Raw genomic sequence first — 72,089 nt, 5'->3', positions numbered from 1 at the left:
AGAGCTAACTAGCTTATGCTGCTATATTGACATACTGAGCCGCTGCATCGCCTCTGTGTTGGTGAAAGTTAATTCTAGATTATGCCTCTCACTTATATAGTAGGAGGTTGTTGCCATAAACCGAGAACTTGGTCAACTTTGATGTGCAATTTATGCTGCGTTTAAGTTATCTCGGAAGTTGGAAGTCGGAGCTGGGAACGACGTCACAGCTGAGTTGTGATCGTTCCAGTTACGAGGTCGGAAATAAAGATAGCCACATCCACGAAAGCTATTTTTGCGCTTGCGTTGTCTGAATACAAACAACTTTGGTGAAAATTGGAGTCTTTCTACACTACAGTGATGTTACCATATTTAAACGTCTAATACATTGTATATGGCTGATTTACTGATTTAAAGCTAACCAGAAGTGCTAACGTATATTATAGAAGCGGACATCACTGGGTTGGTGAGAATTTTGCGATTATACGAGTTGGAAATCCGACCTCGAGGGCCGCTCCAGTTTAAATTCCGACCAGGAACTTGGAAATTCAGACTTTCCAGTACAAATGGAACGCATTATTAGACCCAGAGGCGAAGAGAAAGACACGACGGTGCTCGTTTGCGTCACTTTTTTTTTTTAATACCGGCGTAAGGATTTAGCGGACGGTGTGGCTCAGTTGCTAGAGCGGCCTTGCCGGCAACTTGGGGGGTCCAGGTTCAATTCAAGCTTCTGCCATCCTAGTCTCTGGCGTTGTGTCCTCGGGCAAAACACGTTACCCTTGCCCCCAGTGCCACTCACACTGGTTTAAATGTAGCTTAAACATAAATTATGGGTTTCACTATATAAAGTATTTTGAGTCCCTTGAGAGAAAGTATCATATAAATATAATTCACTTCACTAGACTAATTCTTCCTTTAAACGGTAAGATATAATCATCCCATCAGTCGGCATTCCAGTGAGAGCAGACATTGTACAGTAAGTGATTGTTTTATTAGGTTCATTTTTGGTTTAGCACTCAGCAATATTGCTACATGATGCTTAGTGTTTCACTTAAGCTGGATCTGTTTTGTTAAACACATTTTATGGGATTTATTTTTTTCTATCGAGACTGTCAAGTTAACAAAGCAGGTTTATTTTTTGTATTAACTTATTTTAAATTCTATGCTTGAAACTTCTCGTAATGGTTTGGAAACAAAGGTTCTGGACGAAGCAGACCGGATGCTCGACATGGGTTTTGAACCACAGATCATGAAAATTCTTCTGGACATCCGTCCTGACCGACAGACTGTGATGACCAGGTATGAAACACATCAAGTCACTGTATTTTCCTACCATTCACCCGCTTATCATGTGACTTATTTCAGTGCCACTTGGCCCCAAGGTGTGAGACGTCTGGCTAAATCCTATCTCAAGAACCCCATGATGGTGTATGTTGGCACCTTAGACTTGGCTGTAAGCAAAGACGACCTCAAAACAAAAAACAATCTCACATTTGATAGCTTTTTTTCCGTACAAATTCATTAGAATGTTCAAAGTCTTTGAAGAGCATCTTGAAGTGTATTATTGACATGTCTTGTGTGGGGGCTCACCCAGGCTGTGGGCACTGTGGAGCAGACCGTGCTGGTCGTCCAGGAAGACGACAAGAAGTCCTACTTGTTTGGCTTCCTCAGGAACATGCTGCCAGAGGATAAAGTCCTCGTCTTTGTTGGCAAGAAGAGTATGTAAGTCTGGTGCAGAAGTTACATTACAAACCTCAAACCCTCACTTTTGGCACCAAAAATGTTCAAACTAATTTTTTTTAGTCTTTGTTTTGAATGCACTTCAGACGACTTGTGTGGAGTTGCACGTCATCATTATGTATATTGGTAATAGGAGTTCATTTGGATGCCTGATACTTTGACTTTCTTTGTGTGCAATCTCAGGTGTGATGACCTGTCCAGTGACTTGTGTCTCCATGGTCTGGCTGTCCAAAGTCTCCATGGTGACCGTGAGCAGTGGGATCGGGAGGAGGCGCTGAAGGACTTTAAGGGGGGTAAATAACCAGAGCGCTAGCACAAAATGAAGAACTTTGGGATTTTTTAAATTTTTGCCCGCCAGGTCGAGTTCGTATCCTGGTGGCAACAGACTTGGCATCCCGAGGGTTGGACGTCCACGACATCACGCATGTCTTCAACTTTGATTTCCCGCGAAACATCGAGGAGTACGTGCACCGCGTGGGCCGAACTGGACGAGCGGGGTGAGGGCGGGCACTTCTCAAAATCTTCATTTTATGCCTTTTTTGCAAGTTTTTCATAATGTTTTGATGATCCAGACGCTCTGGGGCTGCTGTTACCTTGGTAACAAGAGACAACTGGAGGATGGCACCTGAGCTGATTCCCATCTTGGAGCGGTCCGGACAGGTCGGCAAACGTATACTGCTAAATCTTGGTGCGCTCGTACGTTGTGATACTATGTAACAAAAATGTATGCAGCGATGGACAGCCTAACCACGTTTCCCAGTAGCGTGGCGGTAGCATCGCTCCTTTTTGAACCAGTAGTGATATATGTAGCTTAGCTATTTTTACACCCATGTAGTGACATAGTGTCCATCAAATGCTAAACAGAAAGAAAATGGACTGTCAATCCAGGGCGTGGGGACAAAAACTACAGAGAAAATGCATGACGATCGGTTAGTTTACTAGGAGTGTCAAAAAAATCGAGTTTCAGATTAATCATGATTCTTATTTGTAATGATTCTTAATTGATTAAAAAAAAAATCAAATGTTTTATTTTTTTTATTTTTAAAAAATAATGTATTTTATAATCTGTCCTGTCCAGCCACTCGGGCGAATCATATTGCTGATGTAGATGCCCATATTTGCTGTACATATTTACTTTAGAAAAGAGAAGTGTTCAATACTTCTCTCCTTGCCTTATTTGTATTTGACTTTCTTAAATGTTTGAAAAGCATTTTATTGAACAAAAACCTTTTTCTTTTAGGAAATATAGAAATTGATCAGAACTGTTTATTTTATGGAGGAATGCAGTTAATCATAGAACTGGCACCCAATTTTATTTAAGAAAAAAAAAAAAAAGATTTTGAATCTAGAATCGATTCTGAATCAAATTGTTACCCCAAGAGTCGAATCGAATTTTGTGGTGCCCAAAGATTCCCAGCACTGTGGTTTACATATGATGAGTCATGATTTGACATGATTGGAGCAAACAGTATGGGCAGGCCAATCAGAAAAGATAGGGCGGGTCATGATGCTTCAAAACCCGCAAGCAAAATCCTAACAGCCAGCCCGCACAGCCAGCCAGATGACAACAAGGGACAGAGAGAAGCTGACGACTGGAAAAGAAAAAATACTTCCCTAATTTTGTACATGGCACCGCAACTTTGGAAGTTAAAAGAATAATAAAAAGCCATACGGAGGGCATGTTTCCAGTTTATGTTTATTATAGTAAACAATCAAACTGAAAATTTTTTGTCTGCCTATTTGTTTGGTGGACAAATGTACATTAAGTTGATATATATTATTATATATATATGTGTGTGTGTGTGTGTGTGTGTGTGTGTGTGTATATATGTGTGTGTGTGTATGTATATGTATATATAAATTATTAGGGCTTTCAAATTTAACGCGATAATACCACGTTAACTATAATAATCCTTTAACGGTGTTGATTTTTTTTAACGCGCGATTAATGTTTTTGACCCTTGGCCCGTTACGTAGTTTGGGGAAATGTTTACTGGCATCCAGTTATTGTTGAGGCACAGGCTCGAAAATAGCTCGCCGAACAGCACTAAGAAAGGGGGACCTTATGAAAAAGTCAGATCTAAAGCCATGGCAAGTCATTCTCCGGAGAAGACAAGACAATTTGACCTTCAATCAGCGTGAGACTGCATCATTGAAGCGAATGCTGAGCGCACATTGCGGCTTGAAGTGAAGAGATGCTTCACGTCCGTGTTTGGTTTACAGTTAAGTGCATTGAAAACATAAAATGTAGATTGTTACTCGAACTGCTTAAGTAAGATGGAATATACGCTCAGCAGAAACAAAGATGGTAGAGAGGAAGTCTAAAGTCACTTTTATCTGGGATTTTCGTCAAAACATGTCAAATCTTTTCTCATACCAATCACACACGTCCGGTTGGCGGCTTCACAATAATAGCGCTACTCTTCACATCCGGTCTAACCAACAAAACAACGAAAAATCGTCTTACATTACGATCATGCTATTCTGTTATTCTGTGATAGTTCTACCTAAATCAATTTTTTTTGGCAGATTGAAATTAAGTGTATTGTAATGACAGCAGTGATATGAAGGAGTAAGACTCTTGGAACAAACTCGCCTTTTACCATGAATTGATTTACTTGGACCCCGACTTAAACAAGTTGAAAAACTTATTCGGGTGTTACCATTCAGTGATCAATTGTACGGAATATGTACTATACTGTGCAATCTACTAATAAAAGTTTCAATCAATCAATCAATCAAAAAAAGCCTTCTTCTTCGCTACCACTGAGATGAGGTCTAATTCCGCAGGCATGCCTGCCACTGCCCTCTGCTGCCCACATTGGGTAATTACAGTTAACCACACATCATTACCATCGCTATGGTATATTTGTTTATAATCTGTTCTGATTGATAGTCCACAATTGCAGAATGTTTAACAGGCTGAATATTAAATTGTATTATTACGTAGGTAGAGAAGGTTAAAACATTGTCATGCAGAGATAAGAATGCTATTAACTTGCACTACTCTGCAGAAGTTTGGGGCAATAATTACATAAGCACACTATATCCACTCATCATCCTGCAGAAGAAAGAAATAAGGGTCATTCATAAAACAGGATATAGTGATCACACAAATACCTTTTTCTTACATTCAAAACTATTGAAATTTGAAGATCTTTTGGAAATACAAACAGTACAAAAATACATATAAAGCAAAAAACAATTCACTACCTGGGAATGTGCAAAAGTTTATCACTGAAAGGGATAATTCCAAATACGCACAACAAGAAGAAGCTTTTGTGTTTCAATATGTGGGGTTATAAACTATGGAACATTTTTAATGCGCAATTAAAAGAATGCCCAACCTTAATTTTGTTTAAAAATACAAACGATACAAAGACATGATTTTCAATATGTACAAGAATGAGGGTTTCTAGTAATCACAGTGTTTACATTATTTATTTATTTATTTGTATTATTTGGGTAGGTATTTATTAGTTGGTGTTACCATCATTTAGTATTTATATTCATGTGACTATATACAGTACGTGTGTATAGTACATATGTACTGTATTTTTGTGCCAAAGAAAAGTGATTAAAGTGGGTAAAAGATTGATATGTTGTAATAAGACCGGTACATATATAATAATATTGATGATAAGAAAGTTAGTTATTTGCTTTATAAAATGGGGGGTGGGAGTAAATAAGTTTTGTTTCTTCCCACTCCTTTTTGGATATGAAAAAGGTAACCATTATGTATTGTTTTCATTTTGTATATGTTTTCATGGATAAATATTTGTTTTTATTTCTGTACCATACTGTAATGTTATCAAGATGATTTCCTTTTTTCATTTTTTTCTTCTGCTTTGTTTTTAACATGTCCAAATTGAACTGCTACTACTCCTAACTTGTACAACATGTAAAGTACAGAATATCAGAAACATTTATTCATGTATCAAAATTATCACCTAACATCTTTGACAATCAAAGCATGATCGTAACAACCCACATGTAAACATTGAAGTGTAGCTCCTCTCTTCTAAGTGCAAGTGCTCCTGAAGCATGAATACAAATACATGTATTCCGACAAAAGGTATTTTTTAAATTCTCTTCAAAACGTGTTTATATACTTTTCGTGTTGAGCTGTTTCAAGAAGCATAATGTTTCATTATGAAAATTAAATTAAAATAAGTATTATTATGAAACTTAATTAATTTCCTTAAAACAAATTAATTGTCCAGTCATGGTAATAAAAACTTAAATCATCTGTCAAGGGTACAGTTACTAATGACGAAAAATTATATATTTCTGAGTATCGCGATTCATTTTGAGTTAACTATGAACAATACAATTAATTGTGATTAGATATTTTAATCGTTTGACAGCCCTAATAATTATATTTGTAGTGTTGGTGTAGCAAGCTTCTTTTCCTGTGTATTTTGCTACAATTCTCTGCGGATAGCTTCCGCTGTAGCTGAGGCTGAGCTACATTAAATCGAGAGTAACTAGTAGCTTAGTTTCCTACATTTTCCAAGTAGCTTGCACGCCACTGAATGTATGTTGTTGCATTGCAGGAGGTTCCTGTAGAGCTGGTCCAAATGGCGGATCGATACGAGAAGCACAAGAAGGAGAAGATGTACAGTCCGAGGGATGGAGGCGGAGGAGGACGAGGAGGCAGAGATGGAAGACGCGGCAACAGAGATCGTAGTCAAAATTGGGGATTCTAACCCATCTTCCTCTTCAAAGTGAGTCAGCTCATCGTGCACAGGTATCGAGGGGTTTGTGGTACCTCATAGTAAGTCTCCATCACTTTGGTTTTCTCAACAGAACACTACAGAAGCTGAAGCCTGATGTTGTAATTTACATACAGTTGATGCCTTATTTTTGACGAGCTCTATTATCTTAGCAACCGATATGCTTAAACTTCTGTATGTTTATTCTGACATAGTTTATTTACATTCCATATTTTGTTCAATAAAGACACATTTTATTCACTTGGTATGTACATACTGTAGACACAGTAACACAAAAGAAAACAGCTCAACGTGTTGAGTGGAACGTATTTAATGTTGCAAAGCGGCTTGTGCCATTCTACAATAAGGTGCGATAGCTTATTCATGTTTTAATATCTCCATAGCAAGTGCAAAGTTAGCAAAGTGCCAATTAAAGTGCTTTAAGAATTAGGTGGCCTATTAGGAGGCCCTTAGGAAGGACACATTTTGTTTGAAATACTTTTTTTTTTTTTTTTTTTTTAAAGCTGAACCACAAGAAAACATGAAGTTATACTCATCTACTAAATACTCAGAAGAACATACAGTAGTCTTTAACCGCTAATCCCGGCTTGTACGACGCGCGCTGTAAAAACAGAAAACAGACACTAGTAAAGACAACGTTCACCATGTAAACACACTAGTACCTGTAGTGGAGGGATATAGAGAGGCGATAGATGGTAATACCTCAAGTTGTACACTATCACAGAATGGTATTGCCATGAATCAAATGAACAGTGCACACTTAAAACTATGTGATATTACATTATATATCATGGTAATCCATCTACAATAGGGTCTTACTGTTTTTCTTTTCTTCGGATGGTTTTGCGATGCATCGTGATGATTAACCAGTCTTTGATTATTAAGTTGAAGCAGCCAATTGTAGGATGAAGTCGGATGACTGATGTCCTGCCCTGGGAGACCCTGGGGTCGGCAGCGTAGCACAACATTCATTTGTTCCTCTGAGCCTTCTGGGCAGATTTGGTGATTTTCCCAGTGGTGGAGGCCTTCTTTTCCACACCCTTGATGACGCCCACAGCCACAGTCTGCCGCATGTCACGCACTGCAAAACGCCCTGCAAAGCAAAAGCATTCAATTAGGGGTGTCCCGATATTGATATCTAATATCAGCAAAAAGTATTGGATCATATCAGCATGCATGTAAAATCTCTGACATAAGCGCACCGATACAAGAAATCCTGCCGCGTGTTCACTTGTGCAAAGCTGGACAGCCAGTTAACATCGAAATGTCCTGCAATAAACACAAGTTTGGTCTTTCCAAGCTAAACATGGTAAGCTAAAGGCTATGAGGAGCTAGCAGCTAAGCACACAAGCTAGACATTCATAATAAGTGTCCTCACTTGAGCAGTATTGCAGTGTAAAACAGGGCATTTTAATATCCAATAATTACAGTCATATATTGTTTACAGATAGTCGCCAAGGCAGAAGCATATTAGGAAGTATCAGGTAACAAACGTGTTTGCATCATGGGGCTTAACGTCGTGAATTATTGTTACCACTAGTTGCAGCAATAGAAAAAAATGCCACTCCACTTCAACTTAATGAAAGACAGCATAAGTCCATTCCGACAGTTGATAATTAATAGGATGTTTTTCATACCTACCATTGTTCTCTGTTTGAGTCACTTTACTTGAACAAACCTTTTCTAACATTCCACAAAATATGTATGTATAATTTGTGCTTTAATCGTGTCGGATCAATATTAGTATCAGCCAATACCCAAGGCTCCAGTATCAGCATTTTATCGGAAGTGAAAAAATTGTTACAGGACGGTTGTACTATTTTAAAGTGAATAATGCCACCCAACATTGACGAGTGCCAAGACGTTAAGGACCAAAGTAGAACACATCAGTTGGATCAATCATGTGTTCAGCAAGAACTTCTCGGCCCTTGTCTATGATTGGATCTTCGTGGCCTAAACGTCTTTGAATCAGCAAAAACTTCAAGAAATCTTAACAATCTAATGAAAGACTAACGAGCAACCAGTTCTACAAACAACTAAAAGGGAAGGTCTTTTCTGTTGCAGCATGAATTTTCCCAGTAAAAAGAGCAAAGGCCTTCTTTTGAGTCATGGCTGAAGTTCTTCCACACCAAATATCTTTGAGAAGAACAAGAACAAAGATGGCGACCCTGCAGGCCCTCTTGAAGAGTCTTCTCAGAGGAGGGGAATGACTGCAACAAGGAGACTAACTCCACATTTCTGTGAGGTGGAGGGAGTCTGGTGTCAAAATACCTAAATTCCGTTTTCCTTGGACTTACCCAGTGGAGGATACTCAGAGAAGCTCTCGACACACATGGGCTTCCCGGGAGTCATGTCTACAATTGCAGCGTCTCCAGACTTCAGGGATTTGGGGTTGTCTTCCAGTTTCTTGCCGGAGCGGCGGTCGATCTTCTCCTTGAGCTCGGCGAACTTGCAGGCGATGTGAGCCGTGTGACAGTCCAGCACAGGAGCGTAGCCGGCACTGATCTGGCCGGGGTGGTTCAGGATGATAACCTGCAAACACGACAGACCGTTGGCATGTTGGGATTTGTCTTTGACCCCGTTCCTTTCAGTCATTCCAAACTGAAAACTTTCAGGAGCCCAATGCGTGTGATGCCAGAGTTGCTGAAGAAACTCTTCGGGTACCTGAGCAATGAAGCTGGCAGCTTCCTGCGGCGGATCATTCTTGCTGTCGCCAGCCACGTTTCCTCGGCGGATGTCCTTGACGGACACGTTTTTGACGTTGAAGCCCACATTGTCGCCGGGTAGGGCTTCGCACAGCGCCTCGTGGTGCATCTCCACTGACTTCACCTCGGTTGTTATGTTGACCGGGGCGAAGGTCACCACCATGCCAGACTTAAGGATGCCTGTTTCCACGCGGCCGACAGGCACGGTTCCAATACCTGAGCATAGACAGCGCTGGGTCAAAAATAGTTCAGTCCAGATTTAGGAGTTTATTACGATTCTTAAACTGTTGTACTCCTGGAAGAAGCAATGGAAGACCACCATGTTAACCAATAATCAGGTCATTTTCAATGCTGGTGGCTAAATTAGGTTAGGTGGCCACGTTATGGATCCTAAAGGAAACTCTAGAATGTTTACAAGGTTCTGATCAATACTGCATTTAACACCATAAGGCAGGGATGTCCAAAGTGCGGCGCAGGGGGACATTTGCGACCCGAAGCTATTTTTTTAACAGCCCGCGCCACAATTGTTAGCATTCTTACATTATCATGCTATCTTTTTTGCTAATTTAGCAGGTGTACACCTCATTCGTATATTTTGGTATTTATCAAGGCTAACTATCAACATGTTAGCATGGTAGCTTTTTTAGCTTAGTTAGCATGCTGTTAGCATTTCAGTTCGGCTTTGGCTCTTCAGCATTCACACAAAATAGTTACCGAAATTGCATTTTCTAGTTCTTTGAAAACAATCTTTAGGGCTTGAAAGTGTGATGTGGAAACACAATGCATTGTGAGTTTTCCTAGACTCTGAATCGCTTATTTACATGGCCGAATGCAAGACTCTGTGCTTAAGTTTAGTTAGTTTTTTTTCTTTAACAAGTTCAAAACATGGCGCGAACGTGCTTTGATTGATTGATTGAAACTTTTATTAGTAGATTGCACAGTACAGTACATATTCCGTACAATTGACCACTAATCCATCCATCCATCCATCTTCAACCGCTTATCCGGAATCGGGTCGCGGGGACAGCAGCTCCAGCAAAGACCCCCAGACTTCCCTCTCCAGAGCAACATTTGCGACTTCCTCCTGGGGAATCCCGAAGCGTTCCCAGGCCAGAGAGGAGATGTAATCCCCCCATCTGGTCCTTGGCCTGCCGGGGGGTCTCCTCCCAGTGGGACGTGCAACAAGGACCTCCCTAGGGAGACGCTCGTGAGGCATCCGCACGAGATGCCCGAACCACCTAAGCTGGCTCCTTTCCAAGCGAAGGAGCAGCGGCTCTACTCCGAGTCTCTCTCGGGTGACTGCACTTCTCACCCTATCTCTAAGGGAGATGCCAGCCACCCTTCTGAGGAAACTCATTTCGGCCGCTTGTATCCGCGATCTTATTCTTTCGGTCATTACCCACACTTCATGACCATAGGTGAGAGTAGGAATGTAGATAGCTCGGTAGACCGAGAGCTTTGCCTTCTGACTCAGCTCCCGTTTCGTCACAACAGTGCGGCAGAGAGACTGCAATACTGCCCCAGCTGCTCCGATTCTCCGGCTGATTTCCTTCTCCATCTTTCCCTCACTCGTGAACAAGACCCCGAGATACTTAAACTCCTCCACCTGGGACAGAGTCCTGTCCCCCACCCGGACTGTACAAACCATCGGTTTCCTGCTGAGAACCATGGCCTCAGATTTGGAGATGCTGATCCTCATTCCAGCCGCTGAACACTCGGCTGCGAACCGATCCAGTGAGAGCTGAAGGTCACGAACCGAAGGTGCCATCAGGACCACATCATCTGCAAACAGCAGTGACGCAACCTTTAGCCCCCCGAGACGTATACCCTCTCCGCCATGGCCACGACTCCGCCTAGAAATCCTGTCCATGAAAATCACAAACAGGATAGGTGACAGAGCGCAGCCCTGGCGGAGACCAACCCCCACTGGAAACGGATCCGACTTACATCCAAGCACCCGGACACAACTCTCGCTTTGGTTGTACAGAGATTGGATGGCCCTCAGCAGGGTTCCCCTCACTCCGTACTCCCTCAGCACCTCCCACAAGATCTCCCGAGGGACGCGGTCATACGCCTTCTCCAAATCCACAAAACACATGTAGACTGGATAGGCATACTCCCAGGCCCTCTCCAGGATTCCCGCAAGCGTAAAGAGTTGGTCAGTTGTTCCACGACCAGGACGGAATCCACATTGCTCCTCTTGAATCTGAGGTTCGACTATCGGCCGGACCCTCCTTTCCAGTACCTTGGCGTAAACTTTCCCAGGGAGGCTGAGTAGTGTGATACCCCTGTAATTAGCACACACCCTCTGGTCCCCCTTTTTGAAAAGGGGAACCACCACCCCAGTCTGCCACTCCCTCGGCACTGTCCCAGACTTCCACGCAATGTTGAAAAGGCGTATCAACCAAGACAGCCCATCAACACCCAGAGCCTTCAGCATTTCTGGACGGATCTCGTCAACCCCCGGAGCTTTGCCACCGTGGAGTTGTCTAACTACCTCAGTGACTTCACCCCGAGAGATCGACGTCGATCCCCCATCATCCTCAGGCCCTGCTCCTATCAGGGAGGGTGTGTCTGATGTATTTGGGTTCAGGAGTTCCTCAAAGTGCTCTTTCCAACGCCCTACGACTTCCTCACTTGAAGTCAGCAAAGTCCCATCCTTGCCGTACACAGCTTGGATGGTTCCCTGCTTCCCCCTCCTGAGGTGCCGTATGGTCTTCCAGAACAGCTTTGGTGCCGCCCGATAGTCCTTCTCCATGGATTCCCCGAACTGCTCCCACACCCTCTGCTTAGCCTCGTCCACAGCCACGGCCGCTGCCCTTCGGGCCCGTCGGTACCTTGCAACTGCCTCCGGAGTCCCCTGGGATAACATACCCCGGTAGGACTCCTTCTTCAGTCGGACGGCTTCCCTGACCACCACTGTCCACCAGGGTGTTCGAGGGTTACCGCCCCTTGAGGCACCTAAGACCTTCTGGCCACAGCTCGCAGCTGCAGCTTTAGCAATAGAGGCTTTGAACACTGCCCATTCCTGTTCAATGTCCCCAACCTCCACAGGGATGGCAGAGAAGTCCCGCCGGAGGTGGGAGTTGAAGTCCTTCCGGACAGAGGACTCCTCCAAACGTTCCCAGTTCACCCGCACTACACGCTTGGGTTTGCCAGGTCTGTCCAGAGGTTTCCCCCTCCATCTAACCCAACTCACCACCAGATGGTGATCAGTTGACAGTTCAGCCCCTCTCTTCACCCGAGTGTCCAAAACATACGGCCTCAGATCAGCTGATACGATTACAAAATCGATCATTGATCTTTGGCCTAGGGTGCTCTGGTACCAGGTACACCTATGAGCATCCTTATGCTTGAACATGGTGTTTGTTATCGCAAGTCCGTGACTAGCACAGAAGTCCAATAACAATCCACCACTCAGGTTCAGATCAGGGAGACCGTTCCTCCCAATCACGCCAGTCCAAGTATCACTGTCATTGCCCACGTGCGCGTTGAAGTCCCCCAGCAAGACTATGGAATCCCCTGCCGGTGCCCCATACAGGACCCCATGCAAGGTATCCAAGAAGGCTGAATACTCTGAACTCCTGTTTGGTGCGTATGCACAAACAACAGTCAGAGTTTTCCCCCCTCCAACCCTAAGGCGAAGGGAGGCGACCCTCTTGTCCACTGGGGTGAACTCCAACGTACAGGCACTCAGCCGGGGACTCGTGAGTATCCTAAATGGTAACACCCAAATAAGTTTTTCAACTCGTTTAAGTCGGGGTCCACGTTGCTGCATCATTAGGTGCCACAATCGTGGTCATGAGCGCTTCAGATTAAAAAAGGATTTAGTTAAATGTTTTTTCATTTCCAGCGTGAAAGCAAATGCGAAAGAAGTTCAGGGAAATTCTGTTTCACACGTAGCATTTAGTAGGATGCTAGTGTTAGCCAAGCAGGTGACAACACACAGTATTTTGGGAAAAAACATGTCTGTTTACTTTTAGTCTTGGGTAAGCACAAAACAAATAAGCATTATTTTCGGAGAGGTAGCACAGTGATCAAGGTATTTAAAAGTAACAATGGGCTTGTTTTTTCGGGGAATCCTGAGGGGCCTCACGCATCTCTGATTTGAGAGGAAAACTATAGATTATGTACAATTTGAACAGAGGACAATATGTCTTAACAGACTTTGCATTCTGAAATCCTTTGTTGGTATTAAAACTGACTCTGTTGACGAAATAAAGAAAAGTTTGGCAGTGCTTTTTTATTATTGTTCCAATTTCTCATCCATCGGATGTACTCATAGCTCATATGAGTCAAGTCCACCATTTTCTTTATTTTCTCCAGGTAGCGAGCCTTTAGAATTGGGTACAGTTTGCCTCGGTACGGTCCATTGTTGTTGTTTTTTATTCTGTATTATCCATTTTAATCCAATTTTATGCTCACTTTCATATTGTAAACAAAGCTAAATGCATTGCAAAATCATGTAGCCTTTCGAGCTCTATTTATTGTACTGGTTTTGAAAGTGAAAACTACCAAATTGGCCCCCGCATCCTTTGATTTGACAGTATGTGGTCATCTGGAAAATGTTTGGGCACACCTGCCATAAGATATTTTTTTGGACACCTGACGGCTCTTTGACGGAGACGACTTGTTGGAAGGCAACAAAGAACGTTGTAAGATCCAATAAAAGCTGAGTGTTTAAATCCGATACTTGATTGATCTTATTGATTAAGTCCCTAGGCCTTGGAATGCTTCAAGTTGACATGCCTCCAATCTTGTAGACATCCTGAAGAGGCAGACGGAGAGGTTTGTCTGTTGGACGGGTGGGTGGTTGAATGGCGTCCAAAGCTTCCAGCAGTGTAGTCCCCGATGCATTGCCATCCTTCCTATTGATCTTCCACCCTTTAAACCATTGCATCTACAACAGAAAAGGGCAATTGACATATTCAACAGAGCGAACGCCGGCACATTTGTGGCGATCCGTCGAAGTGAAGCTGTTAGTTACATTAGGGGTGGCGTCCAGCATGTTGTCGCCGTTCCATCCAGAAATGGGCACGAATGGAACGGTGTCTGGGTTGTAGCCGATCTTCTTGATGTAAGTGCTAACTTCCTTCACAATTTCCTCGTAGCGCTTCTGGCTGTAGTTTGGCTCGGTGGAGTCCATCTTGTTGATGCCCACAATGAGCTGCTTGACACCCAGAGTGTAGGCCAGCAGGGCGTGCTCACGGGTCTGCCCATTCTTGGAAATACCGGCCTCAAATTCCCCGACGCCGGCGGCCACAATGAGCACGGCGCAGTCGGCCTAAAGACAAAGATGAAGGAAAAAGCTCAGACCGTTTGGAGTACTTGAGAGAGGTTTTTTCTGCGTGTGCTTCGTCCTCATGTTACCTACCTGAGAGGTCCCGGTGATCATGTTCTTGATGAAGTCCCTGTGGCCCGGGGCGTCGATGATGGTCACATAATACTTGGAGGTCTCAAACTTCCACAGAGAGATGTCGATGGTGATGCCACGCTCCCTCTCTGCCTTTAACTTGTCCAGCACCCAGGCGTACTTAAACGAGCCTTTCCCCATCTGAGAGTAAACACAGTCTGGGTTAGCTTGATCAAACTTTTAGCGCTTAGTGTAAAAAATGTCATCAGTCTTTGGGCACAGCAGCACCAGATTAGCACCGATATCAGGAGAGTCACTTGTTCTATAGAGGGCTTCGGATTATTCTACATTTCCCACAATGCATTGCCGGTGGCCATATTGGTAGGCTTTGTTTGGCATTGTTGCCGATTGTTCATCTAGTGATACTCATAATGCCGACGACGTGTGCGATTGTCAACCGCTACAACCGAGGTGGGAGAGATACTGTATTACCAGCTTTTATCGTTTTTGCTTGGTAGAAGCACTTTGATAGTCTTGGTATAGATAATGGATACTGTACTTCTCATATGTTGCCTGTAGCCTCCACATAAAAAGTAAAGAGACATGGGAACATCATTCTCTCAGTCCTGCTGAGATGACCTTAAATTGGTTACCTGTGATTATCCAGGGTGTCAAACTTGTGTCGGATCATTTCTGTGAGTGCATGACTCTAAAGTTGAGAATGCGACGTCCCCTGGGTTTATACAGATAAGGACAAACGTCACATCCACTAACAAAGTAGTCACAGCTTTCTAGAGTCTTATAATTTTGAAAGTCTTTCAAAGTGAAAAATGGGCTGGGTTGAAAATAGGTAGTTCACCAAGTCTGAGTATGAAACATCCCGGAAATTAACAGTGATGTGGTCTCTACTCCACTCAGACTTGTCGATCTAGTACGGATCTTTACACCCAATAATGACTGTTTTCTCCTTATAAGGACAAAGAGACTTCTTATCTAATGACTCACAGTATTTCTCCATTGTATCAAAGCCGATGCAATGTTATTTCCCACTACAAAGTTCAGAAGTATTAGCTGGGTTGAAAATAGGTAGTTCACCAAGTCTGAGTATGAAACATCCCGGAAATTAACGATGATGTGGTCTCTAGTCCAATCAGACTTGTCGATCTAGTACGGATCCTTACACCCAATAATGACTGTTTTCTCCGTATAAAGACAAAGAGACTTCTTATCTAATGACTCTCAGTATTTATCCATCGTATCAAAGCCGATGCAATGTTATTTTCCACTACAAAGTTCAGAAGTATTCCGTGTACCGCCATAGAAAACTGAGTCTGGGAGAAGAAAGCCCTCCCATATGGCTGCAGGAAATGCACTGTGAGATATTTTAGCAAAGAATCCGAAGACCTCTATTCCGCGTTCTCACCTCAGCAGCTTCCTTTTCGAACTTCTCTATGGTCCTTTTGTCGATGCCGCCGCACTTGTAGATGAGGTGGCCCGTGGTAGTGGACTTCCCCGAGTCCACGTGGCCGATCACGACGATGTTGATGTGGACTTTCTCCTTCCCCATGGCGACTGGCCCGGTCGGAAGTCAAGATGCGGTCGGGGGCTTCTGGAACTGACGGAGATTCTGGCTTAGACTGTTAGTAGAAGGTCAATAAGCTTATTGTTCCTCAATCCTCTTGTTCTGGGGCAGACTGTCTCGTACATGCACATGCATCCTCCGCTGTTGCCTTTTCTAATGCAAAATAGTGCAGAGTTCTAACTTATATCTGTGAGTATATTCGCTATGGAAGCTCTAAAAACTGCAACATGGATGATGGTTAGAAGACCCTGTCGAAGTGGAGGCACGTAAATAAAACGGCGCACCCTGAAGAGACGGTCAGAAAGCATCTTGAAAATGGCCTGTAACATTTTGACCAAAGAACCACCACCATTACATGTTATGTAGACCACAAGGAAGTTTTTTAAATGTAGAAAAAACTCATAATAGGACCTCTTTAAGAGGTTCCTCTGTCCAGTCGTCCCTCATATATCGTGGCTATAATTAGTTCCAGGCTTGAACTTGGTAAACACATTTTTGCCAAGTAATATAATTAATGAACCAAATATTGTCATAGTTGGAGCATAAAACCTTCAAAATGTGTTTTTTTTTTACATAATTAGAGCCTTTTAAACATAGAATAACAGCCACTTTATTAGCCTAGAGTAGAGATGTCCGATAATATCGGACTGCCGATATTATCGGCCGATAAATGCTTTAAAATGTAATATCGGAAATTATCGGTATCTGTTTCAAAAAGTGAAATGTATGACTTTTCAAAACGCCGCTGTGTACACGGACGTAGGGAGAAGTACAGAGCGCCAATAAACCTTAAAGGCACTGCCTTTGCGTGCCGGCCCAATCACATAATATCTACGGCTTTTCACACACACAAGTGAATGCAAGGCATACTTGGTCAACAGCCATACAGGTCACACTGAGGGTGGCCGTATAAACAACTTTAACACTGTTACAAATATGTGCCACACTGTGAACCCACACCAAACAAGAATGACAAACACATTTCGGGAGAACATCCGCACCGTAACACAACATAAAAAATACCCAGAACCCCTTGCAGCACTAACTCTTCCGGGACGCTACAAGATACACCCCCCGCTACACCCTACCCCCCCAACCCTGCCCACCTCAACCTCCTCATGCTCTCTCAGGGAGAGCATGTCCCAAATTCCAAGCTGCTGTTTTGAGGCGTGTTAAAAAAAATAATGCACTTTGTGACTTCAACAATAAATATGGCAGTGCCATGTTGGCATTTTTTTCCATAACTTGAGTTGATTTATTTTGGAAAACCTTGTTACATTGTTTAATGCATCCAGCAGGGCATCACAACAAAATTGGGCATAATAATGTGTTAATTCCGCGACTGTATGTATCGGTGTCGGTTGATATCGGAATCGGTAATTAAGAGTTGGACAATATCGGAATATCGGACATCTCTAGCCTAGAGTGTTTTCTGCTGTAGATTACACAATTCACTGATACTCCAAGCGTCATTGTTACGGTTGTCACCCGGCCACTACAACAAGGCCACATCCTGGGTAATCCCTCCAAGTTAGAACTCGGCTTCCATGTGCCGAAACCACGGGCGTACTGCAAAAACTTGGGACCACTCGACCGTCACAGGTACGACCGTTAGAGGTGTTGTTAGCATTCCTCGTCCTGCGTTGTTATTCCACATCGCGCTCAAGGCTCACCGGTGTGATGTAAAGGTGATGACGTCGGGGATGAAGTGCATCTAGTTCATCTTTTGATCGCTGATAGCGGTCTTGTTGGCATGACGTGACGTGTACTGGTGTGTAGCCCACGCCAGGGCCTCACTATGGCGGAGGTGTGTTATTGATGAGGCAGGGGTTGAAAGTGAAGTGCATCAAAAAGTTGGTGATCTTTTTTTGCATTGGTACGTGTGCCTCACGATACAAAGGTCCTGGGTTCGATCCTGGGCTAGGGATCTTTCGGTGTGGAGTTTGCATGTTCTCCTCGTGACTGCGTGGGTTCCCTCCGGGTACTCCGGCTTCCTCCCACCTCCAAAAACATGCACCTGGGGATAGGTTGATTGGCAACACTAAATTGGCCCTAATATGTGAATGTTGTCTGTCTATCTGTGTTGGCCCTGCGATGAGGTGGCGACTTGTCCGGGGTGTACCCTGCCCTTCTGCCCATGTGCAGCTGGGATAGGCTCCAGCACCCCCCGCGACCCCAAAAGGGACAAGCGGTAGAAAATGGATGGATGGGTTAGCCACCGTGTTGTTAGCATTCCTCACTCCTTAAGCCATGCTTGGTGACGATTTTTGTGAAGTGGCCCAACATAATAGAAAATAAGATCAATACTGCACTGTAATATACACCAGTGTTTTTCAACCTTTTTTGAGCCAAGGCACATTTTTTGCGTTGGAAAAATGCAGAGGCACACCACTAGAAGAAATCATTAAAAAACAAATCTCAGTTGTCAGTAAAAAGTCGTCGTCGCAATTGTTGGATAGGACTTTAAAGCATAACCAAGCATGCATCACTATAGCTCTTGTCTCAAAGTAGGTGTACTGTGACCACCTGTCACATCACCCCCTGACTTATTTGGAGTTTTCTACTGTTTTCCTGTGCGTAGTGTTTTAGTTCTTGTCTTGCACTCCTATTTTGGTGGCTTTTTTCTCCTTTTTTTGGTGTTTTCCTGTAGCAGTTTCATGTCTTCCTTTGAGCGATATTTCCCGCATCTACTTTGTTTTAGCAATCAAGATATTTCAGTTGTTTTTATCCTTCTTTGTGGGGACATTGTTGATCGTCATGTCATGTTCGGATGTACTTTGTGGACGCCGTCTTTGCTCCACAGTAAGTCTTTGCTGTCGTCCAGCATTCTGTTTTTGTTTACTTTTGTAGCCAGTTCAGTTTTAGTTTCGTTCTGCATAGCCTTCACTAAGCTTCAATGCCTTTTCTTAGGGGCCCTCACCTTTTGTTTATTTTTGGTTTAAGCATTAAAGGCCTACTGAAAGCCACTACTACCGACCACGCAGTCTGATAGTTTATATATCAATGATGAAATCTTAACATTGCAACACATGCCAATACGGCCGGGTTAACTTATAAAGTGACATTTTAAATTTCCCGCTAAACTTCCGGTTGAAAACGTCTAGATATGATGACGTATGCGCGTGACGTCAATCGTTGAAACGGAAGTATTCGGACACCATTGAATCCAATACAAAAAGCTCTGTTTTCATCTCAAAATTCCACAGTATTCTGGACATCTGTGTTGGTGAATCTGTTGCAATTTGTTTAATGAACAATGAAGACTGCAAAGAAGAAAGTTGTAGGTGGGATCGGTGTATTAGCGGCTGGCTGCAGCAACACAACCAGGAGGACTTGGACTCCGCCGACCGCATCGATGATCGGGTGAAGTCCTTCGTCGCTCCGTCGATCGCTGGAACGCAGATGAGGGCTGGCGTAGGTGGAAAGCTAATGTTTTTAGCATAGCTCTGTGAGGTCCTGTTGCTAAGTTAGCTTCAATGGCGTCGTTAGCAACAGCATTGTTAAGCTTCGCCAAGCTGGAAAGCATTAACCGTGTATTTACCTGTCCATGGTTTAATAGTATTGTTAATTTTCTGTCTATCCTTCCAGTCAGGGGTTTATTTCTTTTGTTTCTATCTGCAGTTAAGCCAGATGCTATCACGTTAGCTCCGTAGCTAAAGTTCTTCACCGATGTATTGTTGTGGAGATAAAAGTCACTGTGAATGTCCATTTTGCGTTCTCGACTCTCATTTTCGAGAGGATATAGTATCCGAGGTGGTTTAAAATACAAATCCGTGATCCACAATATAAAAAGGAGAAAGTGTGGAATCCAATGAGCCAGCTTGTACCTAAGTTACGGTCAGAGCGAAAAAAGATGTGTCCTGCACTGCACTCTAGTCCTTCACTCTCACGTTCCTCATCCACGAATCTTTCATCCTGGCTCAAATTAATGGGGTAATCGTCGCTTTCTCGGTCCGAATCGCTCTCGCTGCTGGTGTAAACAATGGGGAAATGTGAGGAGCTCTTCAACCTGTGACGTCACGCTACTTCCGCTACAGGCAAGGCTTTTTTTTATCAGCGACCAAAAGTTGCGAACTTTATCATCGATGTTCTCAACTAAATCTTTTCAGCAAAAATATGGCAATATCGCGAAATGATCAAGTATGACACATAGAATGGATCTGCTATCCCAGTTTAAATTAAAAAAAAATCATTTCAGTAGGCCTTTAAATACCTTTTTTACCTGTTTCCGACATCTACAAAACAATAGCTACCGGCTGCCACCTACTGATATGGAAGAGTATTACACGGTTACTCTGCCGAGCTCTAGACAGCACCGACACGCAACAACAACACATAATTAGCAGACTATAATTACTGCTTTGCATAAAATATTTTTAACCCAAATAGGTGAAATGACATAATCTCCCACGGCACACTAGTGGTTGAAAAACACTGATATACACATAAAACTGAGTTAGGCCACAAATGTGTACAATGCTTATTTATTTTTTTAATCCGTGACGTGGCGAGGAACGACTGTAGCGTCGGAAGTGACTTTTTTTTGTTTGTTCTGCTGCCCCGTGAGGAACAAAGTGGCACTACAAGTAAAAACTTGCTAGCGACTTTTGAAAATGATTTGTTGTTGTTTTGGATAAGTCAGCGATTGTTTTGCCGCCATCCTCCCTCCATCCATCCATCCCCTGTTGTCCTTTTTGGGGACACACCCTAGCAACACCTCTGCAATGTTTTGTTGATTTAAATCACCATTTTTTTACTGGCATCAGCATCTTTCTGTCTGCGACGCCAACGTCTCCCGTTGGAGACGATTAATCATCACGATAATCGATGTATCGCCGTGTGCTGATGAGCAGGAGTCCTCACGTGGATGTTGCAAACATCAACATCATCATCATCATCATCCTTCTTCTTCTTCAGGAGCGTCACTGCAGTGCCGCAGTGCGCTCTTCTTCACAAACAAGCCCGGAAGGGGGGAAAAAAAAAAAAAAAACTGCGCCAAATCCCGTCAAACGGCGCAGGTCTTTTTTAGCGACACGTCAAGACGTCGATAGTCGCCTCCATCCTGCGCCATCTTCCTGCATCGTCCCCTTCGCTGCGTTCACCCGCCAGCAGGCGTCACATTCCCGGGGCGAGTGTCCGAGCGCTCCGCCGCCGCAGCAGCGCACTTTGCAGCGTGCGGACTTTTAAGGACGTAAAAAAAAGGAGGCAAAGCTGACTTACCTTGGAGGGAGCAGCCGGTCAATGCAGGTCGCGCGCACACGCGACGACAGACGCTGGCGATCCTACCGCGGGAGCGCGCCGACTGGCGGGAGGGGAGGGTTGCGTCATTTTATTTAAAAAGGCGCAGTTGCACCGCCGGAAGACCAGCAGGGGGCGCGCGGGACATCAACGTCCCCTGGCAGAAAGCCACTTTATTAGGTACACCTGCACGTGCACCCCAAAACATTATTTTGGATCACTTTTTGTTTGCATTATTTACTGCGCTCTGTTCGCTGATATTCAGAATAACATGTCAATGTTCATATGCAATATTAGCCCCTTCCTGCTCCGTCACCGATAAGAATATAATGGCAAATGTTCTTATTGATTGATTGATTGAAACTAGAAATGTCCAATAATATCGGCCGATAAATGCTTTAAAATGTAATATCGGAAACTATCGGTATCGGGTTTTTTTTATTATCGGTATCGGTTTTATTTTATTTTTTTTATTTTTTTATTAAATCAACATAAAAAACACAAGATACACTTACAATTAGTGCACCAACCCAAAAAGCCTCCCTCCCCCATTTACACTCATTCACACTGTTATTAATATTCTGGTTCCTACATTATATATCAATATATATCAATACAGTCTGCAAGGGATACAGTCCGTAAGCACACATGATTGTGCGTGCTGCTGGTCCACTAATAGTACTAACCTTTAACAGTTACTATTACTCATTTTCATTAATTACTAGTTTCTATGTAACTGTTTTTATATTGTTTTACTTTATTTTTTATTCAATAAAATGTTTTTAATTTATTTATTTTGGTTTTTTTTATTTTTAAAAAGGACCTTATCTTCACCGTACCTGGTTGTCCAAATTAGGCATAATAATGTGTTAATTCCACGACTGTATATATAGCGGTATCGGTTGATATCGGTATCAGTAATTAAGAGTTGGACAATATCGGATATCGGCAAAAAGCCATTATCGGACATCCCTAATTGAAACGTTTATTAGTAGATTGCACAGTACAGTACATATTCCGTTCAATTGACCACTAAATGGTAACACCCCAATAAGTTTTTCAACTAGTTTAAGTCGGGTCCCTGTTAATCAATTCATGGTAAAGCAGCGTTTGAATGGTAAAGCAGCGTTTGAATGGTAAAGCAGCGTTTGAATGGTAAAGCAGCGTTTGAGCCGGTTCTACCGAATCAAATTCCTGTTGAAAATATGCATTTGTTTTGATGACAAAATTAAATATTTAATATTTTGTTTCTTGTGAATTAGTTTTAGTACAAAACATGCATCAACTTAAATTCAAGTTTGAGTAAAATATTGTCATTAATGTATAAATAAAAAATGTAAAGGGTGGTGGCTCACATCACAACTGATCATTATCTTTTTAATATGCTGGACTTACAGCCTAAAATACATTTATTACGGTCAAATATTCATGTACACGACATACTATCATTTTAATGTACGTTTGTAACATATTTTTTTACAATTATATAATTATTGTATCTTTTTGTATAGTATAATTTGATTTTTTCAGGATTTTATTATCTAATAAAATCACCAAAAATCAAGCTATACGTGTAATTGATTTGAAGATTGTATATATGTTATATATATGGATATATATATATCTCATAGGCATTATCTAATGCCTATGAGAAAATGAAGTCAAAATCTTCAAATCATCAACAAACATTGAAGGGGCGGAGCTAAGGATGTTAAAAAATTCAGTGTTCAAGTTTTTTTTCAGTCACTCACTTTTATTTAAAAAAAAAAAAAAAAGTGCAGAAAGATTCCAACTATTGATACATTTTGTGCGTTAAAGATGAGATCATGTCGGTCAATAAATGCTCAAACAATCCATGTCATGGTGACGATGCTCACTACTGATTAATAATGATTTCATATGTCGAGGGCCAATAATAAACTATCTATGGGACTCAAATGACTCCTTATTTACATGTCATGCTGTAGTTTGCATGGAAGCATAACTCGTACTAACTGTGCGACACAAGCTCTGATGACGATTGCATGACAGACGTCAAATGATTGAAGACATTTTTGACATGAACTGTTTTCCAAGTAATGCCAGTTTGTGTACATCATTCAGGACAGTAAAAAACACACAAGTCCCTTCATGTAGGTTCAAGTTTTGTAGTGTAAATAAGGCACAAGTGCAACATAAAGTGCAAACCGGATGTGACCTCTCGTTCATGTAAAAAGCTACTTGGTTTACAAAGCACACCTGAGAATTAAAGAATCGCTGAAAGTGTCAGTGTATACTGTTAAAAACATTATTTTAATTTTTTCTGTAGATATCACCATTTTTTTTTTAAAAACGGCAGCTCAGTTACCAGAATTTTAGGGTGAAATTTACATTGAATTACTGTAAATTGAAAAAGGTCAGCAATGGAATCTTGGCGCTGACTGAACTGCCAGTTTTTACTGATACGTCTACGTTAGTTGTTCTTCCAGTGATTACTCTTCATGGACAATCTGTAAAAGTTTACTGAAAGTTACAGTACTTTGTACAAAACTAAAATTGACATGTTTTACAGTAAAAACCTGGTATCTCTGTTGCTAGAATTTTTACCGTAAAAGTTAGTTTTTTACAGCGCAATACTGTAAATTGAAAAACACTTATTTTTACAGTAAAATTCTGGCGACTGGGCAGCCCGTCCATTTTCCACCGCTTGTCCCTTTCAGGGTCGCGGGGGGTGCTGGAGCATATCTCAGCTGCATTCGGGCAGCCATTTAAAAAAAAAAAGTTTTACCGTAAAATCTGACTTCTTTTTTCCCCCCCACAATGTAGCATTCAACTAAGTACACAAAGATCATTTTAAAAAGCTTTTGGTCGTCATAACACAAGAAAATGAAAACATGACATTGATATATTTCAACTTCCCTAACTTGCAGACACAATTGATTGAAAATGTTCTTTAATTTCCCTGAAATTTGAGGAAACGTAAACTTTCCCCCCACCCATTCTCAAAGATAATAGAACATTCTGGCATATATTTAATTACATGATGGCCTGTTGAGTTCTTTATTAGTGCATTTACAGTAAATCATTTTATTTTGCACTGTTTTGAAATAATCATAAAATCCTATACCTCGAATACCATAATTACTAAAGATGTCTGATAATATCGGACTGCCGATATTATCGGCCGATAAATGCTTTAAAATGTAATATCGGAAATGATCGGTATCTTTTTCAAAATTATCGGTATCTGTTTTAAAAAGTAAAATGTATGACTTTTTAAAAGGCCGCTGTGTACACGGACGTAGGGAGAAGTACAGAGCGCCAATACACCTTAAAGGCACTGCCTTTGCGTGCCGGCCCAATCACATAATAAATACAGCTTTTCACACACACGAGTGAATGCAATGCATACTTGGTCAACAGCCATACAGGTCACACTGAGGGTGACCGTATAAACAACTTTAACACTGTTACAAATATGCGCCACACTGTGAACCCACACCAAACAAGAATGACAAACACATTTCGGGAGAACATCCGCACCGTAACACAACAGAACAAATACCCAGAGCCCCTTGCAGCACTAACTCTTCCGGGATGCTACAATATACACCCCAGCTACCCCCTACACCCCAACTTAACCTCCTCATGCTCTCTCAGGGAGAGCATGTCCCAAATTCCAAGCTGCTGTTTTGAGCATGTCCCAAATTGGGGCGGTGTTGCTTGGTTGGTAGAGTGGCCGTGCCAGCAACTTGAGGGTTCCAGGTTCGATCCCCGCTTCAGTCATCCTAGTCACTGCCGTTGTGTCCTTGGGCAAGACACTTTACCCACCTGCTCCCAGTGCCACCCACACTGCTTTAAATGTAACTTAGAGACTGAGTTTCACTATGTAAAAGCGCTTTGAGTCACTAGAGGAAAGCGCTATATAAATATAATTCACTTCAATTCAAATTCCAAGCTGCTGTTTTGAGGCATGTTAAAAAAAATAATGCACTTTGTGACTTCAATAATAAATATGGCAGTGCCATGTTGGCATTTTTTTTCCATAACTTGATTTGATTTATTTTGGACAACCTTGTTACATTGTTTAATGCATCCAGCGGGGCATCACAACAAAATTAGGCATAATAATGTGTTAATTCCACGACTGTATATATCGGTATCGGTTGATATCGGTAATTAAGAGTTGGACAATACCGGATATCGGCAAAAAAAGCCATTATCGGACATCTGTAGTAATTACGTTCAAATAGTTGGGGTGAGAAGGAAACAAAAACATGTTTTTTACTATTTTACTCCCTTGTGTCTCCTCTGCTAAGTATATTTCTTGCCTTTTTTCATTTTACCCTGAAAATAATCCTATTTTTCCCTGCTAGCCCAACTTTAGAGATGCTAAAGCAGCGTTTAAAAAACCAGTAAAAAGTGAGCCGCTCAGTTGTGGAAAAACATCACTACAGTTATTTTTACAGTAAAATTCTGCCGCTGAGCTGCCATTTTTTTTAGCGTATAATCCTGACTTTTTGTCCACACTCTAGATGTTTGGGTGATAGTTGATTTATTTGTGTACTTTTTTAGCGTATAATCCTGACTTTTTGTCCACACTCTAGATGTTTGGGTGATAGTTGATTTATTTGCGTACTTTTTAGCGTATAATCCTGACTTTTTGTCCACACTCTAGATGTTTGGGTGATAGTTGATTTATTTGTGTACTTTTTTAGCGTATAATCCTGACTTTTTGTCCACACTCTAGATGTTTTGGTGATAGTTGATTTATTTGCGTACTTTTTTAGCGTATAATCCTGACTTTTTGTCCACACTCTAGATGTTTGGGTGATAGTTGATTTATTTGTGTACTTTTTTAGCGTATAATCCTGACTTTTTGTCCACACTCTAGATGTTTTGGTGATAGTTGATTTATTTGCGTACTTTTTTAGCGTATAATCCTGACTTTTTGTCCACACTCTAGATGTTTGGGTGATAGTTGATTTATTTGTGTACTTTTTTAGCGTATAATCCTGACTTTTTGTCCACACTCTAGATGTTTTGGTGATAGTTGATTTATTTGCGTACTTTTTTAGCGTATAATCCTGACTTTTTGTCCACACTCTAGATGTTTGGGTGATAGTTGATTTATTTGCGTACTTTTTTAGCGTATAATCCTGACTTTTTGTCCACACTCTAGATGTTTGGGTGATAGTTGATTTATTTGTGTACTTTTTTAGCGTATAATCCTGACTTTTTGTCCACACTCTAGATGTTTTGGTGATAGTTGATTTATTTGCGTACTTTTTTAGCGTATAATCCTGACTTTTTGTCCACACTCTAGATGTTTGGGTGATAGTTGATTTATTTGCGTACTTTTTTAGCGTATAATCCTGACTTTTTGTCCACACTCTAGATGTTTGGGTGATAGTTGATTTATTTGTGTACTTTTTTAGCGTATAATCCTGACTTTTTGTCCACACTCTAGATGTTTTGGTGATAGTTGATTTATTTGTGTACTTTTTTAGCGTATAATCCTGACTTTTTGTCCACACTCTAGATGTTTTGGTGATAGTTGATCTATTTGTGTACTTTTTTAGCGTATAATCCTGACTTTTTGTCCACACTCTAGATGTTTGGGTGATAGTTGATTTATTTGCGTACTTTTTAGCGTATAATCCTGACTTTTTGTCCACACTCTAGATGTTTGGGTGATAGTTGATTTATTTGTGTACTTTTTTAGCGTATAATCCTGACTTTTTGTCCACACTCTAGATGTTTTGGTGATAGTTGATTTATTTGTGTACTTTTTTAGCGTATAATCCTGACTTTTTGTCCACACTCTAGATGTTTTGGTGATAGTTGATCTATTTGTGTACTTTTTTAGCGTATAATCCTGACTTTTTGTCCACACTCTAGATGTTTGGGTGATAGTTGATTTATTTGCGTACTTTTTAGCGTATAATCCTGACTTTTTGTCCACACTCTAGATGTTTGGGTGATAGTTGATTTATTTGTGTACTTTTTTAGCGTATAATCCTGACTTTTTGTCCACACTCTAGATGTTTGGGTGATAGTTGATTTATTTGCGTACTTTTTTAGCGTATAATCCTGACTTTTTGTCCACACTCTAGATGTTTGGATGATAGTTGATTTATTTGTGTACTTTTTTAGCGTATAATCCTGACTTTTTGTCCACACTCTAGATGTTTTGGTGATAGTTGATTTATTTGCGTACTTTTTTAGCGTATAATCCTGACTTTTTGTCCACACTCTAGATGTTTGGGTGATAGTTGATTTATTTGTGTACTTTTTTAGCGTATAATCCTGACTTTTTGTCCACACTCTAGATGTTTGGGTGATAGTTGATTTATTTGCGTACTTTTTTAGCGTATAATCCTGACTTTTTGTCCACACTCTAGATGTTTGGGTGATAGTTGATTTATTTGTGTACTTTTTTAGCGTATAATCCTGACTTTTTGTCCACACTCTAGATGTTTTGGTGATAGTTGATTTATTTGTGTACTTTTTTAGCGTATAATCCTGACTTTTTGTCCACACTCTAGATGTTTTGGTGATAGTTGATCTATTTGTGTACTTTTTTAGCGTATAATCCCGACTTTTTGTCCACACTCTAGATGTTTGGGTGATAGTTGATTTATTTGCGTACTTTTTAGCGTATAATCCTGACTTTTTGTCCACACTCTAGATGTTTGGGTGATAGTTGATTTATTTGTGTACTTTTTTAGCGTATAATCCTGACTTTTTGTCCACACTCTAGATGTTTGGGTGATAGTTGATTTATTTGCGTACTTTTTTAGCGTATAATCCTGACTTTTTGTCCACACTCTAGATGTTTTGGTGATAGTTGATTTATTTGCGTACTTTTTTAGCGTATAATCCTGACTTTTTGTCCACACTAGATGTTTGGGTGATAGTTGATTTATTTGTGTACTTTTTTAGCGTATAATCCTGACTTTTTGTCCACACTCTAGATGTTTTGGTGATAGTTGATTTATTTGCGTACTTTTTTAGCGTATAATCCTGACTTTTTGTCCACACTCTAGATGTTTGGGTGATAGTTGATTTATTTGTGTACTTTTTTAGCGTATAATCCTGACTTTTTGTCCACACTCTAGATGTTTTGGTGATAGTTGATTTATTTGCGTACTTTTTTAGCGTATAATCCTGACTTTTTGTCCACACTCTAGATGTTTGGGTGATAGTTGATTTATTTGTGTACTTTTTTAGCGTATAATCCTGACTTTTTGTCCACACTCTAGATGTTTTGGTGATAGTTGATTTATTTGTGTACTTTTTTAGCGTATAATCCTGACTTTTTGTCCACACTCTAGATGTTTTGGTGATAGTTGATCTATTTGTGTACTTTTTTAGCGTATAATCCTGACTTTTTGTCCACACTCTAGATGTTTGGGTGATAGTTGATTTATTTGCGTACTTTTTAGCGTATAATCCTGACTTTTTGTCCACACTCTAGATGTTTGGGTGATAGTTGATTTATTTGTGTACTTTTTTAGCGTATAATCCTGACTTTTTGTCCACACTCTAGATGTTTGGGTGATAGTTGATTTATTTGCGTACTTTTTTAGCGTATAATCCTGACTTTTTGTCCACACTCTAGATGTTTGGGTGATAGTTGATTTATTTGCGTACTTTTTTAGCGTATAATCCTGACTTTTTGTCCACACTCTAGATGTTTGGGTGATAGTTGATTTATTTGCGTACTTTTTTAGCGTATAATCCTGACTTTTTGTCCACACTCTAGATGTTTGGGTGATAGTTGATTTATTTGCGTACTTTTTTAGCGTATAATCCTGATTTTTTGTCCACACTCTAGATGTTTGGGTGATAGTTGATTTATTTGCGTACTTTTTTAGCGTATAATCCTGACTTTTTGTCCACACTATAGATGTTTGGGTGATAGTTGATTTATTTGTGTACTTTTTTAGCGTATAATCCTGACTTTTTGTCCACACTCTAGATGTTTTGGTGATAGTTGATTTATTTGCGTACTTTTTTAGCGTATAATCCTGACTTTTTGTCCACACTCTAGATGTTTTGGTGATAGTTGATTTATTTGCGTACTTTTTTAGCGTATAATCCTGACTTTTTGTCCACACTTTAGATGTTTGGGTGATAGTTGATTTATTTGCGTACTTTTTTAGCGTATAATCCTGACTTTTTGTCCACACTCTAGATGTTTTGGTGATAGTTGATTTATTTGTGTACTTTTCCGTGTGAGGAAAAAGCTTTTCTGGAGTATTCCACTGTGGACACGCAGGTGTGGTGAAAGGAGCAGACATGGTTGTCAGCTGCAGCAGCTTCCATGTAGACTGGCTCAAGACTGGTTCAAGACTGACTTGCTGTGGGGCGCCTGCAGGGCCCAAGGCTGCACTCGCCCTTGGCCAAAGAGCGTGTAGAAGGTGGCTCCAAACACGTTGATGGCGCCGGCGATGAAGAAGACCATCTGCCATTCTTCTATGGTGTTCTAGAAGAAGACCACACCTTCATTTTCTGCCGTTTGTTGGCCAGAGAGCGTTGGTTCATGAAGACAAAGCGCTTCTGCTTTCATTAGAGGATCTTTGACTAGCATTTTTGCAGTAAATCCTTAAAAAGAGCATAGAACTCCTGTCGTATGGATGATAGAGGATCTTTAAGACTCCCCTTTTTGCAGTAAATCCCTGACACAAGCAAACCACCTGTCGTATAGAGGATCTTTGACAAGCATTTTTCCAGTAAATCCTTAAAAAAAAGCATAGCACTCCTGTCTGGCAGTGTAGAGGATCTTTGACTTGTTACATTTTTGCAGTAAATCCTTAAAAAGAGCATAGAACTCCTGTCGTACGGAGGATAGAGGATCTTTGACTCCCCTTTTTGCAGTAAATCCTTAAAAAGCATAAAACTACCTGTCGTAGAGGATCTTTAAAAAGCATTTTCCAAGTAAATCCTTAAAAAAAGCATAGCACTCTTATGCTCTTTTTAAGGATTTACTGCAAAAATGCTTGTCGAAGGTCCTCTATACTGCCAGACAGAACTCCCGTCGTATGGAGGATAGAGGATCTTTGACTAGTTTTTTGCAGTTAATAATTAAAATGAGCATAGCACTCATATGCTCTTTAAGGATTTACTGCAAAAATACTTGTCAAAGATCCTCTATACTGCCAGACAGAACTCCTGTCGTATGGAGGATAGAGGATCTTTGCAGTAAATCCCTGACACAAGCAAACCACCTGTCATATAGAGGATCTTTGACAAGCATTTTTCCAGTAAATCCTTAAAAAAAAGGATAGCACTCCTGTCTGGCAGTATAGAGGATCTTTGACTAGTATTTTTGCAGTAAATCCTTAAAAAGAGCATAGCAGTATAGAGGATCTTTGACTAGTATTTTTGCAGTAAATCCTTAAAAAGAGCATAGAACTCCTGTCGTGCGGAGGAGAAAGGATCTTTGACTCCCCTTTTTGCAGTAAATCCTTAAAAATCATAGCACTCGTGTCGTCTGGGGGTTTTGAGGATCTTTGACTCTCCTTTTTGCAGTATATCCCTGACACATCAAACTACCTGTCGTAGAGGATCTTTGACAAGCATTTTCCAAGTAAATCCTTTAAAAAAGCATAGGACTCCTATGCTCTTTAAATGGATTTACTGGAAAAATGCTTGTCAAAGATCCTCTATACTGCCAGACAGAACTCCTGTCGTATGGAGGATAGAGGATCTTTGCAGTAAATCCCTGACACAAGGAAACCACCTGTCAATATAGAGGATCTTTGACAAGCATTTTCCCAGTAAATCCTTAAAAAAAGCATAGCACTCCTGTCTGGCAGTACAGAGAATCTTTGACTAGTATTTTTGCTGTAAATCCTTAAAAAGAGCATAGAACTCCTGTCGTATAGAGGATCTTTGACTCCCCTTTCTGCAGTAAATCCCTGACACAAGCAAACTACCTGTCATATAGAGGATCTTTGACAAGCATTTTTGCAGTGAATCCATAAAAAGCATAGCACTACTGTCGTCTGGGGGTTTGAGGATCTTTGACTCCCATTTTTGCAGTAAATCCCTGAAACAAGCATAGCACTCCTGTCATATAGAGGATCTTTGACTAGTATTTTTGCTGTAAATCCTTAAAAAGAGCATAGAACTCCTGTCGTAGGGAGGATAGAGGATATTTGACTCCCCTTTTTGCAGTAAATCCCTGACACAAGCAAACCACCTGTCGTATAGAGGATCTTTGACAAGCCTTTTTCCAGTAAATCCTTAAAAAAAAGGATAGCACTCCTGTCTGGCTGTATAGAGGATCTTTGACTAGTATTTTTGCAGTAAATCCTTAAAAAGAGCATAGCACTCCTGTCTGGCAGTATAGAGGATCTTTGACTAGTATTTTTGCAGTAAATCCTTAAAAAGAGCATAGAACTCCTGTCGTGCGGAGGATAAAGGATCTTTGACTCCCCTTTTTGCAGTAAATCCTTAAAAATCATAGCACTCATGTCGTCTGGGGGTTTTGAGGATCTTTGACAAGCATTTTCCAAGTAAATCCTTAAAAAAAGCATAGGACTCCTATGCTCTTTTTAAGGATTTACTGGAAAAATGCTTGTCAAAGATCCTCTATACTGCCAGACAGAACTCCTGTCGTATGGAGGATAGAGGATCTTTGCAGTAAATCCCTGACACAAGCAAACTACCCTTCATATAGAGGATCTTTGACAAGCATTTTTGCAGTGAATCCATAAAAAGCATAGCACTACTGTCGTCTGGGGGTTTGAGGATCTTTGACTCCCCTTTTTGCAGTAAATCCCTGAAACAAGCATAGCACTCCTGTCATATAGAGGATCTTTGACTAGTATTTTTGCTGTAAATCCTTAAAAAGAGCATAGAACTCCTGTCGTAGGGAGGATAGAGGATCTTTGACTCCCCTTTTTGCAGTAAATCCCTGACACAAGCAAACCACCTGTCGTATAGAGGATCTTTGACAAGCCTTTTTCCAGTAAATCCTTAAAAAAAGCTATAGCACTCCTGTCTGGCAGTATAGAGGATCTTTGACTAGTATTTTTGCAGTAAATCCTTAAAAAGAGCATAGAACTCCTAACGTATAGAGGATCTTTGACTTCCCTTTTTGCAGCGAATCCCTGACACAAGCAAACTACCTGTCATATAGAGGATCTTTGACAAGCATTTTTGCAGTAAATCCTTAAAAAGAGCATAGCACTCCTGTCTGGCAGTATAGAGGATCTTTGACTAGTATTTTTGCAGTAAATCCTTAAAAAGAGCATAGAACTCCTGTCGTAGGGAGGGTAGAGGATCTTTGAAAAGTATTTTTGCAGTAAATCTTTAAAAAGCATAGCACTCCTGTCGTCTGGGGGTTTTGAGGATCTTTGACTCCCCTTTTTGCAGTAAATCCCTGAAACCAGCATAGCACTCCTGTTGTATAGAGGATCTTTGACTAGCATTTTTGCCGTAAATCCTTAGAGCATAGCACTCCTGTCATTTGAGGATCTTTGACTACAATTTTATCCCTTACAAACAGCACAGGACTCCTGTCGTATAGAGGATCTCCGACTTGCATTTTATCAGTAAATCTCTTAAACAGGCATAACACTCCTGTCGTATAGAGAATATTTGACAGTTTTTTGCAGTAAGTCTTAAAAAACAGCATGGCACTCCTGCCGTATAGAGGCTCTTTGACTAGTGTTTTTGCAGTAAATCCTTAAAAACAGCATAGCGCTCCTGTCATAGAAAAGGTCTTTGACTAGAAAGTTTGCAGCTATCCCTTACAAACAGCACAGGACTCCTGTCGTATAGAGGATCTTCGACCTGCATTTTGTCAGTAAATCTCTAAAACAAGCATAACACTCCTGTCGTATAGAGAATCTTTGACTTTTTTTTGCAGTAAATCTTTAAAAACAGCATGGCGCTCCTGTCGTATAGAGGCTCTTTGACTAGTGTTTTTGCAGTAAATCTCTAAAACATAGCATGTCCATAGCGTTTCTACTCTTATGGATTATTCATTCTTCAATCAAGGCAACGATTGTAAGCTTTACAATACAACTACAACAATTCTTACTTACTCAACCATCACATGTGTGATGTCTGTAGGAGTGTTTTCATGCATATTTGTACGTGCTATCGTAATGGCATCAAGCTAGTGTCGTTAGCATTAGCTAATATGCTAACACGTTTACAAGTGTCTGTGTTAGTATTATTAACTTACAATGGCATTCTTTTTATTTGATCTGTTTTGTATTTTAGTTTCGTAAAATTCACCAAAACGTCACCGTGGAATTATTGAGTCTGTTTAGCTGATTGGAGAGCTAGCTTACGCAGCTGGTGGGTCCATGACTTTTGTTTTGTTTGATCAGCCGTTTTACTGCCCTGTTACAGACACCGTTTGGAAACAATGAAGGTATGTAAATAAACATTTACAAAAGATTTCGTACCGGTATAAATCTGCGGCTTAGGGTCTGGTGCGGCTAATATATGTAAAAATATTTATTTCTTCTAAAATTTGGTGGGTGTGGCTTAAACCTTTTTGTCACAAATAAATGTATAAGAAACATCTGTGTGTTGACTCATTATCAGTGAATAGTACTGTGGAGGGAGAGTGTGATCAGCACGCCTGCAGGAGCAAAGGTCACCGCCTCTGTCGATGGTGTTGAGGGCGGAGCACCATCAGATGTGCTGACGGCGAAACACAGCTGGCAGGTGATTAGATTACACAGGTGGTACGTGGTAATCTAGTCATTTGTTGTCTTTAACAGTGAGCAGCCGGGAGCAGAGAGAGACAGAGGATACGGACGTGACTGAAAGGTCACGTTCTACTGGAGAGAAAAACTTGTGTTGAAACAATATCATTAAAACCTTGTTAAAACCTGCACGCTTGGCTCCTGCCGTGTCTGACAGTCGGACCGCTAGGAAGCGACTTCCACAAGTACATCTATACTGCTGTACACTGACTACTCTTAAGTATATATCTTAGTATTTATTGTCCCTTGACAAGATGTACTGAAAAGAGGATGGCAGAAAAAGAGGTTCTTACGTTTGCAGTGAGGCTTCTGGCGATGAGCGGTCCCACCATGCCGGGGATGGTGGCGAAGGAGTTGGTGATGCCCAGGAGGATGCCCGAGTACCTGCCAGGACCACAACGACAGTTTGAGTTTACGTGAGCAATCTTGATGGATCGCGTCATGTTGCTTCCGCTTCTTGTTCTGTGGTTATCGTCACACGTGGGAGATGTTGGCGGACCTAATGTAGCGGCCTTACGAGGGAGCGATGTCCAGGTGGTTGATGTTGAAGCCCGACGCCGACACGCCGCCCAGCGAGGAGGAGATGGTGAGGAAGGCGATGGCTAGGGTGTAGTTGCAGCCCGTGTAGCCCGCCGCCACCAGGAAGATGCCCGGTCCGATCATACCTGCACACACACACACACCTGTATTCCCTGGGTCCTGGGATGGAAGTACAAGAACCTACCGATGATGGTGAAGGTCTTCCTGACGGTGACGGTGGGGTAGGAGCACTTCTCCCGCAGGTAGTCTGCCAACTGGCCGCTGAGCATGGCGCACACGGCGCAGCCCAGGTAAGGCAGAGCAGACAACATTCCGTTCTGACGTGGAGCAACAAATCCACCTTTACATCCACACTACAATCTGCTCCGTTTCTATAGCAACAAGCACATCACACGCTGCCCTCTGCTGGCTGACGCAAGTAGTGCAGTCCATTGAACTGGAGGAACAATGATAGACAATCTTTGACTAGCAGTCCTGCAATAAATCCTTAAAACCAGCATAACACTCCTGTAGAGGATCATTGACTGGCGGTTTTGTAATAAATCCATAGCACTCCTGTCGTCTTGATGCATAGAGGATCTTTGACTCACATTTTTGCAGTAAACCAAATAAACTAGCACAACACTCCTGATGATCTTTGACTGTTTTTTTTCCAGTAAATTTTTAGAGTATAACGCTCCTATAGAGGATCTTTGATTATGGTTTTTGCAGTAAATGCCGATAATGAGCATAGCGCTACTGTCGTATAGAGGACCTTTGACTAGCATGTTTGTATTAAATCCTTCTGTCGTATAGAGGATCTTTAACTCGTGTTTTTGCAGTAAATCCAATAAACGAGCATAACACTCCTGTTCTAGTATAACCCTCCTGTTGTATAGATGATCTTTGACTGTTTTTTTTGCATTAAATCCTTAGAGTATAACACTCCAATAGAGGATCTTTGATTATGGTTTTTGCAGTAAATCCCGACAATGAGCATAGCACTACTGTTGTATAGAGGATCTTTGACTAGCATGTTTGTATTAAATCCTCCTGTCGTATAGAGGATCTTTAACTCGTGTTTTTGCAGTAAATCCCGACAATGAGCATAGCGCTACTGTCGTATAGAGGATCTTTAACTCGTGTTTTTGCAGTAAATCCAATAAGTGAAGTGAAGTGAAGTGAATTACATTTATATAGCGCTTTTTCTCAAGTGACTCAAAGCGCTTTACATTGTGAAACCCAATATCTAAGTTACATTTTTTAAACCAGTGTGGGTGGCACTGGGAGCAGGTGGGTAAAGTGTCTTGCCCAAGGACACAACGGCAGTGACTAGGATGGCGGAAGCGGGGATCGAACCTGCAACCCTCAAGTTGCTGGCACGGCCGCTCTGCCAACCGAGCTATACCGTCCCGATAAACTAGCATAACACTCCTGTTCTGGTATAACCCTCCTGTTGTATAGATGATCTTTGACTGTTTTTTGCAGTAAATCTTTAGAGTATAACGCTCCTCTCCTATAGAGGATCTTTGATTATGGCTTTTGTAGTAAATCCAGACAATGAACATAGCACTACTGTCGTATAGAGGATCTTTGACTAGAATGTTTGTATTAAATCCTCCTGTCGTATAGAGGATCTTTAACTTGTGTTTTTGCAGTAAATCCTGACAATGAGCATAGCGCTACTGTCGTATAGAGGATCTTTGACTAGCATGTTTGTATTAAATCCTCCTGTCGTATAGAGGATCTTTGACTAGCATGTTTGTATTAAATCCTCCTGTCGTATATAGGATCTTTAACTCGTGTTTTTGCAGTAAATCCAATAAACTAGCATAACACTCCTGTTCTGGTATAACCCTCGTGTTGTATAGATGATCTTTGACTGTTTTTTGCATTAAATCTTTAAAGTATAACGCTCCTCTCCTATAGAGGATCTTTGACTATGGTTTTTGCAGTAAATCCCAACAATGAGCATAGCACTATTGTCGTATAGAGGATCTTTACTAGCATGTTTGTATTAAATCCTCCTGTCATATATAGGATCTTTAACTCGTGTTTTTGCAGTAAATCCAATAAACAAGCATAACACTCCTGTCCTAGTATAACTCCTGTTGTATAGACTTTGACTGTTTTTTGCATTAAATCTTTAAAGTATAACGCTCCTCTCCTATAGAGGATCTTTGATTATGGTTTTTGCAGTAAATCCCGACAATGAGCATAGCATTATTGTCGTAAGAGGATCTTTACTAGCATGGGACGGCGTGGCGAAGTTGGTAGAGTGGCTGTGCCGGCAATCGGAGTGTTGCGGGTTACTGGGGTTCAATCCCCACCTTCTACCTTCCTAGTCACGTCCGTTGTGTCCTTGGGCAAGACACTTCACCCTTTGCCTCTGATGGCTGCTGGTTAGCGCCTTGCATGGCAGCTCCCGCCATCAGTGTGTGAATGTGTGTGTGAATGGGTAAATGTGGAAATACTGTCAAAGCGCTTTGAGTACCTTGAAGGTAGAAAAGCGCTATACAAGTATAACCCATTTATCATTTATTTATCATTTATGTTTGTATTAAATCCTCCTGTCGTATATAGGATCTTTAACTCGTGTTTTTGCAGTAAATCCAATTAACTAGCATAACACTCCTGTTCTAGTATAACTCCTGTTGTATAGATGATCTTTGACTGTTTTTTTGCATTAAATCCTTAGAGTATAACGCTCCTCTCCTATAGAGGATCTTTGATTATGGTTTTTGCAGTAAATCCCGACAATGAGCATAGCGCTACTGTCGTATATAGGATCTTTGACTAGCATGTTTGTATTAAATCCTCCTGTCGTATAGAGGATCTTTGACTAGCATGTTTGTATTAAATCCTCCTGTCGTATATAGGATCTTTAACTCGTGTTTTTGCAGTAAATCCAATAAACTAGCATAACAATCCTGTTCTAGTATAACTCCTGTTGTATAGATGATCTTTGACTGCTTTTTTGCAGTAAATCCTGACAATGAGCATAGCACTACTGTCGTAATGAGGATCTTTGACTTGCATGTTTGTATTAAATCCTCCTGTCGTATATAGAGGATCTTTAATTCGTGTTTTTGCAGTAAATCCAATTAACTAGCATAACACTCCTGTTCTAGTATAACTCCTGTTGTATAGATGATCTTTGACTGTTTTTTTGCATTAAATCCTTAGAGTATAACGCTCCTCTCCTATAGAGGATCTTTGATTATGGTTTTTGCAGTAAATCCCTAAAAATGAGCATAGCACTACTGTCATACAGAGGATCTTTGACGAGCATGTTTACATTAAATTCTTGGATGCTTAACACTCCTGTCGTAATAGAGGATCTTTGAATAGTGTTTTCGCAGCAAGTCCTTAAAGAGTGCAGCGCCCTTGTCATATAGAGGATCTTTGACTGGCGGTTTTGCAATAAATCCTTACTAAGATCAAAACTTTCCTGCTTTGCGGTGTAGAGGATTTTTGACTATCATTTTCACAATAAATCCCTAAAACGAGCATAAAACTCCTGTCATATAGAGAATTGTTGACTGGCGAGTTTTTGCAATATATCCTTACAAAGGGCATAGCACTCCTGTAGTCTTGATTCGTAGAGGATCTTTGATTCACACTTTTGCAGTAAACCAAATAAACTAGCATAACATTCCTGTGGTATAGATGATCTTTGACTGTTTTTTGCAGTAAATCCTTAGAGTATAACACTCCTCTCCTATAGGAGATCTTTGACTAAGTTTTTTGCAGTAAATCCCGAAAATGAGCATAGCACTACTGTCATATAGAGGATCTTTGACTATCATGTTTGCACCAAACCCTTGAAAAGCTTAACACTCCTGTCATATAGAGGATCTTTGACTAGTGTTTTTGCAGTAAGTCTTTCATGAGTGCAGCGCTCATGTCATAAAGAGGATCTTTGAATGTCCTTTTGGCAGGAAATCCCTAAAACGAGCATGACACTCTTGTCGTGTCGATGATCTTTGACTATGGTTTTCGCAGTAAATCCCTAAAACGAGCATAACACTCCTGTCGTATAGAGGATCTTTGAATAGTGTTTTTGCAGTAAATCCCTATAACGTGCATAACACTCCTGTCGTATAGAGGATCTTTGAATAGTGTTTTTGCAGTAAATCCCTATAACGTGCATAACACTCCTGTCGTATAGAGGATCTTTGATGAGTGTATTGCAGTAAAATCTTAAAACGAGCATAACACTAGAAAAGCTTTGACTAGGGTTTTTGCAGTAAGTCCTTAAAAGGTATCTTTGACTCTCCTTTTTGCAGTAAAAATCCCTAAAACGAACATAGAGATCCTGTCATAAAGTCTAGAGCACAGGTCTCAAACTCAAGGCCTGGGGGCCAGATCTGTTTCGCCACATTATTTTATATGGCACGCAAACACCTGGAAATAATATGCGTTAAGTACTTTATCTTTTCTTATCTTATTAAATGTTTTAATTTTTTTACAACCACTGTACATTTTTCAGCCAAATTCTGGTGACTTAAAAAAAAAAAGCAAAATAGTATTACTGTTTTTCTGTTTACCGTAATATGTTTAAAAAAAAAACACTATTTCACAGTCAAATTTAGGGCACTGAGTTGCCAGTTTGTTTACTGTAAAATCTACATATTTTTTTAGTGTGCATATGAAATATACAGAAAATTCCTGGATATAAGCCCCTAGTTTTTTCCCTACGCTTTGATACCCGCGGCTTATAAAACGGTGCAGCTAATTTTTGGATTTTTCTTCGCTGACAGCCATAATGCAAATAGTTTTCACAGCAGTGCCCTTCTGTTTAGATTGAGCTTCTAACCGAAGGTAGAAGTGCTGTTCCATCTTCTAACCGTCCATAGCGTTTCTACTTCAATGGATTTTTCATTCATCACTCCAAGCAACGTTTGTAAGTTTTACAATATCAAGCTAGCCTTGTTAGCATTAGCTAATGTGCTAACACGTTTACACATGTCTGTGTTAGTCTTTTTGTATTGTTTCAGTTTCACAGATTCCTCAGCAAATTCACCAAAAGGTCACCGTGGAGTTGCATAGGTAAATGTATATATTATTCGCTGTTACAAGCGGCCCTCTTAGGACAGCCATAACTGCCATGTGGCCCTCAAAACGAGTTTCCCCTGGTCTCAAGGATCTTCGACTAGCCTTTTTGTAGTAAATCCTGAAAGAGCGTAGTGCTCCTGTCGTATAGCTGATCGTTGATGAGCATTTGCTCGTATTTAAAATTGTGATTATATGAGCCATGTGGTGAGGTTAAAATGTGAAAGTATAACAAAGCCTTTTGTTGACATTGTGTCGTTTACAGTTACTTATTTCTGTAAAGTTCCTGTGTTTTTGATTCAATTTGTGATGTCACTTCCCCCTTTGTGCACGTCTTTTTCTCAATATTTTGTGTGAATTTTAATTTCTACTTGTGCATGGGTTTAGAGAAAAATTTTCTTATTTCAGGTATTTTGGGGTAGAAAGATTGTCTCATTGCTAATGTTCCTCCTTACAAATGATTGCATGAGAACATTGCAGCTGTAATAGAGTGGTTTGGCCACTAGAGGGCGACAGAGACTGCTTGATCATGCATTGAGTGCTGCTGATTGAGTTAAGTGGGTTCTGACATGCTGACAAAACAATTCCATTCTCGTCAAGACTTTGTATTATTAATAGTTATTGACATATGACTCAATGAGGTTTGCTAAAAATTGATTTTTGACCGCGTTACTTTGACCTGAGCTAACCCCTTAATGTTCAAATCAATCCACTCTGAAGCTATGACCTTTGACCTGTGACAGACCACAATGGATGGAGCCCTGACCTGCTGGATGCTGAAGCCCAGGACGTCGCTCATGTAGGTGGGCAGCAGCGTGAGGAGCGTGTAGAAGGTCCAGTTGTACGAGAAGTGGGCCACCACGATGGCCAAGAGCGGGCGCGACGTCACGATGGCTCGCCAGGGGACGTGTCCTCCTGAGGGGGACAGCTGGTAGGACCAGGAATCACCAGTCAGCAGCGTTAACTTTGCAATAAGTCGGTGCTCTTGTCACATAGAAGATCTTTGACTAGTGTTTTTGCAGTAGGTCCCTAAAACAGCTAAGTACTCATTTGAAGGATCTTTGACTATCGTTTTTTTTTTGTAGTTGACTATTAAAAACAGCATGAGGCTCCTGTCATATGAAGGAAATTTGACTAGCATTTATTCATTGCAGTTGGCCCTTAAACCACGTTTTCATCTAGAGGATATTTGACAGGCATTCTGTTATTTTTGCAGTTAGTTTAAAACAGCAGAGCACTTCCATCATTCAGAAGATCTTTGACCAGCGTTTAGTTTTTTTGCTTTTGTTTTACCATTAAAAACAGCAGAGGGCTCCTGCCATATAAAGGATCTTTGACTGTTTGCAGTTAGTCATTAAAAACAGCAGAGCAATTCTGTCAAATAGAGGTTCTTTGACTAGCCTTTCGTTGTTCTGCTTTTTAGGCAGTTGGCCTTTGAGAACAGTAGAGCATTTTTGCAGTTGGTCATTAAAAACAGCATTGTGTTCCTGTCGTATTAAGGAACTTTGACTGGCTTTTTTTTTTTTTTTTTTTTTAAACAGCTGGCCATTAAGAACAGCAGAGCGCTCTTGTCATACTAAGGATCTTTGACAGTCTTTTTTGTTTTGTAGTTAGTTGTTAAAAACAGCAGAGCGCTTTTGACATAAAAATTATCTTTGACTGGCTTTTTTAAATTTAAAATTCTTTTTTGCACTTGGGCATTTAAAACAGCAGGATAGAAGTCAAAATGCAAAAAAACTATATTATATATGTTTAAAAACAAAACTTTGTTAGAGATAACTGATATTCTTATTAGTTAAAACATTTCAGCTTTTTCTTAGTACGTTCCGATTTTATGCTCTATTTTTCTTACATTTTTACTGTTGTTTTTATTTATTATAGATATGTTTTTATTTGAAAACACACAACTTTTAAAATTTTAGCAGACACATTAGGTATATTTGCAAACCGTATCGGATCGGTATCGCCGATACCAACCTGAATTTTACTCGGTATCGCACATCACTACCAGCCAGATGTTTTGGAGTGCTTGCACCGGGAGTCCAACCTGGTCAGGAAAGGTCAACAGGAACTGTTCATGATCAGGCCCAACTTCCCCAAAGGCTGATGCTCTGTTTGTATCTGAGCAATACTTCCATAGATCCTGCTAACCCCTCTTTGCGGTTCAGAACTATTAGGTCTAAGGAACAGCTTGGAGCTGTGGCCTCTATCTCACCCTTCCCCCACCAGATTCACACAGCTGGTTACTTCCTCCTGCATAACAATCTCCTCATCAACGCAGACAACATAAGTGCCACTTTTGCACACTCAGACTCCAATCGCTTTTAAATTGGGACTTTTGCGCTGACATTGTTTGCACTGCTTAGTATCTTACTTTAATTACTGTTGTTTTAGTTTCAGGTTTTTATTTGTTCAGTGAAATTTAGTAAGATATTTGCATTATTTCATTTTTTGCATCTTTTAATCTTTTCCTACAAAAAACAGGAGGAGTCTGCATAATTTCATCGTACATTTGTATGTCAACAGTGGTACCTCAACTTAAGAGTGTTTGGACATAAGCGCTGTCCTTCAGACAATTGTTATGCTTTAAGTTGCAAGCAAAGATTTGAGTAAAGAGCGAATGTCACAGTGAACCCCGTAAGATCCGATCAAAACAACCGATCTTACTCGCAAGCATTAGCTTACAGCAAAAGATGCACATAACGTTTTTTTCCAAGCATGAGAAGGAAGGAAGTGAGTGTGAAGGGCAGTGCTGAGATGAAGTGGATTATATTCATTGAATTAAAGAAAGAAAGCATCAAAACAATGACAAAGCGTGGAGCTAGCTAGTTGGTGAAGCAGTTGAAGCGTAGCACTGCTAGTCTGTACCCTACTGAAGCAGAATGAGTCGATAACACCAGCCATGGAAGTTAAAATAATATCTAAAAGGCGGAAATGTATCCATAAAATATAAACAAGCTGCTGATGGGGTGTTTGACGGCAAAGCAGCTGGAAGGAGATACCATAGAAGTCCACTCTCTAAAGTAATGTACATTATTATTACATTACTTCATTAAAGTACTGCAATTGTTTTCACTATATTCTATTGTATTGTTTTTATAACAAATATTTTTTTCTCTACAAGTGTTTTTTTAATTTTAAAAGGGTGTGTTACATTTTAAAATGTAGCTGTTTTAGGAAGATCAAGCACCGATTAAGTTGATTTGAATTGATTAAAGTGGGAAGCGAGTGCAGCTGGGATAGTCTCCAGCACCCCCACGACCCCAAGAGGGACAAGCTGTGAAAATGGATGGATGGATATATATTATTATATGTTATATATATATATATATATATATATATATATATATATATATATATATATATATATATATATATATATATATATATATATATATATATATATACATACACATACATACGCACGCACGCACGCAACTCCTGGAAAAACAACCCCACACCATAATTCCTCCTCCACCAAATTTCACACTCGGCACAATGCAGTCCGTTATGTACCGTTCTCCTGGCAACCTCCAAACCCAGACTCGTCCATCAGATTGCCAGATGGAAAAGTGTGATTCATCACTCCAGAGAAGGCGTCTCCACTGCTCTAGAGTCCAGTGGCGATGTGCTTTACACCACTGCATCTGAGGCTTTGCATTGGACTTGGTGATGTATGGCTTAGATGCAGCTGCACGGCCATGGAAACCCATTCCATGAAGCTCTCTGCGTACTGTACGTGGGCTAATTGGAAGGTCACATGAAGTGTGGAGCTCTGTAGCAACTGTGTAGAAAGTGGGCGACTTTTTTGCACTATGCGCTTCAGCATCTGCTGACTCCTCTGTCAGTTTACGTGGCCTACCACTTGGTGGCGCAGTTGCTGTTGTTCCCAAACTATTCCATTTTCTTAGAATAAAGCCGACAGTTGACTTTGGAATATTTAGGAGCGAGGAAATTTCACAACTGGATTTGTTGCACAGGTGGCATCCTATGACAGTTCCACGCTGGAAATCACTGAGCTCCTGAGAGCGGCCCATTCTTTCACAAATGTTTGTAGAAACAGTCTCCATGCCTAAGTACTTGATTATATACAAGGCCAAGTGATTAGGACACCTGATTCTGATCATTTGGATGGGTGGCCAAATACTTTTGGCAATATAGTGTATATGTGTATTATATGAATATTATATGAATATTTTATATATGTATATATATATATATATATATATATATATATATATATATATATATATATATATATATATATATATATATATATATATATATATATATATGGTATTATATATATATACATATAATATATAAAATATATTTTATATATTATACAATATATAAATATAAATAAACATTTTTAAATAAATATATATATATATATATATATATATATATATATATATATATATACATATAATTTTTTATTTTTGTTTTAATCGATTTTTTTTTAAATTTGAAATCGGAATTAATAAGAATCGCGATTTGGATGTGAATCGCTTTTTGTGTGCACTCCTAGAAACTAATCAATATTGTGATATGTGATGCGCGTTCCAATGCAGGCTCTGTTGTTGTTTCCAATTTCTAGTAAAAAACAACACGTCAAAGTGTTTTAGCAGTGTGGTTTTGTCTCTGTCGCACAGAACCAAAGTCCCCTTGCCCTTTGCTTTACAAGCGAGCGCCGTAAAGCCGCCGTCGAGAACTTCTATTTCTAAGTAGCGTTACCTCGTTCTTCAGCGATCCGACGATGTAGAGTCTCTCTCGCTCAGAGATCCACGGGTGACTGTTGGGACTGTCGAAGGCCAGAAGGGCCCACAGCACAAACCACAAGAGGCCCACGGCACCTTAAAAAACACACACATCACACTTGGTCATCCTGCTCTCACGCGGTAAAAACACTGTAACAATAAAAACGTGTATGGTAACAGACATACTTGGGAACGTACAACATGTACCCCTTTTAGCAGAACCCTGGTTCACACGGCTACACACACATCAATTAGTAGTGTGATGGCGTGCAAAATAATTATCTGACATCTGTGATATTTGCTTTAAAAGACAACTTTGGCCCCTCATTCTATGTCTGCGCCGTCTACACAGAAAGCAGAAACATTGGAAAAAAGGCAGAAACTTGTAGGGTTAACTTTCCCTCAGGACTGCAATCTATTTGTGGCTGGGTTGGGTTGTGGGTCGGGCGATAAAAGCATATCAATAAATATCGCGATATCAATTAAAAATGCGTTTGATAATTTTTTATTCTTCTTCGGAAGGAAACGAAACATGCAAAAACAAGGTTGGTTGCATGAAGAAAGGCACTCGCTCTCTGGAAGTGATCACGGCTCGGTGGGAGTGACACGCTTAGAGAAAATCAGGTAACAGCAACTACTATCAAGTTTGGTTGCGCTATGTTGTTTGATTCTTTGCATGGAGTGAGAAGAGAAAGTAGAAATTAAGAAATTGTGGATAAAACAGGAAATTACAATATGGCAGATTTTTTTCCCCTCCCAAGGGTCTGCAGAAAATACTTATTCTCCGGTTTTTCTATGCTTACATTTTCACACTTTGCACTATTTTCTTACACTTTATTAAGCATTTCTTACATATTACTTATTTTTGCACTTTCACTTTAAAAGCTTATTGTTAAGTGTTCAATGTGATTTTAGTATTTTGTTGACATTGAGTGTTTTCCATGCTTTTGTTGACATTTCCTTTCTGCCTTGATAGCTGAGGGGATTATAATCAGAGGAAGGTTACATTTGAAATAAAAATGGTTACATCTAATATTTTTCTCCTGGTTCTTATTTTCAAATATCAATAATTACCTATATCAACCGTTATACAAAAGCCATAATACAGTTTTCAGGCCGAATGAAATAGTCGAATGAAATAGTCGTCCACAAACGGCACAGTTGGCCATGACAGGTTCGCAAAAAAGTGAGTAAAAAACAAGAAAAGCACAACAAATATATTTAGAATTACAAATTAACTTTCTTCAGTCTTTTTTTAAACGTCACAAGCAAAACATTTCTGTTCTGTCCTTTACATGGGGAGGGGCCCACGATAGCGCCCGCAATAGGTGCTTTCATGTCAGAATCGCCAAAAATGTCTTCAGTTTTTTTTGGGGGAAAAAAAAAAAGAGTATGAATATAGCAAAAAAAATCCTAAATTACAGCAGCGATTCCTCCTGCTCTGTCTCGTTATGATCTGGCAGATCAGATTACAATGTGTTTATGAGCAATGCCAAACAGGTAGCACAAACTCTATTTATAGCAGTGCATCAGAATTAAATGAATTAATTTATGTCAGCCTTTCTTCTGGCTTTTTATAGCTGGGTTGCAATCACATGACCTAGAGGCACATCTGGACACTTCCGGGTTTCAGGCGATGGTCTAAGCGCCATTAGGCTACTGTTTATTTAGCTGAATCAGTGCAGATTTTGGCTAATTTTAAAAGGGTTAGAGGCAAATATGAAAGAGACCATGAAATTTTTTTTTTACAGATTTTTACACTCTTAATAAAAATATTTAAAAAAATAATAAAGCACTTGGCTTCCCCGCACAATAACAACTAAACTTTTAGTTTTTGTTAATAAAATCGACATACAACATAAAAATACTGAAGTTTGGACCAATAATCACAATATTTATTACTAGGACTTAACATGACGTTAGTTTATTTGCACAAGCAGGTCTTCCTAGTTATATTTCGGCATAGCAACCACAAAAGAACACAAACTAATGCGATCTCTTGTCTTTTCTTTACGTTTAGTTCTGCTCTCAAACACTACTAATACAGTAGAGAATAAAGTGGATTGCATCACAGAAAGTTTCTCTAACAAATCAAATGTTCAAACAAACATTTTACAAAGTGATCACTGCAGACACAAGCGGTTCGATTGTATTCCACAAGATGATGAAAGTGATATTTTTGAGAGCCATTTCCTTCGACGCACTTTCGTTTTTCCCTGACTTAATTCCCTTTATGAAAAACTTATTTCGGGACGGACTAAATGAAAGTTATTTCCTATCCCTCTATTTGAACGACAGGAACACTCAAGAAGAGAACAACAATACGTAATTTTCTGTTCAAACTTTACACTCACTCACTTGTTTTAATGCTACTAAGCTGAAGCTGCTTCAGCACCGTGTGAATGAAGCCGCCAAGAAGAAAAACAGATGTGACGTCATACGTAACCCTCCTATTCTGTATAAACGACATAGGCGAGCACATGAAGTGACAAACTCCTCCCACCACCAACTCACATTTTGAGGTTTACCTCCCGACAGAGATCTACCTTCTCCCACCCTGTAGAAAGTGCCTGTCGCTGTCCGACACAACCGTTTCACTTCCGATACAATACCCATTTTTGGAGCCTTGAGTGCTGGCCGATACCAACATTATCCGGTAAAGTTTCAGCATAGCTTACACATATTTTTGTTATTTTGTAGTGTGAAACATTAGAATAAGTTTGAAATTAATCAAACAGAGAACAACGGTAAGTATGAAAAACACTAACCTGTTTATTATTAACCGTCTGGAATGGACTCAGGCTGTCTTTAAGTCGAAGTGGAGTGGTAATTGTTAATTTTTTTTGGCAACACCTTAACTTATAAGTTAAACTTAACACGCAGTAAATTGAATAATGCAAAGACATTTGTTACAGGATACTTTCTGACATGCTTGTAGACTTTGTATGTGTAAGTAATATGCAACTAAAATAATTTGATACTTGTTAATATAGACAAATTGTTCAATGTATGTGTGCTATTGTGTGCTTAGCTGTTGTGTAGCTGCTAGCTCCTAGTAGCCTCTAGCCTACCATGTATACTGTTTGTACAGGACTTGACTAAATATATGACTAAATTACCGTATGACCAATTATCAGACCAATACCAATATGGGATCAGAACACCCCCAGTTTTGACGTCATCCACTGTTTCGCTAAACAGCAAACTAAATATTAGCGTCTAGCTCTTGGTGTGACGAGTGCAATAGTAAACATTTTGTTCAGTGAATATTGAAAGAAGGCATCAGTACATAACGTTAACATTACCGTAAATTCCGGACAATAAGCCGCTACTTGTTTCCTACGCTTTGAACCCTGCGGCTTATAAAACAGTGCGGCTAATTTAAGGGCTTTTCTTTGCCAACGACCATAATGTTTTGTAGTCATCAAATAGTTTTCAACACCGACAGAGACACTCAAAATGTGTGTTATTGTTTGTGCGAGGGGGCCATCATTTGGACGAGTTTGCTCACTGCAGATTGAAAACGTATTTTCTGTTTCGTTCATTGAACCGTTCATTGCGTTTCTGCTCGAAATAATTCTTCAAGCAACGTTTGTAAGTTTTACAATATAACTAAAACATATCTTACTTATATATTACTATTGTTATGTAATCAAGCTAGCGCCGTTAGCATTAGCTAGTATGCTAACATGTTTGCAAGTGTCTTTGTTAGTATTATTAACTTGCAATGGCATTCTTTTTGTATTGTTTCAGTTTCGTAAATTCACCAAAACGCCACCGTGGAGTTATAGAGTCTGTTTAGCTGATTGGAGAGCTAGCGCAGTGGGTCCATGACGATGACTTCTCTTTTGTTTGATCAGCCGTTTTACTGCCGTGTTACAGACACCAATTGGAAACAATTAAAGTATGTGAATAAACGTTTACTAACAACTCATTTTACAACGTATATATCTGCGGCTTATAGTCCGGTGCGACTAATATATGGGGGAAATTTTTCTTCTAAAATTTAGGTGGGTACGGCTTAAATTATGGTGTGCTCTATAGCCTGGAAATGACGGTATTTTGTCCTTACCAAAGACGTAGAAGACGTAGGTCCAGTCCAAGTAGAAGCAGATTTCACCAGACAGCGGGAGGGACACCACGGTGCCTAATTGGGCTCCTGTCAGACATTGTTGCTCAGAATGAACTGGTGGTGCTGGACTCAAAGGTTGGAAGACATTTCATTACATAGTCTCGTTCGTCTCACCGATGTAGGAGATGCTGAGAAGGCGGCTCCTCTCCAGGGGCGGCGCCCACGCTGCCCACATGCTGTACATGGCGGGGAAAGTGACGCCCTGCACGCGGACACAAGGACTTTGGTGCATGATGGTCACAATGCACTTAAGGTGAATAGTAAATACACAACGATGCTATTCAGTGGTGGTTTTCTTCGAATACAATGTACAAATGCCGAGTGGCAAACAGCAACACAATTGTGCATTAAAAAGGTCTTTGTGTGGATGCAAACCCAAATATTGTTCAGCATTGTTGTATAATGTAGTGTAAATACTGCTAGAGAAGCATTGTGCATCCAAACTATTTCAAAAAGTTACTTGCTGCATGTAGTGTGCAAATGCAGACAATAGGGAGTAAACGATAAAAGTGGAGTTATAAAACACAAATAGCTTGCGGCAACCATCCGTCTGCAGTGAGTTCAAATATATTAGGACGAGGAATAGCTAAGTACACACAGTAGGAGGATACAACAACAAACCGCTAACAGCAAGCTAGCGCTCCTCAATGTCAGCAAATGTGTGGATCTATACAAATATAGACTTTAACGATAAGTACAACAGCCCTATTTAGTCGATACTACAATCGATATTTTTTTATTATCACAAAATCTTTTGTCTTTTTTTTTTTTTAATTGTTTATAAACTCAGGAAATATGTCCCTGGACACAGGAGAACTTTAATTATGACCAATGTATGATCCTGTAACTACTTGGTATTGGATACATAACCAAATTTGTACTATCACCTAAAAAGTATGTAAAATATCCAAACAACAGAAGAATAAGTGATTATTACATTTTAACAGAAGTGTAGATAGAACATTATAAACAGAAAGTAAGCAGATATTAACAGTGAATGAACAAGTAGTTTAAAAATCCATGATAATTTTGACAGAATAATAGAATGACAAATGACACAATATGTCAGAAGGTGTAAATCTCGCGCCAGGCCGTACCCATATCCGCAGCAGGTCTCCAAGGTGAACAGCCTCTGGCATGTTAGAACAAGCATGATTGTCACACACACTAGGTGTGGTGAGATTATCCTATGCATTGTCAACAGACAAATTAGGAGCATTTGTTTGCTTACTTATTGCTAAAAGACTAGTTATCCTTGTATGTACTGGAATTTGCAGCATTGTGCAGACTTGTCTTCTTTTGTGCCTCGTACGGTTTTACAAAACCCAAAACCAGTGAAGTTGGCACGTTGTGTAAATGGTAAATAAAAACAGAATACAATGATTTGCAAATCCTTTTCAACCTATATTCAGTTTAATAGACTGCAAAGACAAGATACTTAACGTTCGAACTGGAAAACGGTGTTATTTTTTGCAAACATTAGCTCATTTGGAATTTGATGCCCGCAACATTCTTCAAAAAAGCTGGCACATGTGGCAAAAAAGACTGAGAAAGTTGAGGAATGCTCATCAAACACTTATTTGAAACATCCCAGAGGTGAACGGACTAATTGGGAACATGTGGGTGGAATGATTGGGTATAAAAGCAGCTTCCATTAAACACAAACAAAGATGGGGCGAGGGTCAGCACTTTGTGAACAAACGCGTGAGAAAATTGTCCAACATTTCTTAACCAGCTATTGCAAGGAATTTAGGGATTTCACCATCTACGGTCCGTAATATCATCAAAAGGTTCAGAGAATCTGGAGTAATCACTGCATGTAAGCGGGAAGAGCGAAAACCAACATTGAATGCCCGTGACCTTCGATCCCTCAGGCCAGGGGTGGGCAATTCATTTTTACCGGGGGCCGCATGAGCAACCCGAGCACTGCTGGAGGGCCACATCGACAATATTTCAATTAAATTTTGCTCAATATTATTTTTGATATATACCGTAAGATAAATAATAATAATAATTAATAATAATAGTAATACTTCAACATAGTGTGTGTAACAGCATTCCATGACTAATATAAATAAATTAACATTAATAATAAATGACAGTAAAATAAGCACACGTATGACTGAGGAGTCATAGTGTAACTTTGTGTGGTGTTTGAGTTGTCCGACTTTTTGTGTGGCCATAAACGCACCAGTGGTTTAGTGGTATGCGTGTTGGTGACAGATGACAAGTTGGTTTTGGCCTGGTTTGTACGGCAGAAAATGACTAGTTTTTCGAGATAGAAGTGTGAAAACTCATGTTTTTTGTCAAGAGGAGTGGTCAAAAATTCAAGCAGAAGCTTGCCAGAAGCTTATGGATGGCTACCAAAAGCGCCTTATTGCAGTGAAACTTGCCAAGGGACATGTAACCAAATATTAACATTGCTGTTTGTATACTTTTGACCCAGCAGATTTGGTCACATTTTCAGTAGACCCATAATACATTCATAAAAGAACCAAACTTCATGAACGTTTTTTGTGACCAACAAGTATGTGCTCTAATCACTCTATCACAAAAAAATAAGAGTTGTAGAAATGATTGGAAACTCAAGACAGCCATGACATTATGTTCTTTACAAGTGTATGTAAACTTTTGATCACAACTGTATATTTAAAGTTTTTTTTTTTTTAAGTAAAGAGTAATTCCATGAGTAATTAAATTACTTCATGGGTTAAGTAACGAGTAATTAAAATTAATTGCTTCTTTTTTTATTTATTCTCAGAACAGTAACAGTAATGTGGTTTTGAGTTCCAACTAAACACTTTGCAGGCTTTGTTTGAAATACCAATGTGTAACGATATAGATATGGACCAAAACTATTGCCTGTGTTTTTAGACCTAATCACGATATATAGTAACACTATTGCTAATACTTGGTTAATATTCAGGTCACGAAATTGTAAATGGCGCTTTTTGAGTGTTTTATTTGTGGGTTTTATGACATCATAACTCCTATTAGCTCCATTGTTAGCTGACATTTATTTACATTTATTTATGAGTTATAATGCATTTTAATAAAAACAGGTGTTCTTGTGAGTGATAGGCAAAATTCCAAACAATGTGCAGTTCCCCTTTAATCATGTGGAACTTCGAGGGGAACTATTTACCTACTACTGTACTGCGACAAGTCAACAGGTTTTTTTAAGTCTATTTTTTTGTTCTTCAAACGTTGATGGCCTACCTCCCCGATCCCTTCCAGAACCCTGACAGCGATGAGGTAACCGGCGCCCAGGTCGGCCGCCAAAGGCGTGAGCAGCGTGAACACGACGGTGCCCAGGATTCCGAAACCCAGCAGCCACTTGGGGCCGAAACGGCTGGCCAGGTAACCTCCGGGGATTTGCGTGAAGATGTAGCCGTAGAAGAACGAACCCAGGATCCAGCCTTGCGTCTCAACGTCCCAGTCGTACACGCTGGCCTGTTAGAAGAGTGTGCAGGGGTCACATTTATTTATAAATTTACAACTAAATGACCCCGGCGGCGTGGATGAAGTGTAGAAAATCACCGAGTGGTTGCGTCCCGGGCGTGCGGGGCTGGCGTGAGGTGCGCACACGGAGGCGCTGTGGTTGGTGTGGGGCTGGTGGGTGGCGTTAAGCATGTCCACCATGGCCACGCTCAGGTTGACCCGCAAGGAGTAGACAACAAAGAAGCCGTAGGAGGACAGCAAGGCCAGAAGGTAACGGGTTGAGCAGCATGCCGGAGCTAAGAAGTCACAAAAAAAAAACCACTTATCATTTCCAAACTGGTCACAGCAAACAACTGCTCCTCCATTTTAGTCGTCAGAACGAAACAATCATCAAAAAAGGTCAACGAGCTGTGAAAAAGCTCAGAAGCCATTGATTGTTGTTTTATACTTCATACAGAGTATTGTCTTTAATCAGACCTCTATAGCGCACTGGTGTCAAACTAAAGGCCCGGGGGCCACATCTGGCTGGCACAACATTCTTCCTATATATAGGGCCGATAAAATTATATCAATATATATCGCAATAGACACGTAATCGATGTCAATAAAAAATGCATTTGAAAAAACTTTTATACTGTGTGTATATATATATATATATATATATATATATATATATATATATATATATATATATATATATATATATATATATATATATATATATATATATATATATATATATATACACACACACACATATATATACATACACATTAGGGCTGGGCGATATATCGAATATACTCGATATATCGCGGGTTTGTGTCTGTGCGATATAGAAAATGACTATATCGTGATATTCGAGTATACGTTCTCACGAAGTTGCTTTTAGCTGCGGGCATTACACAGCAGGCGTTTCTCACTCCTTCTTGTCTCTCCTTCTCACAGAGACATAAACCAAGCGCACCTACTTACATACGTCACATACTATCGTGCGTGCAACGTCATACACTCTCGCCGAGCAGACAGGTAGCGCATACTTGCCAACCTTGAGACCTCCAATATCGGGAGGTGGGGGTAGGGGTGGGGGGGGGGGGGGGCCTTGGTCGGGGGTGGGGGTGTGTGGTTGGGGGCGGGGGGCGTGGTTATTTACAGCTAGAATTCACCAACTCGAGTATTTCATATATATTTCATATATATATATATTTTATTATACATATAAATAAAAGAAATACTTGAATTTCAGTGTTCCGGTGGCTATCCATTAGATGGCAGTATTGTCCTGTTTAACTTCTCCGTTCATGATGAGTATATCATTTCGGCCACCGTGTTCAATGGAGAAGTCTGTTCTACAAAATTTACAGGCAACATACACCTTCCCCTTCGAACTGTCCTGGATGAACTAAAATTCTTGTTTCCATTCGTTTTGGAACTTGCAAGCGTATTTCTTCATCTTGCTCGTCGACGGCGTCGCCATGTCTGTAATTTCCTCGTTCTTCTGCTTCGTCTCCTTGTTGTGTGCGCAGTTGTGCACTCTACTCTCTAAAAGCCCTAGATGTTATGACGTCATTGGGCAGGCAAGCTGTTTATATCGTGGGAAAGCGGACGTGAGAACAGGCTGTCCCCACTCAGGTCCGCATTGAGCTGGAGGGGGCGTGGCCTCCAGCTCCGGCTGAATACCGGGAGTTTGTCGGGAGAAAATCTCTGCCGGGAGGTTATCGGGAGAGGCGCTGAATACCAGGAGTCTCCCGCTAAAAACGGGAGGGTTGGCAAGTATGAGGTAGCGGCATGGCTAACGTTAGCTGTGATGCTAGCTGTGCGAGTGGTAATACGAGAGAGAGAAGGTGCGAATCTGGTAATACATGAAGGAATAATTACTTCCCAAGAAAAACAGCACAGGGTCCATCGTCTGGCGGTGGTTTGGCTTCAAGTGGGAATATGTTGAACAGACAACCGTAATATGTCAAGTATGCAGTAAAAGCGTTGCTACAAAAAGTAGCAGCACTGCTAATTTGTAACATTATTTGAAAAGTCACCCGCTAGAGCAGGGTTGTCAAACTCAAATACAGAGTGGGCCAAATTTTAAACTGAACAAAGCCGCGGCCCAAAGTTGAACAAATTAACCTTTTAATAGGGACCCAAACAAGTTTTGCATTGAATATTGAACAAGCAAGGCTTATATAACTTTATAGTGACATGCAAAATTTAGTTTCAAATAATAATAATCAATGGCATATCAAATACAATTTTAATCAAAATTGAATGCCTCTTTTCTATTTGCAGCCTTCTGAGGTAAATATCAACATTAACTTTTTCCACAGGCTAATAAATTTGAAAATAAAATAACAATGAATAAACCAACCATTCAGGACTTTAAACTGCTCAGTTTGCAACACACTCATCTAATCTGATGTGCCCAAGCCAGATACCTGGCATATTTTCTTGGATGCTAGTTCATTAATGTCAGGGCTCAAGCTTTGAGCTGAGGCAACCTTCATTATCGAACGAAGGTGTTCATCAGTCATTATATCTCGTAGTCCACCCGGACCACAGTCTTGGGGGCGTGCCTTAAAGGCACTGCCTTTAACGTCCTCTACGAGCTGTCGTCACGTCCGCTTTTCATCCATTCTAACCACGTGCCGGCCCAGTCACAAGATATGTGCAGTTCTGTATGCACACACACGTGAATGCAACGCATACTTGATCAACAGCGATACAGGTTACACTGAGGGTGCCCGTATAAACAAATTTAACAATGTTAGAAATATACGCCACACTGTGAATCCACACCAAACAAGAATGACAAACACATTTTGGGAGAACATCCGCACCGTAACACAACATAAACACAACAGAACAAATACCCAGAACCCTTTGCAGCACTAACTCTTCCGGGACGCTACAATATACACTCCCGCTACCACCAACTCCCCCCTTGTAGCTCCCGGAAGAGTTAGTGCTGCAAAGGGTTCTGGGTATTTGTTCTGTTGTGTTTATGTTGTGTTACAGTGCAAATGTTCTCCGAAATGTGTTTGTCATTCTTGTTTGGTGTGGGTTCACAGTGTGGCGCATATTTGTAACAAAACTTAAAAGTTGTTTATACGCCAACCCTCAGTGTAACCTGTATCGCTGTTGATCAAGTATGCGTTGCATTCACTTGAGTGAGCATGCAGAAGCTGCACATATTATGTGACTGGGCCAGCACATGTTGGACTGTATGAAAAGCGGATGTGACGATTTTCGGGGCGGACGCTGAAATCTGGTACTCGCCCGGGAGGTTTGGCAAGCATGAGAATTAGCGGTGAATGCGGTGTTACCGCGGAACCGCTGCTAAATATAATTGGTGGGCCAGCTCTAGTGTCGCCTCAAGGGCCAGATGAAATTACACGGCGGGCCAAATTTGGCCCGAGGGCCAGAGTTTGACACCCATCATTACGTCAATTAATCAAACAGACTAATTGATAGATTACTCAATTACTAAAATAATCGATAACTGCGGCCCGAGTCATACTAGAACACACACAGAGAGAGAGAGAGAATAGTAGCGTGTACTTAATATGTCTACTTAACAAAAACCCAAGTACAAATAGTTAGATTCTCACCAGCACAATAAAAGTAGTCCATGTTCCGTACCGAGCGGCGGTCTTGTGACCAGAGCCGGAGGACGTTCCAACGTCGTTAGCGACACATTCGTGAACGCAAACATAGCATTTGGTTGGAAATAATGCTCTTTATTTGATTAAACGTGTTAGCTTAAGGAGTGTTAGCTTCAAGCGCCAAGTCTCACCCTTCTGGACGTTTCCTTTATGTCCCCGATGAAGAAGAGGCGTTTGCTGCTCCTCTTCTTCCGTGTCCGAACCGCGCGATTCCATTCGGTCCCAGGTTTATTTATTTCGTTTGGTTTAGATTCCAGAGGCGGTGGGGGGTTTTTTTTATTCCACCATGAAAAACTGCCAGGACAGCAAGCGAACGTCAACAAAACAAGCAGGAAGTGGAGATGTGACGTTCGCGAACGAGTTGAGTCTTCTGAGCAACTCTTTTAGGTGGACTGATTCGCAGTTGTGAGCTGCGTGTAAGTTAGTTCGGGAGCCGTTTATATGAACATGCGGATAAAATGTCACCCAACTAGCAAACTGAACTAAAATAAATTACGTTTTGAAATTATTTGTATTTTTATTTGATTTAGTTGATTTACTTTTATTTCATTGAGTTACTGTTTTTTAGTTTGTATTTCACTTTTTTCATTGTTCTGATATACACACTACAACTGTTTTTAAATTGTTATTATGTCCTAATTTTTATTGTAATATTATGTATACTTTTATAAATATATATACCAGGGGTCCCCAAACTACGGCCCGCGGGCCAGATCCGGCCCCCCAGCATCCAAAATCCGGCCCACGGGAAGTCCACAGTTAAAAAAAAAAGTGTTTTAATTTTTTGTATTTTATCTTTCCTTTCTAATCCATTTTATACCGCTTGTTGCTCTCGGTGTCTCCTAGCCGCTCAGGCAAATCATACTGTCTAAAAATGAATTTTCCCATCGACAACATGACAATGTTAAATGTTGATGAACATCAATGTTAATTGATGTTAAATGACAAAACGGATTAACTCGCTGCAATATAAAGACAATGTATATATATATATATATCAGTGACGTGCGGTGAGGTTCATGGCTGGTGAGGCACTGACTTCATCACAGTCAGATTTACAAACATATGAACCCTAAAGAGTATCTTATTCACCATTTGATTGGCAGCAGTTAACGGGTTATGTTTAAAAGCTCATACCAGCATTCTTCCCTGCTTGGCACTCAGCATCAAGGGTTGGAATTGGGGGTCAAATCACCAAAAATGATTCCCAGGCGCCGCGCCGCTGCTGCCGCTCACTGCTCCCCTCACCTCCCAGGGGGTGAACAAGGGGATGGGTCAAATGCAGAGGACAAATTTCACCACACCTAGTGTGTGTGACAATCATTGGTACTTTAACTTAACTTTACACATACAAACTGTAGCACACAAAAAAGCACATTTAATTTAAAAAAAACATTATGGTCTTACCTTTACTTATAAATGAAGTCCATGCGCCCTCCTTCTGAACTAAAGCATTGATAACTTGTTGATAGAAGTCTTCCTTATCTTTCTTCAGTTTTAAAAGTCTCTCTGTCTCGATGGAGATCTTCCTTTAAGTATTACCTCATGCTTCGATTGAAAGTCCAGTTTAGAAAACTGTTTTATTTTAGATATGTAATCCTCCATGGTAAAAGTCCAGGCGAGAGGAAAAAATAAACGATCGCTAACTGTTGCTGCTTGTTGTCACTTATTCTGCAGCCGAGTAGTCGCAAAAATGATCCCTGGGATCACTAGCGCCCTCTACCACCATGAGGCGGGATTACTGTGAGCCTCAGCCAGTGCGTCTTCGCAGCCATTTTATGATTGCTCAGCACAAGAAATACGTTACACACATGCAGTTGTTGACAAAATACACTGTACATTATATACCTCAGCTAACTAAACTATGGAAATGTATAATATAATTCATACAGCAATACGGTCTCACTGCACAGCAGGCCAGCAGTTAGCCGAGTCATTGCACAATCCATGGTGAGGCTCAACTGGCTGGTGACTCACCGCAAGTCTCTTCTCAGTATTTGAATGGCAAATGTGAAAATGCAGCGATTTTGAATACAAATAATCTAAAACTGGTGAAGTTAAATGGAAAATAACTTTATAGTATAATCACTGGATACATATAACAATTTAATTAATTTTTACATTTTTTTTCTTTCCATGATGGCACGTGAGGCCCCAGTTCTTAAGGTTAGGGAAAATTCTAAATAGTGATATCAAGACATTGATACAATTTTGATTATACATACGTTTTTTTTTTTTTTAAACTGACTTCTAAACAACGTTGCAAAATAATTGTTTTTGTAAATTATTTTAATAGTCAAATCAACGTCACAACCTAAAATTGAATAAATGTTGTCAAAAAGTATGCTGTTTCAATGTTGTATTTGTCTTGTAGAATATTGGTTGGGAAATGACCAAAATTCGAAGGTCATATCAACGTCAGAACCCAACATTGATTAAACATTGTTAAAACAATTTTGTTTCAACGTTAGGTTTGAGGTACAACATCAACATCAGGACCTCATTCAACAAGTTCTCAATGTTGTTTTAATGTCTTCTGCCTGCTGGGATGGGACCAGTTTAAGGATTATTTGCAGTAAAAACAAAAAATAAATACAAACATTTCAAAATAATTCTTACCAATACAGTAGTATTTGTGTAAATCTAAATGTAAATTCTTCGTATCTACATCTTATCTTACAATGGCTACTAGGATTATTTTGATGCAAAAAAATAAAAATTAACAGTTAAAAAAGGAACTAGAATAATGAGCGAGTCTTTTAAAAGGGACGGCGCCACAAGATCCAGCTCCCTTCAAAGAACCATAAGTCCCATCTTGAGCAGGAAGTAGAGAGGTGGCGTTGACAAACAAGTCAAGTCTTTTGAACGGCTCTTTTGAGTGAACGATTACCGGTTGTGAACCATTCATTTGAGAGCCGTTTTTATGTCCGTGCAGATGCAGCTTCACCTAACTGGCAACTGGACTTGAAAATAAGTCAGAGTCAAAGGAAGCATAGCAGCATATTACTATTATTTTTATTTTCAATTGTCTTTATTTTTATGGATTTTTTTGTTGTTTTACTTGTCTGCTTTGTTGTTCTGAAGTAGTTCAAGTTCTCTCATATTTTATTCTCACTTTATGTATTTTTTTTTCTGTATTGTTAAAAGGCTTTTGTGCTACAAAGTATTCTTCGGTGAGTGAAAACTCAAACTAGTGATGTCACTGTCAAAGCTTAGGGATCTGGCAACACCTTATGGAATGTTTAAAGTTATAACAAAAATTAAATTATCGTTGATATTTCAGAATGATTCGGACAAATAGTTATATTTGTATAGATGTAACTGCTGTGTACCCGTCCCGCCAAGAACCCACACACAGGCTGGATTGGATGATGTGGTACTTTACTGGTAGCTGCAATGAGTGATCAGAACGCACATACACACAATATGTGGTTAGCACCTTCGCTGGTTTCCATGTCATTAGCAGAGTGCGGGAAGTCTGCTCAAGTACATAACATTTTCATATTTTTACAATTACATGAAATGCAATTACAGATGTAACTTAATACAATGTTTTTTAACAGTATACTTTTTTACGTGTGATCGTATAGTGGTTTTACCTTGCTTTTATCTTTACTGGTATTGCAATTAATTCAATACAACATATTTTTTACTTGGTTTTTAACCAACATCATCCTTTTTTTTATATATTTATGAAATAGAAAATAGAAAAATAGAAAATACACTACAAGACATGACATGACCCAAATGATTAAATTGACTTTTAGCACCCTGTAGTGGTGACTAGCGAATACAACAGGCCACGTTGTTCCCATGCATACTTGCCAATCTTGAGACCTCCAAATTCGGGAGATTTTTGGGGGGGGGGGGGGGGGGGGGGGGGTTAAGCGGGAGGAGTATATTTATAGCCAGAATTCACTGAAATTGAAGTATTTCTTATATATATATATATATATAAATAAAATAAATACTTGACTTTCAGTGCATTCTAGCTATATATATATATATATATATATATATATATATATATATATATATATATATATATATATATATATATATATGTATTTTATTTTATATTTATATATATATATATATATATACATATAAATAAAATAAATACTTGACAGTGTTCATTTATTTACACATTTCCACACATAACAATCCTCTCTACTCATTGTTGTATTTGAAAGTGCAATGCTTTGCAGCCAGTAGCACAGCCTTTGAAGGAGCATAGGTATGGGCAGTGTAATATTCTGGGTTGGAGTCAAAAACCAGGCGAGGTGACGAAGTTACGTCATACTTCAGAACGGACTCCCACACTTGCCGTCAGGGTGCGCAATACAACGTAAACTGTAGGCCAACCAAAAAGTAACCACAAAACACTAGTGTTCTGTGGTTACTTTTTGGTTGGCCAAGCGGACGTGACGACAGGCTGTCCTCACTCAGGTCCGCATGGACCTGGAGGGGGCGTGCCTTAAGTCCGGCTGGAAATCGGGAGAATGGTTGTCCCGGGAGATTTTCGGGAGAGGCACCAAAATTCGTGAGTCTCCCGGAAAAGTGTTTTAAAATTTAGTGTATAAAAATTAATTCAGTGTTTAAAAGAATTTGGTTTTATAAAATATTATGTGTTTAAAAATTCAGTGTTTAATAAAATAAAATACCATAGTAAGTAAACAAATAATAGATACATAATAAATTTGTATCTCAAAAAAAAAAAAAAGGGTTCAAGATGTTCATCATAATTGTTCTGTGTACTTTGTGAACACTTGTTTGAACAACTGAATCATATTGGTGCTTTGTTTGTTTTCTTTGGTTAATCCATTCCATAATTTGATTCCACATACGGATATGCTAAAGGTTTTAAGTGTTGTACAAGCATACAAATGTTTTAAATTAGATATTCCTCTAAGGTTATATTTCTCCTCTCTTGTTGAGAAGAATTGTTGTACATTCTTGAGTAGCAGGTTATAGTTTGCTTTGTACATCGTTTTAGCCGTTTGCAAATGCATCAAATAATTGAATTTCAATATTTGTGATTCAATAAATAAAGGGTTTGTATGTTCTCTATATCCAACATTATGTATTATTCTAACTGATCTTTTTGTAACACCATTGCTGAATGAAGTGCACGTTTGTAGTTGTTTCTCCCTATTTCTACACAATAACTCACAACTTTATTCCTTTTTGCGGAAGGAATCTTGGGGTTTATTCACTAATGCACAGCAACCATCTACGGTTTAAAAATAAGGCACCAACAGCAGATGACACAGCTGTAGCTGACTCTTTGGAAGACCCGTGTCACGTGACTTCAAACTTGACACCTCATTGGCTGGTTCTGAGACAGGATCGATTGCTTCAGTCTTAAATTACCGGAGGTGAGTCTTGCGTTTTGCAGCATCAAATTTTTTTGCACTGAATTTTTAAACATGCATTTTGCTAAGATATTTTCTTCCAATGAAATTGTCAGCATAATTTGATGTTACAAATTTCAATTCACAAATTCAAACAAAAAAAACATTCAGCTACATAAATTGAGTTTTTTAAAGAAGCGGTCGTAATAATAATAATATTAATGGATTAGATTTATATAGCGCTTTTCTAGACACTCAAAGCGCGTCACAAAGAAGTGAGAACCCATCATTTATTTTTACAACTCACTCATTCATCATTCATTCACCAGTGTGAGCGGAACCGGGGGCAAGGGTGAAGTGTCCTGCCCAAGGACACAACGGCAGCGATTTTTTGGATGGTAAGAGGCGGGGAGCGAACCTGCAACCCTCAGGTTTCTGGCACGGCCCTCTACCCACTACGCCATACCGCCCCAAGACACACATTAACCTCCAAGGAGCTATAAGGACGTGCAGTGACATTTTAAAAAGGCACCATGATGGCAAAAGACATATGAAGAAGTGGCATCTGGCAAATGACCGCCATAACCAACAACACCAGGGGGTGCTCCACTAACCACGTTAAACCCAGATTCCGAACTAACAAAGGTCTTAACTCATTCTCTTTCTATGCCACATCAATGTGGAATGCGCTCCCAACAGGTATAAAAGAAAGGGCATCTCTATCCTCCTTCAAAACCGCTATAAAAGTTCACCTCCAGGCAGCTACAACCCTAAACTAACACCCTCCCCGGATTGCTAATAATCAAATGTAAACAATCAAATGCAGATTCTTTTTCTTATGCCTTCTGATCTCTCTCTCTCTCTCTCTCTCTCTCTATGTCCACTACTTGATGTCCATACCCCCCCCCCCCCACCCCACCCCCCCTCCACACTCCTGATTGTAAATAATGTAAATAATTCAATGTGATTATCTTGTGTGATGACTGTATTATGATGATAGTATATATGATAGTATATATCTGTATCATGAATCAATTTAAGTGGACCCCGACTTAAACAAGTTGAAAAACTTATTCGGGTGTTACCATTTAGTGGTCAATTGTACGGAATATGTACTTCACTGTGCAACCTACTAATAAAAGTCTCAATCAATCAATCAATCAATCACAACTAATTCTTATCTATCAAGTTATTTTCTGGCTTGGAGAGGCAGCACCTGTGGTCTGGCTTGGAGAGGCAGCACCTGTGGTCTGGCTTGGAGAGGCAGCACCTGTGGATACAACAGCTGATTGACATTCAAAAACCTTTCGATGTGTTACGCTTGATAAAAGTGTGTTTTTAAGTGATACCTGAAGATTTAATGTCTGGATCCACAGCAAAAGACCACCAGCAGGAGCACCAGCAGCAGGAGCCCCAGCAGCAGGAGCACCGGCAGGATGACAAAGACCAACCTGGAGGTTCCTGTCAGGACACCACAAGGTTTAAGGGGAGGTGTGACTCAGATGGTAGAGCCACTACGCACTATCCTAGTCACTGCGGCTACAAATGTAGCTTCCCACCAAAGGTGTGGGAGTGAGTAAAGGGTCTCACTAGCTATGTGCACAGACACATTTAATCGGATTAAAAGCCGAACCGGAATAAAAATGCTTCATGTAAACACGCCATTCGAAATATTCTGACCCGATAACACACTTTCGGATCAATATTTATTTCGGATTGAGACGGCTGGTTTAGGCCGATAGTCATTCAGATTGTAGCACATGAAAACACTTCTTCTGAAACGATCCTTACTTGTCTTTGACGTCAGATATACTTTGGTGGTGGAGCGAGAACTAAATGTAATAGTCTCAGAATGAAGCGATTTTCTTGCTGCTGTCTCCCCCTCCCTATTCAACATGTACAGAAGTATTGTTATAAGCTGTTGAGTTTGTTGCCTTAAAACAAGACTAGCAAAAACAAAAGTATGTCGATGTCACAACAAAAGAAGGGATCCAGTTGTCTGAGCGAGCGATTTTATTCACAACATTAGAGCTATACTAAGTGTTAACTGCTAGCCTCAGGTACGTGCACAGAATGTTGTAACATGAAGACGCCAACCCATACATATCGCAACATAAATGGCACAAAACAACTCCATTTAAACAAAAGTGGTGGACAAAAGAAAAACTAAAAAAATAAATACTGTGACAATGTCGGACAAGCAGAAATGCACAAAGCTAAGTTTGTTTACACCGGAAGTCACTGTCATTGAGCGAACTTGTCCAAAAGATGGCGCTCTAGCCCAAAAAATAAGACACCTTCCCTATTACGGTACATGGTGCGCATGTCAAAATAAAGTATTCAAATTTAAGGTGTGATGCATGAAAATTCACGTCATAATCAGATCATTTTTTTCAGGCTCCATGTACACAGGAACATTGTAATCCGAATGATGATCAAATGAAATACATTTTGTCCACGTACACGTGGCTACTGCTAAGCACTTTAGGTGTCAAAAGAGGCGCTATGTAAGATCTGATCCATTATTATTGAATGATCTTTCTTGCACGAGTACGAAGAATGTCAGAAAAGTTCCAGGACTGGTGTCACAAACTACAATTTCTACTCCCACGTATTCCACATTAGAAGTGAACCCCAAGACCCTGCTCGCGACTGAGAGACGGCACGCACACAGGGGTGGGGGGGAGCGGTCGTGGGGATTTTACCGAAGATGAGTGACAGCAGGAGTCAAATTTGGACACATTTTTAAAGTGTTAGACTCCAGAAAGGCAGTTTGTACACTTTGTAAAGTAAAAATGTCATATCGAGCAGGCTCCACAAACAACCTGCACTTTCACATGTAGACTGTGCATAGTAGCAACATCTGTGCCCTCAAAAAGAATCTTCTCCAAGACAGGGCAGATCATACCAGAAAGGAGAAACAGGATCAGCCCCTAAAAGTCGAGGCCATTGTTTTTTTGAATGCCAATCTTTGTTAAAACGTCACCTTGATGCTGCTTTTACTTTTTGTTTTTCACATATTAAGTCAGACCTAGGCAAAATTCGGCAAATTCACATGCGGCCCATTAAGATTTTTAATCTGGTCCGCCAGATGTTCTGCATCATTTTTTTTAGACCTTTAACATCAAAACTGTAGCCGCCATTATGATGTGCAGTGCTGTTTTTAAATTATTGTAAGTGTTGAACTATAGAAAGTGTTTCAATGGTTGAAATCTGCGCTTTTGAGTGTTATCGGAGTTATTACAATAATCTACGTCACAGCAGCTCAGACGAGGAACAAACCAGAGTGGGCGAGGTTTGTTTTCAGAGCAGCCAGCCCGAAACAGATGCGGAAGCAGATTTTTACAACAAATTTCAGCATAAAAGTGATAATATAATCATATTGTTGGTGTTTATTACTCTTTGCATTCATATTTTGCTGTTTTTTACATTTTTGTTGTGTTTTGCTTGATTGTAAAAGATGTCTATCAAAGAGCTGGTCTGAGAAGTAAAAGAGGAGCGACATTCATATGTTGTTAATATTCATTGTTTTATTGTTCATAGTTAATATTGTAAATCCCACTTTCTTTATGTTAATGTACATTTTGCGTGTCCCATTTAGTAAAAGACTGTAAAATTCCATTCCGTTTTTTTGAGGTGGTCTATTATAAGGTTTTTAGAACTCTATCAGACATTGTGACTTTTGGTATTAGTGTTCCTGAAAAAAAGGGAGCCAAACACACATACTGTACAGCAGATTTTTTTTTTTACAGCTAAATGTGGATATATAATTTATACACACATACACCTTGGCCCCCCAGACACATTTTTTTCTCTCAATGTGGCCACCCGAATCAAAATATTTGCCCAGCTCTGTATTACCGTATTTTTCGGAGTATAAGTCGCACCGGCCGAAAATGCATAATAAAGAAGGAAAGAAACATATATAAGTCGCACTGGAGTATAAGTCGCATTTTTTGGGGAAATTTATTTGATAAAACCCAACACCAAGAATAGACATTTGAAAGGCAATTTAAAATAAATAAAGAATAGTGAACAACAGGCTGAATAAGTGTACGTTATATGACGCATAAATAACCAACTGAGAACGTGCCTGGTATGTAAACGTAACATATTATGGTAAGAGTCATTCAAATAACTATAACATATAGAACATGCTATACGTTTGCCAAACAATCTGTCACTCCTAATCGCTAAATCCCATGAAATCTTATAAGTCTAGTCTCTTACGTGAATGAGCTAAATAATATTATTTGATATTCTACGGTAATGTGTTAATAATTTCACACATAAGTCGCTCCTCAGTATAAGTCGCACCCCCGGCCAAACTATGAAAAAAACTGCAACTTATAGTCCGAAAAATACGGTAAGTTATATTTTGTTGAGTGATGTTTAGTTAAAATGGGTCTTTTTTTATTTCAAATGTATTTATGTCTATGTTATGTTTATTAATAAAGCCATATAAATACTATACATAGGTTATAGTTTGTGTGCTTTGACATTAGTTGTTAATTTTACACATAATTTGGTAATACATTAATTTAAAGTAACAAACATTTGAGGAACCACTTGGGAGCCAAAATTCCCATCACTACTATGAATATATATTAGTTCAGTGTATGCATAATCGTTTTGTCCGAGAGGCTACTGGGGGCTGTGTGTGCACGGCCCGTACAATTGTCATCACCTTTCCATGGTGGCCCTGGTCCCACCCTTCGAAACAGAGATATTGCAAAGTTTGCATGTTGCTGTGCGACTTGTTGGTTGCTCGAGTTTGTAATGTTACCACAGCGCCATCATTTTGTTTGCTTTTGTAGCGCAGTCCTCCGTTGGTGCTTATTGGCTTCGTACACCCAAGGTTTCTTATTAGTATGGTACCGGAGAATTAGTCACAAGTAGTCTACGATACTTATACCTGTTAATCCCTGTTGAAGGCACACACTCTGTTTTCATGAAACATCTTTTTACTGCATTAAAGGTCTTTTTTAAAGTAACTTTCCCTAGAGTAATTCCATTACTTTTTTGGTAGAGTAACAAACAACTATAATGAATTACTTTTTAAGAGTAATTTTCCAAACACTGCTTGTCTGTGTGCTAATGACTGCTGCTTCAACAGGACAACTTTCCAGTTCACAATGCGCACCTGACAAAGGATTTCTAACCTCACTCTTTTGGACAAACATGCAAGTTCCCCTGAGCTAAATCCAAATGCCAAACACCCAATTTCTTCTTTTGACATTTTTAACTTTCAAAAGATCCATCAGTGAAAAAAAATTAAATTCCTGTCTTATAGGAGTGTATACTGTATACTAGTGTCGTCCCGATACCAATATTTTGGTACCGGTTACCGGTACCAAAATGTATTTTGATACTTTTCGGTACTTTTTAAATAAAGGGGACCACAAAAAATTGCATTATTGGCTTTATTTAAACAAAAAATCTTAGGGTACATTAAACATATGTTTCTTATTGCAAGTTTGTCCTTAAATAAAATAATGAACATACTAGACAACTTGTCTTTTAGTAGTAAGTAAGCAAACAAAGGCTTATAATTTGTCTGCTGATGTATGCAGTAACATATTGTGTCATTTCCATTCTATTATTTTGTCAAAATTATTAAGGACAAGTGGTAGAAAATTAATTATTAATCTACTTGTTCATTTACTGTTAATATCTGCTTACTTTCTCTTTTAACATGTTCTATCTACACTTCTGTTAAAATGTAATAATCACTTATTCTTCGGTTGTTTGATACTTTACATTACTTTTGGATGATATCACAAATTTAGGTATCGATCCGATACCAAGTAGTTACAGGATCATACATTGGTCATATTCAAAGTCCTCATGTGTCCAGGGACATATTTCCTGAGTTTATAAACATAGTATAAATGTTAAAAAAACTATAGAAGATTTTGTGATGCTAAAAAATGATGTAATCATAGTAGTATCGACTCGATACGCTCCTGTACTTGGTATCATTACAGTGGATGTCAGGTACATAGGAATGGCGTCATTAGCGGTGACGCCGGTGAGCTACGGTGTGTAGTGAAGCATGTTTAGCTACTCCTCGTCCTGCAGGGATGATACTTGTAAGAAACGTACTTTATTTGTCGCCATGGAGGCGAGGATTAGTGATTTAGAAGTAGCTACAACACTGCAGACTGCCGATGGACTTTAGTCGCTAGCTAGCTAGCTAGCCATGTCTTAAAGCACCTCTTCCTGAGGGCGTTTCAGTGTTTCAAGTGTTTTCAGTTTCTAAGCCAAAATGTGTCCGTTCTCCCTTTTCTGTCTACACACTGTGTTTGCTTGTAAGTACTCCTTGATTGTGCGCGGCCGAACATCTCACAACGTGACGACGACGACGGGAGGGTTGGGGGTGGCGTCGTTAAATGACTAACTCACACCCACTGAGAAGAAGAAACGTGTTGTTCGCTGACTTGACATCCTCACGCTCCTTCTTCCATCCCCAATGATTCATTAGTATTGCGGTACTGTACTAATAGTATACCGTACAACCCTACTGTGTACATAAATATGGTCAAAAGTTTACATACACTTGTAAAGAACATAATGTCATGGCTGTCTTGAGTTGTCTTGAGCGGTCTTGTCATGGTGCGGGGCCCGGGAATCCTTTTTGGTGATTTAACCCCCAATTCCAACCCTTGATGCTGAGTGCCAAGCAGGGAGGTAATGGGTCCCATTTTCATAGTCTTTGGTATGACTCGGCCGGGGTTTGAACTCACAACCTACCGATCTCAGGGCGGACACTCTAACCACTAGGCTAATGAGTAGGTAGATGCTGTCATTAGACTCGGTTACAAACACGACAATGGGAAAGTTAAAGGAACTCAGCACAGATCTGAAAAAACGAATCAGTGTACAACTATTAACAGGTGGACTGGTGCCTTTTCATGCTCTATATTAGAGAGTAAGTGCAGTAGTATAACCCAAAATCTAAACAATATCTATAGTCCAGTGTTTTTCAACCTTTTTTGAGCCAAGGCACATTTTTTGCGTTGAAAAAATGCGGAGGCACACCACCAGCAGAAATCATTAAAAAATGAAACTCAGTTGACAGTTAAAAGTCGTTGTCGCAATTGATGGATATGAATTCAAACCATAACCAAGCATGCATCACTATAGGTCTTGTCTCAAAGTAGGTGTACTGTCACCACCTGTCACATCACGCCGTGACTTATTTGGAGTTTTTTGCTGTTTTCCTGTGTGTAGTGTTTTAGTTCTTGTCTTGCGCTCCTATTTTGGTGGCTTTTTCTCTTTTTTTGGTGTTTTCCTGTAGCAGTTTCATGTCTTCCTTTGAGCGATATTTCCCGCATCTACTTTGTTTTAGCAATCAAGAATAATTCAGTTGTTTTTATCCTTCTTTGTGGGGACATTGTCGATTGTCATGTCATGTTCGGATGTACATTGTGGACGCCGTCTTTGCTCCACAGTAAGTCTTTGCTGTCGTCCAGCATTCTGTTTTTGTTTACTTTGTAGCCAGTTCAGTTTTAGTTTCGTTCTGCATAGCCTTCACTAAGCTTCAATGCCTTTTCTTAGGGGCCCTCACCTTTTGTTTATTTTTGGTTTAAGCATTAGATACCTTTTTACCTGCACGCTGCCTCCCGCTGTTTCCGACATCTACAAAGCTACTAGCTACCGGCTGCCACCTACTGATATGGAAGAGTGTTACTCTGATTGCCTGAATAACCCACCATCACCACGCAGAAGGGTAAGACCTGCTAACTTTACACCACAGAGAAAGCTAACGAGAGCTCCTGAAAATCTGATTGTGGGGGACTTTTCTGTAAAAGATATGAAAAGCAATAATAACACCAAAGTACTCTGCTTTCCGAAGGATATGGTATCTGACATGGAAAAAAGAATCCTGGAAATTGTCGCTGCACACCCAAATGTGAAAAATATCATCCTGCACATTGGTTTTAATGACATTGTAAAACAACAATCAAGAGAGCTGAAAGAGCACTTCAATAAACTCTTTGAAACAGTCAGCGCTGTGAATGCTGACGTTTTTATCAGTGGTCCTCTACCCCCAATCAGGAGAGGAGCTGAGAGATTCAGTAGACTTTACTCGCTGAATGAGTGGCTATCAAGTGCACTTCTTGCTCGTTCAATGCATTTTATTGACAATTTTAGCTTTTTCTGGGACCGCAGGCATCTTTTTAAGGCAGACGGACTTTGCCTGAATAAGATGGGAGTAAAGCTATTCATGAACAACATGTTTCACTTCCTGCATCTTGCATCTATCATCACTGCCAAGGACAAGAGACAAGAGGAGCCACCGAGGAAGGAAGACACAACACAGCCTATCAGGAACGTCGAAGGAGGACCGCCACTGCAAAAGGAGAACGTCGACCATGAGATACACCAGAGCAAAGAGGAGAGGTGTCTATCCTCCTCTACCGCCCCTCCCTCCATTCTGAATGCATGTGAAGATCCCTCCCCCACATCCCCCAAGCCATCCACGTCTCCATCTTTCTCCCTCCCTCAAGTAGACCTTTCTCCCCCCTTCTCCCCCTTGGAGTTCCGGGAGCTACCCCCACTCACGCCCCACCCTACTCAGATTTTTACCCCTCTAGATCATCGCTCACCTCCACCACCCCCTCCACGAAGGCGTGCTCCACAACCCCCCAGCCATACTTCACCTTTCTCACGCCAACCCCTTACACGCCCTCAACGTCCACCTTCAGTAGTTCGTCCCAGCTCTGACGCTGCTCACTCCCCCTCCCCCTTACGGCAAACCCCGCCTCGCCCTGACAGCAGTCCTGAATATTTCTGATACAGAAAAGGGTTCAGCAGTAGACCACATTATCAGCTGGGCCCAAGGTTGCCTACATCAAATCATGGCACCTTCTACATCCCTGTTGTGACTACCAAGAGAGTAAACATTGGGAAACTTAGCCACCCTGCTAACCTAAACAATCTCATTCCTATTATCTCCAAATCAAAGCCAACATCGAAGCCTGTCAATAACACCATCAGGATGGGTCTGCTCAATGTCAGGTCTCTGAATAGCAAATCATTTTTAGTCAATGATTTTATTAGCACTTCTAAACTTGACTTTATGTTTTTAACTGAAACATGGCTGGAACAAAATAACAGTGCAAGCATTCTGATCGAGACAGCACCCCCCAACTATAACTTCATTGATATATGTAGATCGGGGAAAAGAGGTGGAGGGGTTGCTGCTATATTTAAAAACATGTTTCAGGGGAAACAGATGTCACTCGGTGAGTTTACATCATTTGAATACCTGTGTGCTGTGTTGAAATGCTCTCCCAAAATTCTCTTGTTAATTATCTACAGGCCACCTAAATATTCTGCAAATTTTTTTGATGATTTTACTGAACTATTGTCTAGCATCTCCACTGACTTTGACTGCCTGGTTATAACTGGTGATTTTAATTTTCATATTGACGATTTAAATGACAAGGGCGCAAAAGAACTTTTTACTATTTTAGACACATTTGAACTGTCTCAACATGTGAAAGAGGCTACACATTATAAGGGACACACCCTGGACCTGATTATCACAAAAGGTCTCAATGTTTCTGATGTTCTTGTGATTGATCCTTCATTGTCTGATCATTTCTGTGTTTTCTTTAATATTTCTGTAATTCCGGACACACAAACAGAATCAAAGAATGTCAAAAAGCGGTACATAAATGAACATGCTAATGTCCTCTTTAAAAACGCCATCTCCTCACTACCACCTCTAAACCCATGTCATGCTGATGATCTTGTAAGCAACTTTAATTCCAAAATTGTGAATATCATAGATATCATTGCACCTGTTACAGTTAAAACGATTTCTGGCAAGCAAAAGGCACCCTGGAGAAAATCTGCTGCTGTAACAGCCCAGAGAAGAGAGTGCAGGAAGGCTGAACGAATCTGGCGGAATACAAAACTTCATATTCACCATGACATCTATAAAGAGAGCCTCCAGGCCTACAATTTAGTCTTAAAAAGTGCTAGAGAAACATTCTTCTCCAATATCATAAACAGCAACACAAATAAGGCCAAAACCCTATTCACAATCGTTGACAGACTGACTAAACCCCCAACACAAATACCAGCCGAACTCCATTCCACGCAGAAATGCAATGACTTTGCATTCTTTTATACTGATAAAATTGAAGGCATCAGACGCACCATCAATATCTCAAGTAAAAAAGTTGGATCACCACCCCATTTAGGCAAAAGTAACACAGCAATGATGGCAAGCTTTAATGCCATAGACTCTAAAACTCTAGTGGAAACGGTGACAGCTCTAAAGTCATCCACCTGCTGCCTTGATGTTTTACCTACCAACTTCTTTAAGAATGTTTTTGACTGCCTATCAACAGACATCTTGCAAATAGTTAATAATTCTATTAAATCGGGCAATTTCCCGAAGGCTTTCAAAACTGCAGTCATTAAACCTCTTCTAAAAAAGCAGAGCCTAGATGCCTCTGTTATCAACAACTACAGACCAATTTCAAATCTACCATTCATAAGTAAAATAATTGAGAAAGTTGTCCTCCAACAACTAAATCACTTCTTGGCTTCTACTGGCTGCCACAACAACTTCCAGTCAGGATTTCGACCTCTTCATAGCACAGAGACGGCCCTTCTTAAAGTTATAAATGACATCCGTCTAAACACAGACTCTGGCAAAACTTCAGTATTAATGCTTTTGGACCTCAGTGCTGCATTTGACACTGTCGACCACTCAATACTTTTGGACAGGTTGGAAAACTGGGTGGGGATCTCAGGCACAGTTTTAAGCTGGTTCAAGTCATATCTACAAGATAGGAACTATTTTGTTTCCATTGGTGACTTTGTATCAGAACCAACCAACGTAACGTGTGGAGTCCCCCAAGGTTCAATCTTGGGGCCGACTTTATTTAACATCTATATGCTCCCACTAGGACAAATCATGCAAAACAATAACATTGACCATCATTGCTATGCCGATGACACCCAAATCTATGTAGCGCTATCACCAAATGACTATCGCCCCATAGATCTTCTGTGCCAGTGCATTGAGCAAGTCAAACACTGGATGTGCCAAAATTTCCTACAACTAAATGAAGATAAAACTGAGATAATTGTTTTTGGTGCTA

The 72,089-nt window shown here is 40.1% G+C and overlaps 3 protein-coding genes across 5 annotated transcripts in view; 1 reads left to right on the top strand and 2 right to left on the bottom strand.

The window, feature by feature from the left end:
• The window catches only part of ddx43 (DEAD (Asp-Glu-Ala-Asp) box polypeptide 43), a 32,951-nt gene extending 26,243 nt beyond the window's left edge, over positions 1 to 6,708 (top strand). The window contains exons 10-17 of the mRNA XM_062059506.1: positions 1,178 to 1,278; positions 1,345 to 1,432; positions 1,574 to 1,701; positions 1,903 to 2,012; positions 2,078 to 2,216; positions 2,292 to 2,379; positions 6,276 to 6,446; positions 6,529 to 6,708. Of these exons, the coding sequence (XP_061915490.1) occupies positions 1,178 to 1,278; positions 1,345 to 1,432; positions 1,574 to 1,701; positions 1,903 to 2,012; positions 2,078 to 2,216; positions 2,292 to 2,379; positions 6,276 to 6,428 (807 nt within the window). The 3' untranslated portion in view covers positions 6,429 to 6,446; positions 6,529 to 6,708. The remainder of the gene's footprint in view (positions 1 to 1,177; positions 1,279 to 1,344; positions 1,433 to 1,573; positions 1,702 to 1,902; positions 2,013 to 2,077; positions 2,217 to 2,291; positions 2,380 to 6,275; positions 6,447 to 6,528) is intronic.
• Positions 6,709 to 6,749: 41 nt separating this feature from the next.
• Positions 6,750 to 21,445, bottom strand: LOC133657779 (elongation factor 1-alpha 1). Of its 2 annotated transcripts, none has more exons than XM_062059507.1 (8): positions 21,316 to 21,445; positions 15,937 to 16,128; positions 14,535 to 14,714; positions 14,148 to 14,444; positions 13,910 to 14,060; positions 9,120 to 9,376; positions 8,753 to 8,987; positions 6,750 to 7,548 (listed from the first exon to the last, which is right to left on the bottom strand). In XM_062059507.1, the coding sequence occupies exons 2-8, from the start codon at positions 16,078 to 16,080 to the stop codon at positions 7,424 to 7,426; spliced, it is 1,389 nt and encodes a 462-aa protein (XP_061915491.1). In that variant the 5' UTR covers positions 16,081 to 16,128; positions 21,316 to 21,445; the 3' UTR covers positions 6,750 to 7,423. The 2 variants fall into 2 exon arrangements, with proteins under 2 accessions (XP_061915491.1, XP_061915492.1); XM_062059508.1 differs by lacking the exon at positions 21,316 to 21,445 and adding an exon at positions 17,769 to 19,068.
• Positions 21,446 to 29,403: 7,958 nt separating this feature from the next.
• slc17a5 (solute carrier family 17 member 5) lies at positions 29,404 to 55,970 on the bottom strand. 2 transcript variants are annotated; one of them, XM_062059505.1, is made up of 11 exons: positions 55,741 to 55,970; positions 52,056 to 52,252; positions 51,735 to 51,968; positions 48,630 to 48,717; positions 48,456 to 48,542; positions 44,361 to 44,479; positions 40,390 to 40,551; positions 34,774 to 34,906; positions 34,567 to 34,714; positions 34,343 to 34,433; positions 29,404 to 29,803 (listed from the first exon to the last, which is right to left on the bottom strand). In XM_062059505.1, exons 1-11 carry the CDS (start codon positions 55,823 to 55,825, stop codon positions 29,654 to 29,656), a joined length of 1,494 nt encoding a protein of 497 aa, XP_061915489.1. In that variant the 5' UTR covers positions 55,826 to 55,970; the 3' UTR covers positions 29,404 to 29,653. The 2 variants fall into 2 exon arrangements, 1 of the variants encoding a protein (XP_061915489.1); XR_009827362.1 differs by having other exon boundaries at positions 29,779 to 29,803; positions 34,549 to 34,714.
• Positions 55,971 to 72,089: the final 16,119 nt, after the last annotated feature.

Source organism: Entelurus aequoreus, linkage group LG09, assembly GCF_033978785.1.
Source record: "Entelurus aequoreus isolate RoL-2023_Sb linkage group LG09, RoL_Eaeq_v1.1, whole genome shotgun sequence".
Classification (NCBI taxonomy): domain Eukaryota; kingdom Metazoa; phylum Chordata; class Actinopteri; order Syngnathiformes; family Syngnathidae; genus Entelurus; species Entelurus aequoreus.
The sequence above is the reverse complement of the archived record's forward strand: the minus strand, read 5'-3'. Positions and strand labels throughout refer to the sequence as shown.

Bases quoted from the DNA above. Each gene is read 5' to 3' on its own strand.
- LOC133657779 (XM_062059507.1), bottom strand. From the start codon at position 16,080: ATGGGGAAGGAGAAAGTCCACATCAACATCGTCGTGATCGGCCACGTG. The intron at 14,715-15,936 runs GTGAGAACGCGG...GTTTACTCTCAG, and splicing joins TCGAAAAGGAAGCTGCTGAG to ATGGGGAAAGGCTCGTTTAA. The intron at 14,061-14,147 runs GTAACTAACAGC...TTTCTGTTGTAG, and splicing joins TGCTGGACGCCACCCCTAAT to ATGCAATGGTTTAAAGGGTG.
- slc17a5 (XM_062059505.1), bottom strand. From the start codon at position 55,825: ATGGAATCGCGCGGTTCGGACACGGAAGAAGAGGAGCAGCAAACGCCT. The intron at 48,718-51,734 runs GTAGGCCATCAA...GTCCGCGTGCAG, and splicing joins TTCTGGAAGGGATCGGGGAG to GGCGTCACTTTCCCCGCCAT. The intron at 34,907-40,389 runs GTCAGGGCTCCA...GCTCCACGTCAG, and splicing joins TGGGCTTCAGCATCCAGCAG to AACGGAATGTTGTCTGCTCT.